Raw genomic sequence first — 60,948 nt, 5'->3', positions numbered from 1 at the left:
TCTGCCTTCCGAGTGCTGGGATTAAAGGTTTGGGCCACCAACACTTGGCTCATTGTCCCTATTTCTAGGTTATTTTGATATGGTCAGTTTCAGTGGCTAGTTTGAGTTGGCTCTCATAGTCCACTCTTGGCTTTGGTCCACAGCAGCCTTCGTATGAGTGGTATATCCATAGCTTGATGCCTGCAACTTTAAGAGCTGAGGGAGTGCTGAGGATGTGTATTTGTGCAGTATTTGTGCAGTAAGTCTTCAAGAATCTCTACAGGCAGTTATGTCCATATTCTTCGCGGTCCCCTCAGTCTTTTGGGAGTAATGGAGGTGACTGGCAAACATAATCTCAAAAGAACAGTAACCATATTTATAGGATGTGTAATGCATCCTAAACAGCACATGTGGCAGAATTAAAGTCCTATTTATTTATTTTCTCAACCAGGCCTGAAGATTAGGGATGGCACTGTTTATGCAATTTCAAGTTGATTCTCTATGCATGTAGAATAAGCTGCCCAGAATGGGAAATACACACTATAACCAGCAAGTATCATTAGCCTCTGCTGGGTTGAGTGTCAGGAAAGTCCATTTATAGATGTTTACATAGGTAGGAGCTATGGTTTGTGTCAACATGGGGACCACTGGTCCCTGCTTGAAAGTTTTCCAAAAACACTCATTAGGTCAGTGTTGTCAACCTTAGCACCACCAAATATCTTTGCAATAATTCTTGTAGGGCAGTTTTGTTCCCAGATGGATTGCTTCATGAGCTTTCAGGATTAGACTGGGAACTATCATCTCTGGAATTATTTTCCTATCTGTAGCAATCAGCCAGGCCTTCTAATTTGAGGTAGCTCCTCTATTAATTGTTAAAACAGCCTTTAGGGGATAGTGAGAAGGCACTGGGGGTCATGGTCTTCATGGAAGACACTTGTTTGCCTGCCTGGTCCATCAGTTTGTTTCCCTGATTCACTTGACCTTGACTCTGTGTAAGCCTGGCAGTGTGCTACCCAGCGGTCCAGCCAGCCTCTAGGAGCTGGAGGATTGGTCTGTTTTTAAATGTCTTTGCCCAGTGAGGTAAGCAGTTCCCTTTCTCTATATATTGCTCTGTTAAATATCTTTCTTTAATTTTCTTTTTATTTATTGTGTGTCTTACACGTCATGCATCATGATCCCATTCCTTTCCTCATCCCTTCACATCCACTCTCTGACCTGGCAACACCGCTCCCCCCCACCCCACCCAGTAAACAAAACTTAAGAGAAAAAAGAAAAAAAAAATAAAATCTCACCATGGAAGCTACAGTGTGACACACAGTAGGTCATGCAGTGAACCACTTGTTCATACATCTTCATATGGATTGTTCACTGCAAAGAGTCATTGGTGTGGTTCAAGGCCTCTGGTTTCTGCTACACTATTGATGCTGGCCTCTCACTGGGACTCTTCTTGGTTATCCTGTTGTTGTGCTATGTGGTGGAGGTCCTGCAGCTTTTGGTCTGCAGGATTGGCCCCTTCACGTGCTCCAGCAGATCATACATGGGGTGGATGGTGGGGTAAGCCAATTCATAGCCCTGGTTCTGGGCCTGGGGGGTTGTTTGGTTGGTCAGCCCAGCAGCTCCCTCTCATACTCAACACTGGGTGAGCTCTCCAGCACTGCCCCTGACAGCTTACCTTATGCAGCAAACAGCAAGGGGAGGGGGTGGTTCACCCTGCTCTCATGCCCTCAGGAAGGCTCACCCACACCCACGCCACCAGGGCCAGCTCTATTGTGCTGCCCAGGTGAGGTGCAGGGACCAGTCTCCCTAGTGCTGTAGCTGAGAGGCGCAGAGACAGCCCTCCAGGCTCCCATAACCCTAGGGCCAGCATCTCCGCCTGTCCCAGGTGTCATGGGGGGATCATCTCTCTTCCACCCACGACATCCACACCTCAGCTCTGCTATGCTGCCTAGGCAAGGAGCAGGGCCTACTTTCCTGAGCATTGCAGCTGATAAGGGATAGGGTCAGCACCCTCATCTTTGCAGGCAGTAAGGGGCAAGAGGTAAGAGGGGCATCTCTCCCCCACCCACACCGCTGCATGCCAGACGAGAAATAGGGATAGCTTTGGCATACTTATAGCTTCTGGACTGGCTCATCCACACCTCCACCGACAGGGCTGGTTCTACTGTACTGTCCAAGTGAAGTGCAGGGCCTGCTCCCCCTAATGTTTCATCTGGTGGGGGGTCAGGGACAGCTCTCCAGCCCCTGTGACCTCAGGGCCGGTTCTCCCACCCACACCAGGCATTGACGGGGGGGGCAACTCTCCCCAGTCCATGCTGCCCCAAGACAAATGAGTGATGAGGACAGTTCTCCTAGGCTCACTACTTCGGGGCAGACTCGCTCACATCTCAGCCAACATGTTTAGCTCTATTGTGTTGCTCAGGCAAGTTGCAGAGCCTTCTCTCCTGAGTGCTGCAGCTGGTGGTGGTGAGCAGGGACGCTGTACCTGCCTTAGGCATTGATGGGGGGGGGAGAAGGGCATCTTTCCCCCACCCATGCCACTCCAAGACAGATGAGAAATGGGAAACCTCCTCCATGTTGCGTATCTTGAGGTGAGAGTCTATCCCCTTTTGTAGGTTCCAGCTCCCATCAGGAAAAACTTCCATACCTGAATTGGGGATTGGTTCATCCTTTAAGTGTGGTCATAAGGAAAAAATTTCTCTTATAATTTCTCTGAAATCATGTAGGAACTTTCCCTCCTTTTCAGGCAAGTATGTGGCTGGGTAACATATGTACGTGTCATGTTGGGGTTTTGTTTTGTCTTTTTTGTTTGTTTGTTTGTGGGGGGGTCGAGACAAGGTTTCTCTGTGTAGCTTTGTAGACCAGACTGGCCTCGAACTCAGAGATCCACCTGCCTCTGCCTCCCAAGTGCTGGGATTAAAGGCATGTGCCACTACCGCCTGGTGTCATGTTGTTTAATAAAACAAAGGCCTGCATCTTCCCACAGTGGGCAGACTTGAACCATTCATCCCTGGAATGCATCCTACTGGAGTCTAGTGAGCATCCCCATGAAGTTGTTGAATCTGACAGCTGGCTGGCAGGACAAGTTGGTGTGCATTCTGACAGCCAGATGCCAATGAAAAGTAGTCTTGCAACTGCCTCAGCAATGTGAGGCTGTACTCTGCTCTTGGGATGGGCCATCCTTGGTAAATCTGACTATCCTACTAGGGAATGTACTCCCAGAGCTAAGTACAGTTGCATAGCTAGAATAGAACCTGGGGTTGGTCTAGGAGATAGGCCAGGGTCTAGAGGAGGAATAGGAGTGGGAAACAAGGGCCACATTATTGGTTAGGTCTTTAGTAGTTTGGATGTTCTAAAATCCATTTTAGTGTCTCTGGTCATTATTAATCTATATGAAAAAAGATAAACCATTATATAACACATGTTTTGTTGGTTGATTTAAATGTGGATTTCTCCAGCTGAGCTCCTGTTCTGAAACCCAGCTAATTGTCTAACTAGTCAGACAAAATAAATAGTTGATGTTATAACTCCTTTTCCTCCTTTACTGTGTACCATGCAGTTCTGCATGAGCCCAGGGGCTTCATGAATTTGAAAATGGCTAGTTTAGAAGCCTATCTTTTTAAAATTAAATTTTATTTAAGTGAAAACAATCTTATTTTACATACCAATCCCAGTTCCCTCTCCCTTCCGTCCTCCCATTCTCCCCACCATCTCTCCATCTACACCTGAGAGAGGGTGAGACTCCCAAGGGGATCATCAAAGTCCCTCACATCATTTAGGGCAGGACCTGACCCTCCCCCATGTGTCTAGGCTGAGAGAGTATCCCTCCATAGGGAATGAGCTCCCAAAGCCCATTCATATTCATACATTAGGGATAAATACTGGTTTCGCTGCCAGAGGCTCCATAGACTGTCCTGATCCCCCAACTGTCACCCATATTCAGGCATCCTGGTTCAGTCTCATGCAGGTTTCCCAGCTGTCAGTCTGGAGCTCCCACTTGCTCAGGTCAGCTGTTTCTGTGGGTTTCCCCCAGCATGGTCTTGACCCCTTTGCTCATCACTCCTCCCTCTCTGCAACTGGATTCCAGGAGTTCTGCTCAGTGCTTACTTGTGAATCTCTGTTTCTACTTCCATCAGCTACTGGATGAAGGCTCTAGGATAGCATTTAAAGTAGTCATCAATCTCATTATCAGTGAAGGGCATTTAAAGTAGCCTCTCCACTATTGCTTAGATTCTTAGCTGGGGTCATCCTTGTGAATCCCTGGAAATTTCCCTAGTGCCAGGTTTCTTGTTAAGCCCATAAGGACTCACTCTATTAAGGTATCTCTTCCCTTGCTCTCCTTCTCTGTTCTTTCCCCAAACTGGACCTTCCTGATCCCTCATATTCTCCTCCCCCTCCCCTTCTCCCCTCTTCTTTCTCCTAATTCCCTCCACTTCCCCCCATGCTCCCAATTTACTCAAGAGATCTTGTCCCTTTCCTCCTCTTGGGGGAGTCCTTGCATGTCACTCTTAGGGTCCTCCTTTATTCCTAGCTAGAAGCCTTTTTGTAAGATTTAGATGCAGTCTTCAAGCTGGCTGGTTTATAGCTACCATGTGCTGCATCCCTACTCCTGCCCCACCAAGGCTCACTTGGAAGCCATTAGCTTGGTCAACCACATCAGTATGGAGATTACTTCTATAGAAGGTAACCTCTTAAAACAATTTGTTCCACTGGCAATCTTCAGTCTGAGTTGTCAATGTTCCATTTCCCTTCCTCCCTTATTCCCTAGAGAGAAATGAACTACAGAACAAGTTTTATTGAATTTATTTGCTTTGCACTAATCAAAAACAAACAAACAAACAAACAAGGAATCTTAAAGAAACAAGTAAATTTGTAATAATGCATTTCTAGGCACTGAAAAAAAGTATGCTTATAATTAAGAACAGAGATTTGTTAGTAATGGGAGAGATACCATTAATGGGGAGTCCTCATAGTGAGAACTATCTCATGAAGGCATAGGCAAAAAAAGGGGGGAGAGTACCTATGTTAAGGGCATTGGTTTAAGCAAACTATTCACTATGCGAATATAAATGTAATGAAATCCAGTCAATCAAAAACTTAACATTATCAAAAGTGCAAAACTAGAGAATCAAAATAAGGAGATGTTGTATAGATTGAATGAAAAAATCCATCATGTTGTTGTACAGCACGCCTTTATACTATCATCAGCAAAACCCAGCACCAGTTATTTAAGTTAGCTATAGAATCTCATTGCCTTACTAGACTTGGTTTGAATGGAAAAGCATCCAATAGTTGTTCATGGCTGTATATCTGTTTAAGCAAAGCAAGCACAATGTGACAGAAGTAGATGTCCTTTGGATCTAGGAAAAGGAGCAAGGTTGTTAAGGCATCTAAATGTATCTCATAATGTTTGCTAGATTTGAGAGATAAATGTGGAGAATTTGAAAATGGAAAGTTTAATTAGGTGGGAAAAACCTGCCTGTCATAGGTGACACCCACCAGTCCTTAGGCTTGGATCCTGGAATATATGTATGCATGTATGCATGCACACACACACACACACACACACACACACACACACACACACATACACGGGAGAAAATGAGTTCTACACATTAAATCATTAGTTCCATTTCTTGACTAGAAAAGCAATGTTACCAACTTCTTCAAGTTCCTACTACCAGGAATTCCCTGCTATGATGAACCATACACTCGAACTCTAAGCCAAAATAAGCCCTTTATCCATTAGGTTGACCTTATCAGAGAATTTATTGTAGCAACAGGACAAGTAACTAAGACACCAAGTTGCACAGAGTTCTTTGCCTTAAGCCTAGAGCCAAAGAGGAAGGACACTCTCGAGGACCCAGACACAGTTTAACTAGTGAACTTGTCATCTTCTTGGGTGAAAGTACATCCACTCCTTGGGCAAAATCACCTCACCTCAATCTTTCCATTAAAATTTTTTGATTGAAAGAAATGGCAATCTTTAAGTTGCTGAAGTAACATATGGTTGTTTTCTTTCTTCTAAAGGCACAATGTCTAAAGTTAATGATTTTGCAATTCTATAGCATAACTTTTTCTGAAGAAGATGCTGGGATATTGGTAGTGACTTACTGAGGGTTATATATTAGTAGCATTTATATCACTCAAATAATTAAGAAATGTAATACCCATTTCTAAAGTTATTTTCCATAATAAAACTACCCCTAGTAAAAAATGTTATATGGAATTACCATAGCTACTGGCAATTATTGCTAAAAATGCTGTGCTTTAACCAGGAGCTATTTATTGCATGCTGTCTGCTATTTGGCTCCATGCTTGGGCCTTCTTCTTGGCCATTGAGAACCACACAGGCTCCTCAGGCGGTAGGATTTTGGGTGGCAGAATTGAAGAACGTCTGGTTTCTCTCTCCTTGCCAGATGGATGAAGTGTGTTCTGATCATCAAATGTACCTGGAATCACAGCAAACAACACACAGTCAGAAATACCAGAGACACTAGAAGGTGTTTAAAGATGAAATGCAATGGGGCATCCTTTCAGGTTAATTCTTAGTACTTTCCAACCACTGCTCTCTTAGAAGTCAGACCTCAAAATATCAGAGCTTGAGCAAACAATACAGTAGGTATGTATGCCTGGGGGCAGCATCAACTTGGAAATGGCTATAGGATCCTAGCCATGGGAAGGAATGTGACAGGATTTTTACCGTGTAGGAGGAAATATTTTGACTTTTATTATTTGACTATCTTCTTCTTTTAAACTCACACCCAAAGGGAAGCATATTATACCTATTACTTTTTCTAAAAATTCAAGATCTGTTCTCACCAGTCAGAATTGTGAAATTAAATGACTGATGACTCAATAGGCCTATCTAATAAAAGCCAGGGAAATAATGCTCTGCCAACTACTGTGACCAAACAGACTATTCTCTGTTTCCCAACTCCACTCCCTCCCTCGTCCTATTCTCTTGCTGAATATGTCAATGGCTTCGACTAAACCAGTGGTCCTCTATTCTAACTATACACTGGGATCACCTGATTTTGTAGACTTATACAGCCTTGACATCTCCTGTTTGGCAATAGTGGAAGACAAAGTCATTCTTGACAGGACATCAGTTATGGGTTCCGATTCCTGTAATACCAACATGAAAACAAAACTACTTAGAAGACTGCATGGTACAAGCCCTGTCCTGGGTACTGAGTTCAACAACAATCAGAAGAAAAGAGATAGAGAATATAGATATTGATGCAAAAGTATACATCTAGATAGAAATATATAATTATAGAAATTGATTATACAGATCAATAACAAAAGATAGCACAAAGTTCCTCGGGCTTGGAATACATACATACACACATACATACATATTTAATGATTAATTTGGAAAATGTATTATTTAATGATGTATTTTTTTTTATTTTGTGTGTTCAAATGTTTTGCTGCATATATGTGTGTGCACCACAAACATTACCCCTGAGGCCAGAAGAGAGTATTGCATCCCTGGAACTGGAGTTACAGATAGTATTGAGCCACTATGGGGGTCCTGGGAACTGAACCCATGTCCTCTGCAAGAACATTAAATGCTCATAACCACTGAGTAATCTCTCCAGTCCCAGAACTTAGATTATTGACAAAACCCAAACTGGCTCAGTTTCTTTCAGACCAAGAAGAAAAGCTATCTAGCTATGCAAATAGTGTAAACAGACTGATGTGAGGATACATTCCCTTAGTAAATTTACCAAGCATTTGAAAGTATGAGATCTCAGATTTAGCTTTTGATATGTAAATGTGATATGCTTTTTGGGATTCATTTTCTGCAGATTTTCTAAAAAGACAAGGAATCATTCCATCATCCTGGTCCTTGTGTCTAGTCCATCCTGGAACATTTTAAAATCTACAGGAAGGTGTGAAATACAACCAAATCAGTATTTAGAAATGCAAACATCAACACCTAAACATACATATTTAAGTACTGATATGTAAAGAAAAATGAAATACATAAAAATAAAGAGTAATTAATAATGTGCATAATGAAACATTAGATGAAAACGAGCCACCCTTTTCCTAAGGTTTTACTTGCCAATTTTAATTATACATGCTCAATCACAGTCCAAAAATAGTCAAATTTTTCATAAATAAGCAGCTGATAAACTTTACACTGAATGCCATTTCTAGCAACACAGAATCTTTGTCCCTTCCTATCCCTGCCTGGCTGACTGTGAATTTTCCCTTAGTCCAGCATCCCACACTATATACTCAGGTTTCCTGCCTTTTACTTAGCTGTAGTGAATGTCCGATGCCCTCGGATGGTATCATCACAGTGTCTGTGTCCATGTCACCCTTATTTTAACACAGCAATAGCCCCAAAGTGGAAGAATAGTGATGCTGACCATCCAGGTTCAAGAAAGAGAAGCTCTAAAGTGCCTCCATTACATGAATAAGTAAAAATCCTGGACATACTAAAAAAAGTTAGAAACATCATAGGTTGAGGTTGCTGAAACCTATAGTAAAAACAAATCTAATTTTGAAATTGAGAGGTATGCTAGCTTTGAGCTCATGTTTTTAAAGTTAACAGTCACAAGATATAAGTAATGAGTTAAAATGAAAAGGGCATTCTCTTTACTATGTACAGAAGGAACTACCATTTTTATAGTTTGTGGTTAAAGAGGACTACCATGTTCATAGTTTGATTCCCATTTATTAAAATCATATGTCTGTGCTTAAAGACATAACATATAGTCGCTCAGTTTTTACTCTATTGGTTATCTCTGTTTTCTTATTGTTGTTTGTAGTTACACGGCTGTTGTATCTACTTCTTTTTATGCAACCTTTTCATGGAATCCTTCTTTAGAATATTTAGGGTAAGGTTTGATTTATAGACTCTCTTCATATCTACTACTTTTTGTAAAAGCTGTAAGAACAGCACATTTGTGTTAGTACAAAATAAAGACCCTTGAAGAAGAATGGTCTTTGATTAATGCTCCCAATAAGAGATTCACTGCATGTCTGACATAATTCCCAGTGCAAGCTTAGGCAGTGGTCCTGCTAACCTTTGGTGGACTTTCCAAGTCTGGATCATATGTTGACTCATATGTTGGTTCATTTGTCTCAGTCCTGATTTCAGTACTGGTACTTTGTTTTTTAGGAAACTGGGATGCAAAGTTCTTTTGTCTCTGTTTCGCCATATTGATCCAAGCTGGTTCTGTGGTGCAATCTGTGTTCCAACTGGAGGTCTTGCCTGAAAGAGAAATGAAACAATTAGAACGGAAGCCAGGCAGAAAGGGTCCTCAGTGTAGCTGAGGTTGCCCACAATAGTGTTCCAAATGGGATCCTTTCTTGTTGCCAAACAAAATTAGATAACATTTAGAGAAGGGCCATTCTCTTTTATCCCCTTCCTATGAACTGGGAAGGCAGGATTAAATAGTTAAATAGCTGCTCATTAAAATGAGCATACAGAGGCTCAGACCATTGATATAATTCCTCTAACTCTAAGAAAAAGCTTACAGAGTCTGTTCCTTCTTTGTCCCTTGTGCAAGTGTCATGGCAAAATAGGTGTGATCAGAGGCAAAAACAAGACTAGGCAGGGATGATACAGAAGGCACAGCATCTTTAGAAAAGAGTAGCACTCAACAGGTCACCTTGATCCAGATTAAATTAAGATGATTTCAGGGCTGGAGTGAAAATATATTGCTCTTAATGAACTGTGCTTTAGAGATCTGTTTGGCGGATTAAAGTTACATGGTGTATGTAAAGGTGTTATATTTTTTAGACATAGGATTTTGCCCAAAGAATGCTATACATCAAGTAGATGGGGAGAGGAAGAGGTGGAGATCATGTGTCTATTATTGTAAAGTGGATAGATGTCCTGACTGTTGCTTCCCTGGAAAAAGGGAGCCTGCAAAGTATTTCTTTCTGAGTCTAGTCATCCAGGGTGGGGCACTATCCCACCTCTAAACCCACAACTGGTTCTATCAAAGCAAAAGTACAGTTGGAAGCCTGGAGGCTAGAGAGCTTACAGCCCATCCATCCAAGGCTTTGCCTTACAGGCCTTCCCTCCACCTGGAGAGACAAAACTCTCACCTGGAGGCTTGTAAACTGCTGCTTTCTTGAAAGTGCCTTCATATCTGGACTTGTTACCTTGCTTTTCTGTAAAGGTAAGTGTTTGGCTGAACTTCTCTAGGCCTCCACTGGTGGCCTGGGAAGCGTCTTTGTTCACCCATTCTTTGCTTGCTGGGACAACTGGCATGGGAGGATCTGGATTCTCCATCCCACTCTTCTGTGAGATTCTTCGAAGTCTCACGCCGAAAACATTTTCGACATCATTCTTGCTGGTGGATATAGGACTCTCATCTCCATCACCACTCTGAGGAACTTCCTCCATAGAGTAATCCCCTGTAGAAATGAATGCTTTCTGTGCAGGAACAGTAGTGAACTTGCTAGGTTTGGTAATAGAAGTTGAGGTGCTTTTATTGAAGTCCCCATAGCATTGTGTGTATTTCATGGATTTCTTTGGAGAATCTGGGTTTTGGTGCCTGGGCCAGCTGCCAATATTCTTCTGAGAAATGGTTCCTTCAGCAGCCGCATTGGCAGAACTTAAATAAGCTTGTTGCTGATAGTCGGTGATCAAGAAACTCTGAGTAGGCTGACTGGGTGGCCCGTGCTCCTCAGAATTGCTCCACTCCACATTTGCAGACACTGTCGATAAAATCGGTAGCTGCAACTCAGCTATATCAAAGGCTTGAGAAGGCTGTGTGGAAGGCAGATGTCCTTCAGACCTCTTCCACTCTTCGGGAAAACTGGCTGAGGTTGACACTTTTTGACTGTAATCAAGCTTTCCCAGGGGCTGAGAGACATTTGCTGGCACAATGCCCCACTTCACAGGGGCACCTTCACAATATGACAGACCTCCCTTTGGCTCTTCGGGCTGTCCGAGTGACTGCAAAGGTTGCTTCATGGGCAGATTCTTCAAAGTGCTGTCTTCCTTGGGCTCATCATCCCAGTTATATAAGAAAGTTTGCTCCTCAAGTTTTGGCTTCAACAAGGATCTGGAAGGACGGCTTCGAGACCGAAGCATGGGCTTTGCATAAATGTCAGTTTCACTAGCAGTATTATCTGAAAAGATTTTCTCAGCCATGAACTTCACAATTGACTGGGAGGAAGCCCTGCTATCCCGGGCTTTCTTAGTGATGTCTTGAGCAAAAGCACTCTCATAATGGGAGGACATTTCCTGAACTTTAGATCTCATTAAGAATGGGGTGGGAGCTTTGGGAGGCAGTGGCTTCCAAGGAATACCTCCCTCCATAGAGGTACTCTCAAAACCTGAGGGTGTTCTCTGAACTTGTGGTTTGACAATTGTTTGGGAAGAATTTCTGGAAAGCCATGCCTCCGTAGAAATGTCCCCCCCTTGGGCAATACCTTCTAGACCTAAGGTGTGTTGTTCAAATTCAGGGCCCAACCATGACTGAGGAGCATATTTGGAAGGCATTGGCTCAATAGGAATGCCCCATTCTCCAGGAGCTCTCATTGAATCTGAGGAAACATCTTCCTTGAATCCTGTGCTTATTGGGGTCTGGGAACGATGTCTTCCAGGCCTCATCATTACAGAAACTCCTTCCTCTGCTCCATAACTCTCTGAATCTACTCTTTCCTGGAAAGGGAATCTAGATGGCATTAGCTCCGCAGTGCTGCTCTGTGGCACAGAAGTATTTATTAACTCAGTGGAAACTGGTTGTTGGACAATTGATCCCATCAAGGGCTGAGAAAGCATTCTTGGAGTTGGTGATTCAATAGGAATGTCCCATGCTGGTGTGGCATCATTGTCTGAGGGAACAGAGACTTGTTCAAATGGAGAAGCTGCCCATGGCTGCAAAGGGTGTCTAGGAGACATTGGCTCTATGCTGGCAATCTGTTGTACAGATGTGTTCATGGATCCTGCGGAGACTGGTTGTTGGACTACTGAGGGCTGAGAAGGCATTCTGGGATCTGGTGGATAAACAGGAATGGCCCATGCAGCAGGAACATTGCCAGGGGGTACAGACATTTGCTCAAAGGTAGCAGATAGCCATGGCTGGGGAGAGCATCTGGGAGAACCTGGCTGCATAGAGATACAATCTTGAGCCTCAGGGCTGTCTGTACCTGTAAGCACTTTCTTAAATTTAGGACTAGCCTGTGTTTGGAAGATATGTTGAGAAGATATGGGCTCCATAGGGCTGCCCCATTGAGTGGAAGTGCTCGCTGGCTCTCTGGTCATCTGTGGCTGGAATTTGGTCTTTACTGAAGGTTGGGGAGACATTCGCTCTGCCAAACTGGTACCTTGTACAGGGGTGCTTTCTGAGAACAGCTGACTTTGAGGATTTAGTAATGACTGAGCCGAATATTGGGTGTGCAGTGGGCTCATGGAAATGATCTTAGCAGCAACAGCCTCTGATTCTAAAGGCTCATTTTGATAAGGATGCTGCATCGGCTGGGAAAGGGTAGGAGGCACATGCTCCATAGAAGGGCTCCCTTCAAAAGATGTGCTCTCTGGAGTTGAAAATGATTGCCTTCCAGGAGGTTTTATCCATGGCTGAAAAGAGTGTGCCATAAGCCTTGGATCCATAGAAACACTTCTTTCAAAAGCAGAAGCTTGATGCTCAATGAAGGGTTTCAACAGGGTCTGCGAATGATGCTGAGAAGGCAGGGACTCCATAGAAACAGGAGGCAGGGGCTCCAGAAAATGACCTCCCTCAAATGCAGCACTTTCTGCCCCCAATGGTATTTCCTTCATCCTGCTTGGTCTCATTGAGGACTGGGAATGGTATCTAGGAGGCTGTCCAGCAATACACTCTTCAAAAGCAGCAATCTCTGGGCCTGCGCAAGCATGTTGGTCAAGTACTGGTCTGATTGGAGGTTGAGAATGGTGTCTGAGAAGCAAGGCCTCCATAGATGCCACCTCTCCCATGGTCGAAATATCTGGACTTGGGGAGACATTTTGCTCCATATTGTACCCCACTGGGTGCTTAGAAGCCTTTCTTGGAGATGGTGGCTGCATAAAAATGTCCCAGTCAGCAGCAATGCCCTCTGGATCTACAAACACTTTATGTTCAGACTGAGGGCTCCCCCATGACTTGATAGTGTGGCTGGGTTGCAGTGGCTGCGCAGATCTGCTCTGTCCTACAATGTTCATCGAAATGGGGTGGTGTTGCTGCTGAGTAACAGGGTTCACAATGGGTGGAGAAGTGTATATGGGGCACACTGGCTTAGCAGAAACACTCAATTCTTTTGGAACACTCTTCAAAACTGGGGGCATGTCTTGCTGGTCTCTGGACATACCCTGGGCCTGCTTGTAAGGTTCAGGAGGCTGCTCTTCCTCTGAGCTGCTCAGATCCTCAGAACTGTGGAACTTACCCAAGGAACTGCTTGATTCTGTGGAGACCTCCTTTTCCTCCGACTCCTGCAAGGCCTGGGAATGGCTGCTAAGATCCAACTGCTCTCCAGAGATAGAGTCTATGATAAAACTTCTTGATTCTGAGCATTCTTCATACTCTTCTAAGGACTGGGAGGACTGGGCAGATGTCATCTCCTCGCAGCTTCTCCGGTCTTCTGAAGAGCTGTCAGAGTCTAAGAGGACTTTCCTAGCTTTGGTTTTTCCTAATGACTTGGAGGAATAGCCAACAGGCTGCTGCCGCCCCATCTTGTTCACTTTTGCATCTACATTTTCTGATTTGAGGAAGACATCATCATCATCATCCTGAGGGTTCCATGCAAGCTGGAAGGAATGTGAAGGACCCAGCTGCATTTCAGAACTACTCTCATACTCTGAAGTACTTTTTGAATCAGAGGAGATAGCCCCTGTATTTGGCCATCTTCTGAGAGGAAGAGGTGACATATGCATAGAAATCTCGTCGGGGGTAGTAGCACTTGAAACACTTGCTGAAAAGACCCGAAGACCACCTCTAGGATTTCTCTCTTTGTGGTATGATGTGCTCTCCAAGGATAACTCCATTCTAGGTTGAAACTTTTGCAAACCAGGTTTGAATGTTTCTTTCTCTTCTCCATGGACTTGAGAAGGGCGCTTTTGTACTTGGGCCCCCACTGTCCTGGAGACAGCGGCCTCTTCTTGGCTTGTAGAAGATCTTCTTGTCCATGACAACAAAGCAGCTCTATCCTTTTTCCTCTTGCCTTCAAAAGACCCTTCTTCATGGCTGGGTGGTAGACCACTAACCCTGGACTCTGCCACATATGTAGGTTGTGACGCTAGTGCTCTTTGGGCTTCAACACCTCTGTCAGCCATTTTCCCCTTCACATCCCTTTTATCTGAAGGCATCTCCCAAGGAGTATTTCTTTCCGCAGTTGCAATCTGCTCTGTGCCTTGCTTCTCCAGGTAAAGCTTCAAGAATGAGTGCTCCCTACCAGCCAAGTCTTCACTAGGTAAGGTCTCAGCTTTCCTGCCCCAGTCATACTCTTGAGTGGATTTTAGAAGGTTTTTTTCTATGATCCCCCACTCATTTTTGACCCTTCTTCTACGTCTTCTTGGATGGGATCCTGAAGTCGAATGGCCTGTGCTCGAGGCAGCATCGGTACTTAGAGTCTGATCCCTTGTCTTCTTATCGTGAGTTTCAGTTTTGTTGCTCTGCTCCTGGCTTGTGGGCCCTGTACCAAATGTAAAAAGGAAAGGAGAGATGTGTGTGCTTTCGACTTCCTAAAAGACTACTACTCTTCCCTGTCTATGTTTGCTACCAAATTCCCTGATATAAAGATGCAACTATGCAGAAGACATGTCCTTGTTCATTATTAGCTTTAAGCTAAGGGAAATGTTTCTATCAAAGGAAAATTTCAGTCCTATGAGCAGATAGTCTTGGACTGGCCCATTAGCACTTCATCAATAGTCTGGTTGACCATTAGGTGTGAGTTTCAAGCAAACTGCGATTTTGTAACAATGATTGCATTTGTGAAACCTGACTGGAGCAGGAGCAAGGGAAATTCTCTGTAAATGAGTTTTATGTTATTATTTTGTGTATGTATGTATGTATGTATGTATGTATGTATGTATTTTGTGTATGTATTTTGCCTGCATGGTATGCCTGTACCCCACATGTATGCCTTGTGTCTGGAGAGGTCAGAAGAGGGCCTGGAACCTGAGTCACAGATGTTCGTAAGCCTCCAAGTAGAGAAATTGAGCCCAGGTCCTCTGAAAGGGCAGCAATTGCTCTTAACCTCTGATCTGTCTCTCCAACCCAGAAGGAGAAAAATTGTGCTTTCTGATTAGTATTCTTACTTTCTATATAGTACTTTCCAAACTTCTCAAAATTCTGTATTATATGGATTCATTTTTTTTTTTTTTGAGAAAAAAAAATGACAAAGGAATTATTTGAGAAGTTAGGATTGTGGCCCCCTTTTTTTCCATTTTCTATCTCCTTGCCTTAAAACACTCCTGTGTAACACACACATAAAGCAGTTCTCTGAATACATGCAAAGCAGAACTCCCAAAATCCCAGCAATTGCATCTGAGCAACCGCTCCTTTTTCTATGAAGCTCAGTTTGATCTAGGTGGCAAAAGTCACTGTGGCTGTTCCTTCTGCACAGACATCGAGTCTGTAGCCCACCTAGTGGTTGCAAATGCAGCATACAGCACAGAGAAGAGTTCGGTGTGCTCTAAGCCGAGCCCTTCCTGTAGAACAGCAACCAAGGTATCCCAAGGATATTGATTCAGCTCTATCTCCATGTATGAAAAATGAGATCACACTCTTAATCTATGTCCCTTCATTCATCCCTCTCATCCTTCTTTGAAAGACTTTCTTAGTGTTTTGTTTTCCTGGGGAAAACATGTTTAAAGAAGTCCTATCTTTGAAACCACAGGTGAAATCATTTGTAGAAAACCCTAACCACCATTCAACTTCAGTGAGGAACCAAAATTTCATTATTTTAAACATTGAACAAAATTAGCTTCCCATCTAACTAAAGCTAAAATCCATCCATGCACACACACACACATGCACACACACAAATTTTTCCACTCTGGTGGTATCTGTTTGGAAATTGGTGAGGTGACGGCTAAACCAGAAAAGAAAGATGGATCCTATGAGAATAATTTGGGGGAGCCAGTTCAGTTGTTCCTATCTTCGTGTGTTTTGGGAGAAGAATGATGAATAGGTCATCACTGGCTGCACCCTGCGAAACTCAGCAAGCATATTCATTTGAAAGAACTCAGCACATTTACAAACAACACATCTCTCTAGTTGGGAATTCATTTGGATAGGATGGAAAAGCATGTCAAATCTTTTCCACAAAGCCTGGACAGACATTGCTATTTTCAGTTTAGGATGAGAATCTCAAGCTGTACTTGTGTGAACCTCTTCTTACTTAAAAGATTTGTATTTTGGGGTGATTTTTAAAACTATGCATAAGGGTGGATACCTCAGAAAAGGGCCTCGGTCCTTTTCACTAGTAAGCTAGGCAGAAAGCACAATGACAAGACACACAAAGTCTCCCACAGTGGAGATCCTGCCTCCCTGCATAGAGGTGAGATGTCTGGGACTTAATGTATATGTGGGCTTTCATTACTTTTAATTATACATATGTGTATGTGCAGGCAGGTGCCCACAAAGATCACAAGTGTCATATTCCCCAGGGGCTGGATTTACATGTTGTAATCTGCCTTATTTGAGTGCTGAGAACCGAACTGGGGTCCTCAGAGAGAGCAATACATGCGTGTAAATGGAGAACCCTCTCTCCAGCTCCCTCATATGCATCTGACATTGAAAACCACAACAGGAACCATGGTAGTGGGGGAATTTTTGTTTAGAATTCCCATCACACTACTGTTCACCAAAGCCCAAGACCCACGGACTGGCAATGAAGGTATGCTAACCTGTGCTGTCTCTTTTCTTCTCTTTTCCGTCTGCTTGTTTTGTCTTAGTTGTAGCCTTTTCTTTAGTGTCCATCGCACCATGCTGCTCTTCCTGCTTTGCTTTGGCCTGAAACAAAGTTTAAAGGAAAACGGCTTCATTCTTGTTGTCACGCTCCTCAGACCTTACACAAGGGAGCTAGGAAGAATGCTGAATGCCAGAAGGGTTGCCCCAAGTCCTCCCATAGTGGAGAGCCTGACTCCCTGGACTGTAGTGAAATGTCCAGGGGCCTAATACATGCATAAGTTTTGGACCCTCACTTTCCCTACTTCTGGAGCTGTGCTCACAACTCATATTTCATCTGTGTTTTAAAGCAAAATTGAGATGTCTTTTATAATTTTTTTATTTTTGAGATTATAATATAAATACTACATTCCTCTGTTTCTTCTCCTCCCTCCAGACCCTTCCATACACTCCTCCTTGTTTTCTTTCACATCCATGGCCTCTGTTTTCATTATTATTATGTGCCCATATACATGCATATATATTCCTAAATACTACCTGTTCAGTCTACATAACGTTATTTATATGTATGTTTTCAGGGATGATCATTTGGTATCGATAAATCAATGCTTTTCCCTGGGAAAGACTATTTCTCCTGATCTTAGCTTTCCTTAGTTGCCCTTAGTTCTTTGTGTAGGCCTGAGGCTTCATGGGCTTTCTCCCAGTCACTTTGGCATGTCTATGGATGTGTCAAGTCCAAGTGGATCAAAGACCTCATCCTAAATCCAGATACTCTGAATCTGATAGAAGAGGAAGTAGGGAGTAGCCTTGAGTGCATGTAATTTTTAAGAGAATATTTTTAAATAGTTTTGTTTCTTTAATTATTTGTATGTGGTGTGTCTTTGTATGAGTCTGTGCACATGTGTCTTCAGGTATCTAAAAGTCCAGAAGAAGACATTGGATTACTGGAGCTGAGGTTACAGGTAATTGTGAGCCACATGACGTGGGTGCTGAGAAGCAAACCTGGGTCTTCATAAGAGCCATGTGAGTTATCAACCATTGAGCAATCTCTCCAGGGCCCCATTGCCATGATTCTGACTTACTAGCATTGCCTAAACATAGTTCTGCTTGCTAGTAATTCATGCAGAACTCCGTGGCAATGTGTGAAGGTCTTTGCAAGAAAGCCTGGTCTCCATCAAAAGAAGGGGGCACCATTGGCAGTTTATGACTCATGGGTCTCGTATGCTCAGTCAATAAATGGATCTTCATCCAGACTAGGCTTGAATAGCCTCTGCAGAGAAGAATGAGGGGATTTCCAGGCACCACACCAGCAAGTGGGTTACACAGGGTTAATTCTGTTTCTGCTTCCCCAATTCCTTTTTTATAGAAGTTTCAAATAGACAGAACACTTCAAGCAACCAACACAAGCTTGCTCACCACTTCAAGCATCTAGTCCAGGACAGTGTCAAATATACATTACTATCCCTATCAGGTAGCATATGGCCATATGTGGCCAAGGATATCTATGAATGTGGCCCAGCACAAAACCACAAACTTGAAGTATGAGATATTTGGGGCATCTTCATTATTATTATTATTATTATTATTATTATTATTATTATTATTATTATTATTCAGTTGCATGGTTCTGAAGTGTGAACTTTGTAGATAACAATGCCATGACACAATGTCCAAAAGTTGGACCCATCTATACACATAGTTTCCTAACAGCAGAAGGCACGGGCTAGTGTTCATCTTTTCTCACAGTTTAATGCAGGATCTCTGGAAAGACTTACAAACGAGGAAATTGGCTTCTTTCTCTTCTGCTTCCGGGGGTTTAAAGCCATCTTGTGCTTAGCAGCTGAAGAATCCAAGCAGCCTTGTGAGGTGGCTGGGGTGCTGAACCCTAAGGGCTGCTGCATACTGCTTTGAGAAGATTGTGATAGATCAAAATCTGAGGACAGTTCTGAGGTGCTCTGGAAAGGAGGAAAACTATGTGAGTCAATCCTTGTAGATGTTTCCACTGCCCTTGAAGCCGGAAATGCTTCTTCCTTGCTGAGGAATGCCTAAGGAAACCTTCCATGGATGACTGCCCTCTTTCTTTCCCCTTTCGGTTTAAATGCCACTTTGTTTCCTTTGTAAAAGAAAGCGAGAAATGGGAAGAAATTGGGTTTGCTCTTTCGCCCAGGAAGCAACCGGGGCACCCTGGTGCCCTCACAATTAGAACACAAGCACATAGTGGAGTCTATAAAGTGGAATGTTTGTATTTTCTCATGTCTCATCTTCCCTTCTTAGTGACAGGAAGACATGTGGCTAAGGATAGAGGTGCATCCTTTTATGAATGAAATGCCCTGCGGCTCAGGGGCTGCTGTATTGGTGAGTTAGGTGAAGGGAGAAAATCCAGTTGGAAGAAGGCCTGTTTACAAGCTGTGTTTTCATAGAGAGAACACTAACTGTTCATAGGTCCAAAGCTGATGGGAAAATTCTGTGAACCGACTTTCCCCACCTCCAATGAAGCATAGACAGAGACTGTAGCCTTGTCTTCATTATTGTTGGCTCCACCTCTCCCATCAATTTGGTTCTGAGGCACCTGGTTCCATTCCTTGGTAGGAACTTTGAAATAGTCCCCTGGGGGGGGGACTATGGACATAACATTTTCTACACCTCCAAGAGACATACCCGAGCTCACCTACTCCTAAGTACCTGCTAAGTACACACTGAATGTGTTGTCTTGCTCCTGCACATCAGTAGCACATGGTGTCATGTTTCTTTTGTGTTTATCCACTAAGTCCTTTTCAAAGTAGTGTTACATGGTGCCAGGGACCACTTGGTGAGAGGCAGAGTTCTTATGTCCCCACATTTCTGTATGTTCTGGCACTCACTCTGTGGACCAAGCTGGCCTCGAACTCATGGAGATCAGATTGCCTCTGTCTCCTGGGTACTGGGATTAAAGGAGTGTGCCACCACTGCCCTGATTTTCTTAACTTCTTTTTTCAACTATCATCCATTAATTTATTATCACTTATGATCTGTCCTCGATCCAGACAAACCGCTGATTTGCTGTTCTTCAAACAGTCCAAGCATGCTCTCCAGAGGCCTTTGTACTGATGTGCGTGTCATCTACCATATCCATGTAGATGGCCCTCACTTATATAAGGTCTCTGCTCCAAATTTGTCTTCTCACGGAAGCCTTCCAAGGCCAACCTACTTAAATATTTTATCACTGATGCACGCGCACATGTGTGTGTGTGAGTGTGTGTGTGTATGCGCACATGCATATTGTGCACATTTGTACAGGTGGCCTTGCCCACTTGTGCACCCATAAAGACCAGATGTCAACACATCAAATGTCTTCCTCTATCACTTTCCACTGTTGTGGAATACTAGTTTAATATGTGTTACATTTGTTTATGCTGTGGAACAGTTATTTAATGATACAAAGACGTGTTGCATCCTTTTATATTGCAGTTGTTTAACTCTGTGATGCTGTATTACTTTGCCTGTCTAAAACATTTAATCAGTCTAATAAAACTGTGTGGCCAATAGCTAGGCAGGAGAGGAATAGGCATGCTGCCAGGCAGAGAGAATAAAATAAATAGGAGGATAAATCTAGGCTCAAGAGAAGAGCTAGGAATGAGGAAGAAAGGAGAGGAAGATGTCAGGGTCTACCCGTCCAGCCACATAACCAGCCATGGAGTAAGAAGGAAAGGTAAAAAGCACAAAGGCAAGACATAGAAGAAAAGAAACATAATAATTTAAGTTAGAAAAGCTGACTAGAAACAAGTCAAAGCCAGGAATTCATAAGTAAGAATAAGTCTCCGTGTATTTATTTAGAAACTGGTTGGCGGGCCCTCAGTGAGATTTGTTTTGTTTTGGTTTGGGTTTTTTTGTTTTTGTTGTTTTGTTTGTTTGTTTGTTTGTTTGAAAAAGCCACCTTATTTCTTGAAACAATATCTCTCAACAAACTTAGAACTTGACATTTTGTCTAGACTGACTGGTGGGTCCCTGGGATCCATCTGGCTTTGCCCCCTTCCCCCCTGGCACTGTGGTTACAGATGTATGTGCTATAACACCTGTTTTTTCCATAGGTTCTGAGTGCAGGCTCTCATGCTTACACAGCAAGCACTTTACCCACTGGGCTATCTCTCCAGCTCCAGCTCTGACATTTTACAACCCCCTTTCCTGTACCATTTTCCCCCTCACACTTTTATCACTGTCTTATGCATGTTTTCTTTCCTAATCTTTCCTTATCCATATTCCCCATTACATTTGAACCCTATAAAGAAGGGTTTTTGATAATTCTATTTGTCTGTCTATCATCTATATAGCTATCTATCTATCCAGTACATCTGTGTGCATGAGCATGAACATAAAGGTCAAAGGACAAGTTCAGATGTTGCTCCTCAGGTGCTAGCTGCCTTTTCCTTTTGAGAAAGGGTCTCTCACTGGCATGAAAGCCATAAAGTAGGATAGTAGAGGTACATGGCATGCCTCAGGGATCCAACTGTTTCCACCTCTCCAGGGCTAAGATTAGAAATGAATGCCACCACACTTTTCAAAAAAAAAAAATGAATTCTGATGTCAAACTCAAGTCCTTGTGATTACAAGACCAGACGCACTAACTGAACAACATACCCACCCCTCACTTTGATATTTTATACCATGTGTCTGAGTGTATAGTTGTTGTTTAGCAATGATTTTCACTGAAGAATCAATTGTGTTAAAAGCTTCCACCATATGTGCCAGACTGAATATTGGCCAAGCAAGCTCCTCTGTTTCCTGTGTCATTTTAGTCATTCTGTCTAAGACATCACTATTTCCAGTTTAAAATATGTGTGTGTGTGTGTGTGTGTGTGTGTGTCAGTGTGTGTGTGTGTGTGTGTGTGTGTGTAAGGAAACTGTAAAAGGATACCATGGAACTTTCTTTGTATAAAAGACAACTTGGGATGCCAAAATGGTAAACAATACAGACCAATTTTCATTCAATTAACCTCCCAAACCTTGCAGAATGAACACGACATAATAGCATCTTATGCTTTGTTTTGTTTTTCTCTACTAACACTAATTCTGTAGTATAATAAAAAGATTAGGCTAAGAAAAAAACCTGTCAATTCCCATACTGGATGTGTAGAGGAGGGTGTTAACTCATTCCAAATCATAGTCAAAGCCAACAAGCTATCAAATTTAACTCAACCATTAGTCTTCTTGTACTAGTTCAACTCTCATTGAACTAAGCACTGATCTACATCTATCCTCCAATCTAAACTAAAACACCACCAAGAAAAAACCACCTGACTATGGAACACTCAGACATACCATTCAAACTAGCTCCCAGAGGCTCTTTAAGGTTCACAGTATGTCGTGTGGAAATGGAGTATGCATTTTCCATTTGGATTTATGTATTTCTTTTAACCCACCAGTGGGATAAAAAAAACTGTACATACTCTTGACTCTGGGCAGTATTTCTTAGCATAGGATTTAGGGATCCCCACACATTAAAATCATCAAGAAGTGAGTGCTGAAAGGTGCATTTGGGGGGACATATCAAGACCTGACAGTAACTGGTAGAGTAAGTCAGAGGTAGAGCATGTGTTCAGCATATGAAAGGCCCTGAGTTCAATCTCCAGTATCCACAGCAAAATAAAACTGACCTGGAGGATAAGAATATCAGGCCAAGGGCCTTAGAATGGCTTGACAGACTCTGAATTTTATTTTATGTATTTTAAGGGCCAGAGTAGAGAATAAGAACTGACAACTGATCTGGCCTATCTTCAAATGAAAGAACATGGAGTTCAGGGGAAATTCTGGGAGCTGCTCTGAACACAGGACACCTGCCTATCCACGTGGGACCACCCGTAATTAACACCTGCCGGGTCTCTGACCCCCACCGCTGGTCCTCTACTGGAGTCCCAGGCCCCTCCCAGAGATCCGCCTGTCTCTGCGGGACCACTCTGAGTTACTGCCAACAGGATCCTTGACCCCCATAGCAGGGCCTCTGCTAAAGAGGCCTCAGCTGGAGAGTACCAGGCCCAGGCTAGATCTGCCTATAGGCACAAGGAACATTCTGAGTCCCAGCCTTCGGGATCTTTGAACCCCATTTCCAGTCTTCTGCTGGAGCCTGTTCGCTGACCCACATCGCTGGGCCCCTGCCTGTGGAGAGACCTCCTAGAGGGCTTGGACCACCCAGACCTACAGACATCGAACATCTGACCCACACACACCCACTGAGGAAGTACCATAGAGAGAGGGAGAGACCCACCAACACCTAATGGAAGAAGCTATGGGAAGACAGAAATACAAGAAAACAGCTAACAACAGAAAGACAACCGTGACACCAACAGAATCTAGGAAATCTACACCAACTAGAAGGGAACACAACAACAAAGCAGATGAAGCAGAAGGGAATGACTTAAAAATTATTGTCATAAAAATGATAGAGGCCCTCAAAGAAGATGTGAGAAAATCCCTTAAAGAAATGGAAGAAAAAACAAACAAAAAAGTGGAAGAAATTAACAAATTTCTTAAGGAAAGTAAAGAAAGTACAGAAAACCAAGAAAAAACAATTAAGCAAGTGAAGGAAATGGTTCAAGACTTGAAAACTGGAATAGAGAAAATAAAGGCAACACAAACCGAAGGAATGCTGGAAATAGAAAAACTTGGCAAAAGATCAGGAACTACAGACACAATCATAACCAACAGAATTCAGGAGATGGAAGAGAGAATCTCAGGCACAGAAGATAAACTAGAGGAAATAGATTCATCGACCAAAGAAAATCGTAAATCCAACAAATTATTAACACAAAACATCCAGGAAATGTGGGACACCATGAAAAGGCCAAACCTAAGAATAATAGGCATTGAGGAAGGTGAGGAAGCCCAGCTCAAAGGTGCCAAAAACATATTCAACAAAATCATCGAGGAAAACTTTCCCAATCTGAAGAAGGACATGCACATGAAAGTACAAGAAGCATACCGAACCCCAAATAGGCTGGACCAAAGAAAAAAGACCCCTCGACATATAATAATCAAAACACCTAGCATACAGAATAAAAAAAGAATATTAAGAGCAGCGAAGGAAAAAGGAGAGGTAACATATAAAGGCAGACCTATCAAAATTACACCTGACTTCTCCATGGAAACCCTCAAGGCCAGAAGGTCCTGGATAGATGTTCTACAAGTACTAAGAGAACAAGGATGCCAGCCCAGGCTACTATACCCAGCAAAACTCTCAATCACTATAGATGGAGAAAATAAGATATTTAATGACAAAACCACATTTCCCCAACACGTATCTATTAATCCAGCCCTACAGAAAGTATTGGAAGGAAAACTTCAACCCAAGGAAGTTAACTATGTCCACAAAGACATAGGCAACAGATAATCTAACTACACCAAAAACCAAGGGTAAAGCAGAACAAATATATTCACAATACCACTGCCAACAACAAAACTAAAACAAACAAACATCAACAATCAATGGTCCTTACTTACTCTCAACATTAATGGTCTTAACTCACCTATAAAAAGGCACAGGCTAACAGAATGGATACGAAGACCGAATCCATCTTTCTGCTGCATACAAGAAACACATCTAAGCTTCAGAGATAGACATTACCTCAGGGTAAAGGGTTGGGAAAAGATCTTCCAATCAAATGGAACCAAGAAGCAAGTAGGTGTGGCTATCCTAATATTCTAACAAGTTAGACGTCAAACCAAAATTAATCAAAAGATATGAAGAAGGGGTAATGCTTACCAAACAAGTGAAAGACTTATATAATAAGAACTTTATGGCTCTAAAGAAAGAAATTAAAGAAGATACCAGAAAATGGAAAGATCCCCCATGCTCTTAGATAGGTAGGATAAACAAAGTAAAAATGGTAATATTGCCAAAAGCAATTTACAGATCCAATGCAATCACCATTAAAATCCCTCCACAATTTTTCACTGACCTTGAAAGGATAATAATCAACTTTATATGGAAAAACAAAAGACCCAGGATAGCCAAAACAACCCTGTACAATAAAAGAACTTCAGGAGGCATCACCATTCCTGACTTTAAGCTCTACTACGGAGCTATAGTTCTGAAAACAGCCTGGTATTGGCATAAAAATAGACAGGTAGACCAACTGAATCGAATTGAAAATCGTGATATTAACCCAACACCTATGAATACCTGATTTTCGACAAAACAGCTAAAAGAATACAATGGGGCGAGGACAGACTCTTCAACAAATGGTGCTGGCACAATTGGATGATGGTGTGTAGAAGACTGCAGATAGACCCATGTCTATCACCATGCACAAAACTCAAGTCCAAATGGATCAAAGACTTCAACATCAATCCAGCCACACTGAACCTCTCAGAAGAGAAAGTAGGAGGTACCCTTGAGGTAAATTGGTATAGGAGACCACTTCCTGAACATAACTCCAGGGGCACAGACACTGAGAGAAACAATTGATAAATGGGACCTCTTCAAACTTAGAAGCTTCTGTAAGGCAAAGGGTGCAGTGGACAAGATCAAAAGGCAGCCCACAGACTGGGAAAAGATTTTCACCAATCCTACATCTGACAAAGGGCTGATCTCCAAAATATTCAAAGAACTCAAGAAACTAGTCAACAAAACACCAAATAACCCTATTTAAAAATGGGGTACAGAACTGGAGAAAGAATTCTCAATAGAGGAAATAAAAAAGGCTGAAAGACACTTAAGAAAGTGCTCAACATCCTTAGCTATCAGGAAATACAAATCAAAACAACTTTGAGATACCATCTTACTCCTGCCAGAATGGCTAAAATTAGAAACACGAATGACAACTTATGCTGGTGAGGATGTGGAGAAAAGGGAACACTCCTCCACTGCTGGTGGGAGTGCAAACTTGTACAGCCATTTTGGAGATCAGTATGGCGGTTCCTCAGGAAAATGGGAATTAGTTTACCACAGGACCTGGCAATCCCCCTCTTAGGCATATACCCAAATGATCCACATCCATGCAACAAAGACATCTGTTCAACTATGTTCATAGCAGCATTATTTGTAATAGCAAGAACCTGGAAGCAACCTAGATAGATGCCCCTCAATTGAAGAATGGATAAAGAAGATATGGAACATCTACACAATGGAATACTACTCTGCAGAAAAAAATAATGGTATCTTGAAATTCACAGGCAAGTGGATGGCACTTGAAGAAACCATCCTGAATGAGGTAACCCAGTCACAAAAAGAGGAACATAGTATGTACTCACTGATATATGGATTTTAGACCTAGAGCAAAGGATCACCAGCCTATAATTCACACCACCAGAGGGACTAGGATACAAGATGTATGCTAAGAGATTCATATAAAGTCCCTCACAGAAGGGGAAAGGAAAAAGTCCCCCAGAGCACAGGGGAAGTGGGGGGGGGCAGTGAATGGAGACAGAAGTAGGAGAAAAAGAGGTGGGGGAGAGGAAAGCATGTGCGACTAGGAAGATTGTGTCAGGATAGGAATGGAAGACGAGAGAGAGAGAGAGAGAGAGAGAGAGAGAGAGAGAGAGAGAGAGAGAGAGAGAGAGAGCATAAAAGAGGGGGCCATTATTGGTTTGAAGAGAAAACTGAATCTAAAGAAAGGTCTAGAGTCCTACAAGTCTGCTGCCAACTAACAATTTGAGCAACTGTGGAAAGGCTACCATAAATGCCCTTCCTGGAGAGTGAGATCAACAACTAACTTATCCATGGAGCCCTCAACTAATGCCTGTTGGAAACAGAAGCAAACACCCATATATAAACACCGAGTCGAACTAGAATCCAGATGCAGATGGAGAGGACAAGACCATGCTGCAGAAACACATAGAGACAGCTTACCTGAACAAGGAGGAGCTAATGGCCACTAGACTGATAGCTGGGAAGCCAGCATGGGACTGACTCAGGCCCCCCTGAATATGTGTCTCAGCCAGAAGGACTGAGCAATCTAGGGGACCTCAGACAGTGGAGCCAGGATGTATCCCTGGTGCACAAAGGACCTTGCGGACACATCCCCATGGAGGGATAACTGCCTTAATCTAGAGACAGGAGAGAAGCCCTAGTCCCTACTTCAAATGACCTGTCAGATCTACATGACCCCACCTGGATGGCATTCCCCTACATGTGGAATTGAGGTGGGGGTATGGGAGGGGAGGGTGGTCAGGGTGCATGTGAGGGGGCAGAGAAGGTAAAAGGGAGGGAGGGAGAGGGAACTTGGATCGACATGTAAAATAATAAATTAAATTTAAAAATTAAATTAAAAAACTTAATGTGAAACTTCACAACTTCTTTATAGAATATGAATTGTAGCTATATGTAGTAGTTTGAATGTAATTAGCAGCCAAAAATCTCATAGGGAGTGGCACTATTAGGAGGTGTGCTTTTTTTTTTTTTTTTTTTTTTTTTTTGGAGTAGGCATGGCCTTGTTGGAGGAAGTGTGTCACTCTGGGGGAAGGCTTAGAGGTTTCCTGTGCTCAGAATATTGCCCCGTGACTCAGTCAACTTCCTGTTGCCTACAAGATATAGACTCTCAGGCACTCCAACACCACATCTGCCTGCATGTTGCCATGCTCAACACCATGATGTTAATGGACTGAACCTCTGAGACTGTAAGAAAGCCACCCCAATGAAATGTTTTATTCATAAGAAAAAAAGAAAGTGCATGGAATTCGTAAATAATCCAATCTATTATCTTAGAGGGATCTATGGATTTCTTCTGCCTCCTTATGCCTCGTCTCTTCCCTTGACTATATTGTTTAGTATCTCCCTAGAAAAGTTACCAAGGGAGTCGATCATAAAATAATCTGAGTTACCTAGAAAGAGAAAATCTAATGCTCTTCTGGCAGCACTCTGAAAGGAAAGGTGAGTAAAAACAATGGGGCAAAGACCAGTTCACACTGTATGTACCCATGTGCAGTGTTAACGTATGTGGAGATGTTTTCTTCTCTTCTGTATGTAAGAGGGGATTGAATATGGGCATCCTTCCTGGGGAAGAATGCCGGTTAGGGCTTCAGGCAAAGAGGTACTGGTTGGTAGGGAGTGTACCGGACACTCTTACTATTAGCTAGATTAATGAAGGTGCTTTGAAAAATTAAAACACGTTTCAGTTCCATGTTCCCTCCTGTGATGTATCTAGACCCAACAGGAAGCAGCTCAGTCAATAATGCACCCTAAAGTCAGCCTCTTAATTACTGCATCTTTTTCTCTCTGTCTTGTTAGGTTTCCCTCTCTTTGTGGTTGATAAGAGATACTAGTGAAGGGATATAAATAACCAGCCTGTCTCCATCATAGGCTTAAAAGTCATCTTAGCGTAAAGACAAACTAGGTTCATTCTTGCTTATGGTTAAACCTCTGTTTCTCAAGGATTGGATTGTGCCCTGCCTATAAACTTATCTACAAATGGTTCTGTATTGCCTGTACCAGGAAAGGCAATTATGTGTTTGTTTCAAGAAATTGTTTATAACCATCTTGCATCACTAACTTTGTTCCAAAAGGTTATAAGACCACCTGTGACTACCTGTTCTTACGACTACCTTGTTATGTTCACATTGCAATCATGCCTCTGCTTCAGATGGTTGTTAGAACTAACTTGTCATGCTTATGTTCTGTTCCTATTATCCTGCCTATTTTGCCCATCAAATCCTCTGTTTGGAAACCTCCTATCCCTGAACAGTAAAAAAAGCCATTTTTTTTTCTCATGTTCAATGCTGACCTCATGAAGCCCACCTTAGGCGGGAGACAGCCTGGGTACATGGATATAAAACCTTGCTTTAATTAATTACTTGCATAAATTAATCTGGCCATGGTGACTTGAGTTGATGGTCTTTTTTCTTCCCATTTTTGGGATTAACAGATAGAAAGCAGTTGAGTTGGCTTCTCGGGATGGAGAAAAGTCCTGTCTTGTGATAAATAAAAATAAAGTCATGCACTGTGGCACAGTCTGTAAGCCCAGTGATTGAAAGGCTGCAGCAGGAGGATTTGGAGTGCATGGTCAGCCTGGGCTATATGGTGAGAGCCAACCTTTAAAAACTGGAAAACCTATGGACTATTAGGCCCACGTTTCATCAAAGTGAAGGTTGACACTTTATGGAAAATATAGTCTTCAGTTGTCCAGGAGGGTCTGACACTGAGATGCTGTGGAGCCTGGGTCTGTATGGGCCGAAGCAGTAAAGAACACTGCCTTGGTAATGTCTCCAGAGGAAGCACAGATCTTGGTGGGAAAACTGTTCTCAATAAGAGGTGTTTGTGCTAAGAGATACAGGCACTGGGTGTAAGATTTGTTATTGACTGGTAGGTTGTTTATTCTCTGGGTGTGCTAAAAAAAAGTGTATGTCCCCATTCCTGATATTGTCTACTCATTCAAATCCTTGGTACATAAAAGCTAATGAGACCAGCACTTTTCCAACTTCAACATTCTAAGAAGTGGAAGTTCAGATGTAGCCTGCATCCCCCTCCTAATATAATTGCTTCAATTTCTTAACTCAAATAGAAAATAAGAACATACAGTGTGTGGGATGAGTGTACCAGTGGCAGAGCATGTGCTCTGTGAACATGAGGCTGTGGGTTTCATCGTGTGTGTGTGTGTGTGTGTGTGTGTGTGTGTGTGTGTGTGTGCACATGCGCACACACAGGGGCTTTGAAATTAAATAACACTTAATTTGGGGTTCTGGCCATACCATTTCTTGACTCAAGTTTGCTAACCTCTAAGTCTCAAGAATAATAAAGACTTTGATGTGTTGCTGCAAAGAATAAATGAGATGACATATGAAAAGTACTTAGCACAGTGCCTTACATACACACACACACACACACACAAAGAGAGAGAGAGAGAGAATAACTTTATATGCTAGCCCGTATTTAACATGTTGAGGGGGAGACAGTTGTCAGCGTCCCTGTTGTATTAGTTAATGAATAATGTCATTGCTACTGTTAGGGTATTGATTGTTTAAGTTTACAGGACTGCTAAGGGTCATATGGCTCAATGATAAGTGCTGTGGAATATGTGTAGGGATCCCAGGTTCAAGTTTAAGCTTTATCTCTGATCAGCTCTGTTGCCTCATCCAAATTATTTCACCTTCTGACCCTCACTTGTTTCATCTAAAATGAGCAGATGGTATCTTTCCTTTTATATCTTAAAGTCTTTTAAAGAAAGCCGAGGGCTCTATAAACTGCCAATTTCCATGTGGTAATTGAAGGTGTTACTTCACTCTCCTATGATTTGTCACATGAATTCAACAAAGACTGCTCTGAGTTTCTGAGACTTACTTAGAAACACTAAGAGTGAAGTAATTATGAAGAAAGCCACCAAAAGTAACACAAGAATCATGATGGGAAAAGCGATTGTGTATCAATCTAAAAGAACTCCATTAGCCAACATAATGGAATAACTGAAAGCAACCTAAGCTACATACATCATGTTAACACAAAAACATTTACCCTTCAATGGGACTAAGGTTGGAGCTATTTCATCAGCTGTGACTTTAACCTGTTCCACCCTGTTCACAAGTGAGAACATTTATTTAGTCCTATGTACATGACTTCCTTCCCATACAATTATTTTCCTCTTAAACACAATACTGAAAACAGAGCTCTACCACTGTATCATGCTTGGAGATGATACCAAAGTTGTAGGGATGATGGGGTGCTGGGAAGCCTTAGGCAAGGCGATCCTCTGCTTAAAGTGTGAGGTGAATTAGCCCCTGCTAAGCCCAACTATAGACTAGGATATGTTTGGATTCCTCTGCATGACAAACACTGAGATCAGACACAGAGTCACATGTCATATGTGCCATGCAAGGACACCTGTTCAAGCCTTTCTTACCTAATGAAAAGAACTGGAGCCCCTGCGCTAGATTAGAGGCCTGAAATAGCAGGAGGGAGAGTAATCTGGGAGAAAACCACACGCTTTGTAGACTGGAGCTGAAAAATACCAGGAACCTCACTTTTCACCTAAGGACTTGTAGGAAGAAGAAGCTGTGGTGGCAACCACTTCATTAAGTCCCAATTCCATCCCAGGGGACTCTGAAAGCAAGCCTGAGCACCTAAGGCAGTAATTGATGCCATGCATGTCCCCCTTCTGCCAGTAGAGGGAAACAGCTGAAGCTTGCAAATCACTCCAAATTGTAGAGAGTTAGTCATTGTTTACTCTGACCTATCTAGATGTTTTCTACTCTGCTTAGTTTCCTTCTTGTTTTTCAATGAGAAGGTAATGAAAACTGGGTTTGAGGGGAAGCATTTGGGGAGTCACAGCACAGGTACTGGGTTTTTGTTTGAGAGAACCAAACAAGCTCTGGACCTAGATAGTGGTGGGGGGCGGTGTGTAATCCCACCAAACCATACTCTAAAGTAATTTGCATGATTAATTTTATGTTAACCACATTTCACACAATAAAAAATGGTATCTAATCCAATTCTTCTACCAACTCAGACTGTCCATTCCAATCCATATTATTTAATGGGGCTCTGCAGAAAATAGTCATAACCCAATTCCATAAATTAATGATTTCCCACCCACTTACTATCAGTCTGTGCTTTAACTTTGGTCTAACCTTGTTTTTGACATAGGTAGCCAAGGGTTGCTTTTCTTCATGCAATCTTTTTTTTAAGTTGGGGCCTTGCAAATGCTAAGGTACATCCCCAGATGCCTTTACAGGATTGTTTAGCAATGAAATAGTTTTATTACGACAGCCTAGTATGTGGTCGATTTTAGAGAAGGTTCCATGTGTAGCAGAGAAGAAGGTATATTCTTTTGTGTTTGGATGGAATGTTCTATAGATGCCTGTTAAGCCCAGTTGAGACATGACTTCTGTTAGTTCTTTTGTTTCTTTGTTGAGTTTCTGATTGGTGGTCCTGTCTAGTGGTGAGAGTGGCATGTTGAAGTGTCCCATTATAAGTGTGTGAGGTTTTATGTGAGCTTTGAATTTTAGTAGCGTTTCTTTTACGAATGTGGGTGCCTTTGTATTTGAGGCATAGATGTTCAGAAGTGAGACTTTGTGTTGATGGATTTCTCCTGCGATGAATACAAAATGACATTCTTCATCTCTTTTGATTAATTTTGGTTTGACGTCTAACTTGTTAGATATTAGGATAGCCACGCCTGCTTGCTTCTTGGTTCCATTTGATTGGAAGATCTTTTCCCAACCCTTTACCCTGAGGTAATGTCTATCTTTGAAGCTTAGATGTGTTTCTTGTATGCAGCAGAAGGATGGATTCTGTCTTCGTATCCATTCTGTTAGCCTGTGTCTTTTTATAGGTGAGTTAAGACCATTAATGTTGAGGGTAGTAAGGACCATTGATTGCTGATGCTTGTTTGTTTTAGTTTTGTTGTTGGCAGTGGTATTGTGAATATATTTGTCCTGCATTACCCTTGGTTCCTGGTGTAGTTAGATTATTTGTTGCCTACATTTTTGTGGGCATAGTTAACTTCCTTGCGTTGGAATTTTCCTTCCAATACTTTCTGTAGGGCTGGATTTGTAGATACGTATTGGGAAAATCTGGTTTTATCATTAAATATCTTGTTTTTATTTTGTATAAATTATGTTGTTTACTTTTAGTTCCCAATATTAATGGCTCCAAATTCTAAATCCATGTAAGTTCACAACAATAATTAAGGTAAACAGAAATTAATTAGATAATGGAGATATTAATATGAATAAAATGTACTAATTTGACAAATGTTAATAAATACTATTTAGTCCAAAGATCTAAACACACAAAACATATGTATGTATGCACACTAGTATGCCAACTGCCTTTTATTACAGTAGACAGTTAGGAAGTAATATAGCATTACCTAGCCTCTGGCTTCTTTTATTTAAAAGTGTAAAGTAGTTGTTTCTGTTAAAGAAGCTCCATTTTAGTGTTCATAGAATACCGGGACATATCAACAAACTGTTATGGATTTCAGAAACAATATTTTTCATTGCTTAGGAGTTAAACAGGTGATTATCTGGTTTCTAAAACTAAATGGAAAATGTAAACCATGATGCAAAACAAAAGCCGAGAGTAGCAATTACTTTTCCAAACAAAGTACCACTCTAGTTTGCCCCCCAGAGTTGAGGCATTATGTCTTTGAAGGGTGGCCACCTTCAAACCTATCTATCCCTGAGAGTAGAACTAATATTCACCTTCCTCCGTGTTGATGAACAGTGTGATGTAGGCATCGTTTTGGAACTTGCGGGTGTCTTGTCACTAGCTGTATCCAAATTCAAGGAGAGTTTCTCAGATCGGATAATACACGGGCTGACGCTGAGTTTCCGGGAGCGCAGAGGTTGGATCTGTAAAAAGAGAATGGAAGAGTTCAAACTTGATGTTTTCCCAGGCTACTGGTGTTCTTTTGTTACTTAACTGGTTAAAGACTGACGAGACAAAGAGAAAAAAAAATGACATATATAAAAATGTCAAAATGAAATCTAGCATTATGTAAAATTAATAAATGCTAATAAGACTGAGAGATGGCTCAGTAGGTAAAAGTGCCCACCATACAAAGATGAGGATCTGAGTTCAACTCCCTAGAATTTGTGTAAAATTAAGATGGGTAGCAGAAGCATCTGGAATGCCATTGCCTTGATGGCAAGATGGGAGTCAGAGACAGGAGAATCTCTGGAATATTGCAAGCCAGTTAGCCTGATGTATATGATAGAAAAAACATCAAAGAGACTCTGAAACAAAGGGGGTTGAAAAGAATCAACACCTAAGGTAGTGAGTTTGTCCTCTAACTTCTACAAATATGCCTTGAATGTGTGTGTGCATGTGTGCTTGTGTGTGAATAATGCCCACAAAGCATCTATCAATGTCTAAGCTGAATATGATATGTTATAGTTTGACTAAAAATGGCCTCCACAGGCTCATATATCTGAATGCTTAGTAATCAGGGAAGTATGATGTATGTATGCCTTTATGCATACATATGCACATAAAATAACAACTAAAAAGTAGGCCCTAGAAGGAATTTCCTGCCTCCTTGACTTCGAATCTAATACCTACTTAAATCAAAGGCCAGCAGTCTTGGTTTTGCCTCCAGGTTTCTGCACATTTTTGCCAATCCCCAAAGTCAGAAACTTGAGATTTCTTAAATGATTAAAGCCAGAGTCTTGATTTTAGCCCCTTCTGGAGTCTGTCTAGAAATCTAGCTTCATTCTGCTCTTTCTTTGAACTTTGGCCATGTATTTGGAGCCTAGTGCTTACAGAAGTGAATCTTGAGATTATGATATGAGATTGACTTCCACTCTACAATCTCTAGCCCTTTTGCTCCAAGAATTGCCTGGGCTAGGCAGAGACCTAACATTGTGTGTGAGATTCAATGATACAGTCTTACAGAGCATGAATGACAAGCTCTGGGTTTCCTCTTGAGCATCAGATAAATAAAATGTAAAATCTACAGTGGTACTGAGGGTGATTTGAATTGTGGGGCTTGGCCCAAGAGGTTTCAGAGAAGAATACTAGTATGTTGCCTAGAAACCATTCTTATGATATTTTGGTAAAGAATGTGGCTCTTTTCTGCCCTTGTACAAAAAAAGAGCCCACCTGAAGTTAAATCTCTGAGTTCAAGGCCAGCCTGGTCTACACAGCTAGTTCTAAGACAGCCAAGGTTAGGCAGTGAATGAAAGCACTGAAAACAGAAAGCTGGTGAAAATGTATTGAACAAGAGGGCCATGTTCCAGCTCCAGCAAGTAGCAGAACTTGGCAGCTTCAGCCACATTGTTCTGGCTTTAGGGTCAAGAATAGAAGAAAGGGATTATGGAATCTTCCTCCCTAACTAAAGAAAGCTGCTGAGGCCAGGTGTGTGGTACAATACTCCTGCGTGGGGTCCTAGTCCAGGATTTAAGCCAAAGGAATGGTGTCACCTATGGCAGGCAGGTTTTCCCTGCCTAATTAAACTTTCCATTTTCAAATCTTGGAGATGCCCTGACTGTGAAATACCTATCAAGGAGAGCTGCTAACAAAGAGTGGAACCAGCTCGAGAGAGAGAGGGGTGTATTGTTGTGAACAAAGCTTAAAGGAGTTGGAGATCCAAAGAGCATTTTGACATCAGACATGGAGAAGCAGAGCTTGAGTTTGCCCATCCAGTTTTCGTCCCAGCTTTGGTCCAGTATTTCCTCACTATCCTTTCTTTCCTTCTTTTTGTGACAGAGATGTACATCCTGTGCCATTATGTTATGGACCAATGGGATCTCCTTCTCCTCACATGACTCAGGGTCATGTCTCCTCTGGACTCTCCCAGATGGCCCTGCCTCTACAATCAACTTTGTCCTCCACCATAACTAGAAGCAAGGCTATCCTTAAGTTTTCCTCAAGTAGGTGTGGCCTTGTTGGAGGAAGTATGTCACTATCAGAACAGGCTTCCAGATCTTATATACTTAAGCTATGCCCAGTGTGGCAGTCTCTCCTTCTGCTCCATTCGGATCAATGTGTAGAATTCTCAGCTCCTTCTCCACCACCATGTCTGCCTGAATCCTGCCATGTTTGCTGCCATGACAATAATGAACTTAACCAACTTAACCTCCGAAACTATAAGCCAGCCCCAATGAAATGTTTTCCTTTATAAGAGTTGCCATGGTCATGGTATCTCTTCACAGCAATAGAAACCCTGACTAAGATGATCTATCTGGCTTAGCTGCCCATGTTCCACACATTTCTATGGTATTACCCCAACACCTTGGAACCTGAAACCCAGAGTTAATTTTTGGTATCATAGTGGCCCACAGATTCACTCAAAGTTCCCAGGACATCAGTTCCTGAGATTCTAGGCAGAGTTCTGGAAATAGGAGATATCTGTGGGAGAGAAAGCTTGGGCTTGGTATGCTAGCACATAAATAGTAAACTCTCCACTGTCAAAATAACGATGGTATCCTTGGAGTATATTAAGTAAGTACACCAACAGCAGCCAACACTCTATGTTGGCCATGTTACATAGTTTCACGCCTATTTATATATTATGTGATGTTTAAGATATTGCTGTGAGGTAGAATTAGCTGATAAGCAGGATCAATTTTTTCCCTCCTTTGAGGAAGGATAGAGGATAGAGGAATAATGTCTAATTGGACTGAGGGGAAGTTCATTATTACCTTCCGTGATCTGCTTCTCTGAACATCAGGAGATGATAGCAGTTTGCTTGCTGATTTTTCAGGTTCAGGATCCAAACAGAAGATGCTATCATGGGATATGGCCTTGGTTCCCATGCTGCTCATAGGCCTACATGGAAAGGAAAAGTCTTTTCAAAGAAGTCCAAGGAATTAAAACTCAAAGGACAAGGTATTTTCATTATAGAGATACCAGAGACAGCTCAGTAGGAGTACAGAGACACATGAGTGCTGAAACAGAAATCAGTCTATGAGATGTGGAGTGAGAGGGAATACAAAATCAAAAGTACATAGTATATACATACAATGATGGTTTGAAAGTGCCTCCCGAACTGAGTGCCACTATTAGGGGGTGTGGCCTTGTTAGAGTAGGTATGGCCTTGTTGGAGGAAGTGTGTCACAATAGGGGTGGTTTATGAGGTGTCCTTTGCTCAAGCCACGCCCAGTGTCACAGGTCATTTCCTGTTGTCTGAAAGTCAAGATGCTTTATATTTATGTGGGTTAGTCCTAAGCACAAAATGAAAGACAATATAGACTTATCTGGAAGTGGCCTCTTTTGTGACACAATTTTCTGAAGAAATAGTTTCTTTTTTCACTTTTTTCTTTAGTTTTTGTTTCTACATCACAACCAAAGTTTCCCTTCCCTCCTCTTCTCCTACTTCCTCAACCCTCCATCTCTCCCTCAACTCTTCCTCCTATGTTTCTCTTTAGAAAAGTGGGGCCTCCCATGGATATCAGCCAGCTGTAGAATATCACACTGCAGTGAAAGTAGGCACCTCCTCTTCTATTAGGGCTGGATGAGACAATCTGGTAGGAGGAAAGGGTCCCCAAAGCAGGCAACAGAATGAGAGACAGCCCCTGTTACCACTGTTAGGAGACTCACACCAAGACCAAAGTACACAACTGCTTGTCTCTTCCATCTCTGTGAGTCCCCATGAACCCAGGTTAGTTGATTCTGTGGGTTTTCTTGTGATGTCCTTGACCCTACTGGGTCTTACAATCCTTCCTCATCCTCCTCTGCAAGATTCCCTAAGTTCTGCCTAAAGTTTGGCTGCAGATATCTGCATCTGTTTCCATCAGTTGCTGCTTGAATACACATAAATATAATAATGCCATTTCCCGAAAAAGAGGAGCCAAGATGGAGAATCTGGAGAGAATAGAACCACCAGCCGCCTCTCACTGCTAGTTGCCCCAGCCTAGTGTTGCTTTCACCATGATGCTCAGTGTGACACTCATGTTCAAAAATAAACTAATGGCTCTCTGCGGGTCCACTCGGAGTTCCTGCGGGCAACATCCTTGACCCCCAAATCCGGGCCCCTGCCAAAGAACGAGGTCTCAGCTGGAGAGTGCCAGTTTTCAGTGAGATCCCACTACCCTGCAAAACCTTCTCAAGTTTCAGCCCAGCCCTCGTCCTCTTCTGCCGGCTATTGGCCAGAGTTGAAGAACAAGTTACTGGGGAAAAGTATTTCTATTTTTGTTTCCACAGAAAATGAAAAGATGTGGATTCCTTCCAGACTAATGTGGTTTGATCACACCAGACCGCCTGAAACAGAGTACAAGCTGATCCTACATTCCAAACAGCTGGACAAAACAGCCCTACAGACTACAGCTAGGATATCTGAATCTTCTTCGAATCCCCCAAGACAGCGCCCCTTACCAGCAGGAAGTTGTTCGGAAAGAACGACGCCCAAATTCCCAAATATTGTGTATAAATGTTTGTTTTCATTTAATTGTACTTTGTTATATAAAATTAAATAAAAAAATAAATAAATAAATAAATAAATAATGCCATTTCCCTGTTGTGGATTATGCTCGTTGTTAATAATAAAGCAGATTGGCCAATAACAGAGATCAGCAAGACACAGGGAAAATGCTGGGAGAGAAAGGTGGAGTTGGGGCAGTCATGGCAGATGCCAGCCAGCCAATAAGCAAGCAGGATGTGCAGGAAATAAGGTAATAAGCCATGAGTCACATGGCAAAATGTAGATTAATAAAAATGTGTTAATTTAAATTTAAGAGCTAGTTAGTAATAAGCCTGAGTTATCAGTCAGCAATTTATAAGTAACATAAGCTTCTGTATTGTTATTTGGAAGTAGCTCCTGGGACAGGAAAACTCTACCTACATTTCTGCCCCCCCCCTTCTCTCTAACCCCTCCTATGCTCCCTTCCCTCCCTCTCAAATCCAGGGCCTTTTCTTTAATTACTATTATTACATATCTACATTAATGTATGGATAACTATATAAGCACAACCTGATAAGTCCATTTACTGTTGCTTCTTTGCATATGTCTTCAGGGCAGACCACCTGGGATTCAGTAACCAAGTAGTATTAACACTCCCTACCCCTACCAACTCTTCCTATACTTTCCTACTTCTCCCTCTCTTCTTCATGTCCCCTTTTCAAATTCACTGTCTCTAATTAGTGCTTCCCACACACACAAGGGTGTGGGGCCATCCACTGGGGCGTAGTAAACCTTCAAAAGGCCACACCTCTTAAGAAATTGGTACACTCTGGGAGCCATCAACTGTCAACAGCTCCTCAGCTAGGGATAGAGCCTTATGATCCCCTCCTCAATCCATGCTGGCATGGTGACTGTAGAACCCTGCTTTTGTAAGCTGAGAGTTGCAATCCCATTTGGATTTACATAATTGGAAACATGTAATGGTTGAAAAAATAATTTGAAATCAACTGAATGATGAATCTGGGGCGTTTCTGGCAGTGTTCATCCATGTTGCATAGTGTGTTTTCACAGCATCTTTGCTTCTGAACACACAGCACATGCACTTTGAACTCTTCATGTCAATGAACATTATCTGAAACACCTTAGCTCAGATTCGAGACTGGTGTATGATAAGAGTTTCAGGGTTTTTATTGTATTTACAGGGTTTTGTACTTTTATGGAAACACAATGGCTCGATGGTAGGAAAACCAGTATTTTCCTACTATTATGCTTCAACATGGAAATATCAAACCAGTATATCTTTTGATTGTACTGTGTTAAAATGTTTGATTTTTTTATTTGTTTATTGCATGAGACAGGGTCTTACCATGTAGCCTTGGATAGCCTAGAACTTTCTACATAGACCAACTGGGCATTAAACTCATAAAGATCACCTTGCCTCTGCCTCCTGAGTACTGTCTCATGACTTGGGTTACCATACCCAGCTGGCTATCAGTTTTATGGGTGATTGATTGTTCAGATGGTTGAAAATTCTGATCTCTCTTCCAAACACTCGAATGGCATTCTCTAAGTTTTTTGTTCTAGCACATTAAAAAAGAGATAAAGGCAAGGAGTGATCTTCAGGCTCTTAATTTTTTCTCCTTGCCAAAATACCTTTCCCCTTATTCCCCTCAACATTTCTTAGTGTGGCTGTCTTAGTTTGAATGTAATTGGTCCCCATAAGCACATAGGGAGTGGCACTGTTAGGAGGTATGACTTTGTTGGAGTGGGTATAGCCTTGTTGGAGGAACTGTGTCACTGCAAAGGCAACCTTGGGGACTCATGTATGCTCAAGCAACGCACAGTGTCTCAGACCGCTTCCTGATGCCTGTGGGTCAAGAGATATTAACTTTCAGTTCCTTCTCCAGCACCATGCTTGCCTGCATGCTTGATGATAATGAACTAAACATCTGAACTGTAAGTCACCCCCAATTAAATATTTTCCTTTATGTTTATAAGAGTTGCCAAAGTCATGGTGTCTCTTCACAGCAACAGAAACCCTAACTAAAACAGTGTCAAATACAGTAGAGTAAGCAGACTATTTTGGAGTGAGAAGTTACCTAGTTAACTTTTTTGTTTTTAGAAATAACCATTACCAATTTGCAGAAACAATTCAGGGTAAACCACATAGTCCATTCCATGTCCTACACCTCTAATGTATACTTAGGCTTCTTCTAATCTTACTTTAAACTCTGAGACAATGTTCTACAATGCCATTGCTTGTAAGGTATGAAATAAGCCCCTTTGTCCAACACCCTTCCCCTTGGCAAAGCTATCTGAAAGCCCTTATTGCAGACACTCATTAAAGAAGCATAAATATTCTAATGCCGTATGTCATGGGAAGTGTTTGGGAGAGGGGAGTATTGGGAGAATCTTAGCATGGCAGAGCTTCAGAGAATGGTTAGGAGCAATGGTGAAGTTTATGCAGCACCTCCAGATGTCTGCAGTTTAACTTCATGGCAATTGACCGAAGTCCTTCCATAGAGGGAGATTTGATTGGTTTGAGCACAGTTTCAGGTACAAGATACCCAATGAAAGAGAAAGACAATGTTTAAATTGGAACACCACATATAAAAATGTGAATGAGTGTGAGTGGGTGGCTGAGAAACAGCCTTCCCCATATCCCTGTGTTCTGAGGGGGAATGAAAGATGGATTGAGCTTGCTAGCTTGTTTGTGTGTTTTAAGCAACCAAAGCTTTTATGCTTAAGCTATTCTATGCTAAGCTTTTAACGCCCCTTTTCTCCTGAGATTTTTATTACTTAGACATGTAGATTCCATTTTCTGCATCTGCAACCTAGAGATGAGGTAAACAAACCAGGTCAAAAGACCAAACCTTTGCATGACATGGGTCATCCTGACCACACAATGGGCCACAAGCTCCTCGTGAGCAGTAGGCCTGGAATCTGATTATTCTACCTGCCTGTGGCTGTTCTGATCCAGCCCTGGTCCCCTGACCCCATCTGGGCTTACTTGTGCTCCATCACTTGGACTTCCAGAACTGGCTTCAGACTGCTGCTGGAATACCTTTGCTTTAGCCCTCTCCCTTCCATGACATCTTCCAGTTCTTTCTTTTTCTTCTTGCCAAAAAAGTTCTTAAAGGCTTTAAACTTGGATTTCTTCTTTCCTAGGGGTGAGAAGTGGATATGAGTTCAAGAACAGTGGAGAAAGTGAAGGTAGGGGTGTGGTAGTGGCAGGAAGAGGGCTGTGCTCTCGGGTGCCTTGCAGATTTTGTCTCTGGTAACCACAGTACCATTCATTTGTTTGTGGCACCCTTAGAAACTCAATAAGCAAGTATCTGATTGCTGTAGAAAGGAGCAACCCAGGCGACAGCTTAGGGTCTTAAAGCAGCCTCAATCCAGGTCAAATTGACAGAGTACCCTTTTACTTGTCAATTTCAATGACTGGGAAAGCTCATCTGCATTTTATTATCTGCCCTTAACCCTTCTATATTTTATTTTATTTGAGTTTGTTGAAGGGAAGGTGCAGGATGTAATTATATAGAGAGCAGCTGGCCTTGAAATGATGATCCTCCTGCGTCCACCTCCCTAATGCAGACATTATAGACCTGTGATACTTACCCCCAGATAGGGGATTATCTTTATTTGAATTACTAACATCTAGGAAATTGTAGGAGTTAAAACAACAACAACATGGTCTTACTCTGTAGCCCAAGGTGGCCTCAAACTTGGGTTCCTCCTGCCCGTGCAGCCAGAGGGCTGGTATAGGAACCTCATGCTACCTCCCTGGGTTTGGCCTTCTGTTTTAATTTCTTAAATCTAGGAAAGTATGGGGGACTAAAACAAAACAAAACAACAGCAAAAGAAACAAACAAAACCCAGTAGCTCAAACCAGCCCCAAACTCTCAAGCCTCCTGTCTCAGCACCCCCTGTGCCACCAGCCATACCTGACTTTGTATTTTAAGGTTTTAATTTTGTAAATGTAGGGAATTATAGGGGTAAAAACAAAACACACACCCACACAAAACAGACCTCAAACGTTCGATTCTCTTGCCTCCACACCCTAAGTATTAGTATTACAGTCCTGTAACACCACCTAGGCATTGGCTTCTCTTTTAAAATAATTTCTTAAATATCTAAAATTGAGAGGGTTTAGAAAAAGGGGCCCTACTATGTGGTGGAGGCCAGCTCCACGCTCTTGAGCCTCCTGTTTCCAAACTTAAGTTCTGATATTGCAGGCCTGTGCCACCAACCCAGGCATTGCCTTCTCTTTTAATATTCTATTTTTTAATATATGAAATTGTGAGGGCTTTTTTAAGGTCCCAACATGTAGCCTAAGCTGGTTCCATACTCTTGATCCTCCTTTGATCCTCCTGCCTCTACACCTCAAGTGCTGTTACTACAGGCCTGTGCCATCTACCAAGGCTTGATCATCTCTTTTAATCTTTTAATTTCTTTTTTTCTGTTTTGATTTTTGGAGACAGGGGTTCTCTGTAGTTTTGTAGACCAGGCTGTCCTTGAACTCACAGAGATCCACCTGCCTCTGCCTCCCAAGTTCTGGAATTAAAGGTGTACACCGCCACTGCCTGGCTTTAATTTCTTAAATCTAGGGAAATGTGTGTGTTTCTTTTCTAAAATTGGCCTCTCTTTGTAGCCTAGGTTGTCCTTAAATTCCATCTTCTGGCTTCCACACCGTCAGGGCTAATACTGCAGGCTTGTGTTACCATCTGAGGCTTGACCATCTCTTTTAACATTTTAAATGCTTAAGTCTAGGAAAGTAGGGTATTAAAACAATAGGATCTCGCTCTATAGCCCAGGCTGCCCTCACATTTGAGATTCTCTTTAACTCCACACCCACAGTGCCAGTATAACAAGCTGTAGTACCACCTTAGACCTGGCTTTATCTTTTACCCTTTTAATTTCTTTAATCTAGAAATATGTGGTGGTTAAAAACCTGAGTCTTACTCTATAGCCCAGGCTATCCTAAACCTCTTGATCTTTCTCCCTCTACATCTGGAATTTGGAATTGTAAGGCTTTGCTACCACCCCAGGCTTGGCTACACCCTAGTTGATGTTTTGTAGGCCACCACTGTAGGCGAGACTTCCTGTTTTAGTCTTTCGATTTTTAAATCTTGGGAATTTAAAAACAAAGTCTCACAGTGTAGCTCAGGTTGGCCTGGAACTTAGTCTTCCTGTCTCCACACACTCGTGTTGGCATTGCTGGCCTGTGCCACCACCCAGGCTAGGTGCTTGGATTTACATTTCCCATTTCTTAAATCAAAGTTGTGAGGGGAAAAACCAGGGTCTCAGCACATGAATGAAGCTATCCTCCAACTCTTCATTGTCCTGCTTCCACCTCCAAGTCCTGGTATTCTAAGCCAGCATAACCAACCTTTTAATCCTTTAACTTTGTAAATCTGTGAAACTGTGAGGGTTTCTTAAGGGTTTCTATATGTAGCCTAGACAGCCCTCAAACTGTTGGTCCACTTGCCTTCGCTGGGATGCAGGGGAGTGCCACCACCCTGGGCTTGGCATTCTTTTTAATAGTCTTTCTTTTTTCTTTTTTTGAGAGAGAGAGAGAGATGGTTTCTCTGTATTGTTTTGGAGCCTGTCATGGAACTTGCTCTGTAGAGACTCTGTAGAGGTGGGCCTCGAACTCACAGAGATCCACCTGCCTCTGCCTCCTGAGTGCTGGGATGAAAGACATACTCAACCATAGTCTACTTTCTTAAGTCTAGGAAATTGTGGAGTTAAAAAAAAAAAAAAAACAGGGTCTCGCTTCATAGATGAGGCTAGCTTCAAACCTTTGATATTCCTACCTCTATATCCTGAGTGCTGAGATTATAGAAGTAAGGATAACATATGCATTTCTAATAGCTACCAACATAATAGTAGCTTTGTGCTAGAAACTGCTTCACTGTTAGACCCTTTGTGGGGAAATGCTCAGGTGTGCACTCTTCATCTATTAGAGCAGTGGAAACACTATTACCATGGGCATTTTGAAACCAGTTTGAGCCTATTTGAGCCGGTCTGAGCCAGTTTGAACCAGCTCCAACACACCAGTCACTAATGCTGGCTCTCAGAGAAGAGTTGGACCAAACTGCTACATTTCAGTCTTTAGACGCACTATCATCTGCCTTCAAAACAGGAGGAACAACAGTGACTTGGTGAACATTCACCATGCTTAGAAATACAGGGCCCACTGCCCCCTGGGAACCTACTTGGTACCAGGAAAACAAAGCTAGAAATTTCAGAGTTGCAAATCCATTTCTTAAAAACCAATGAAGAGCAGATAGATGCTATCAACAGCTGGTAGCTCCCTTTATAGCACAACCAGCAAAATGGAATAGCTGAGTAAAAATACTAATAAACTGTTAAGGATGTAAAACCAAAGTTGCCAAACATAATCATGACCCAAGCAGACAAAATCTCACTCACACATTTTATCCTCCTGAATTAACAAGATGACAATGACTTATGTGCTAGCATTTCAATAAGCACAGATTCTGTTTTTCACCTACTTTGCATTCTTTGAAGGGAAGCAACATCTTATTTTCTCAGAAGAAGTTAGAATACTTCAAATGATGCAAGACTTTTTGCAGGAGGATCACTAGAGGATAAGGAATGCTTCGATTGTACTCTTGGGGGCTAACTGCTATGAGTATGGAGTTTGCATAGTTTTACCACCTGGGATTTGGAACTATGCAAAGAGACCACACACACTGGAAAACATGGTGTGTTGGATGCTCACTGATCCTGAACAGAGGCTAGATACACTTGTGAAATCCTAATTCAAATATGTTTGCCAGATATTTGGGTATGTAAATATGCCTTTTCAAGTTTTCGTTTTATAAGGGTTGCCTTTAAGTTGCCAGCATATGAGCCACAAAATCCTGGTTTTCAAAAGTCATTAAAAATACAAAGGATAATTAGACAGGTAAGGGTAAAACTTTATGTCTAGCAGTCACCTATAACTAATGTCACCACAAAGTGTCGCTGTTGCAGCCAAAGAACACAACACTGACAGCTGACAGCTGAAAGCTGACAGCTATCTGGCTTTCTCTAACAAAGCCATTGGTTTTTGTGTCCAACCCAATTTCCAAACAGCAAGCAAATTTCAACTTCGTTACTCAACAAAACCCAGGATTAAAATGTCACATGCCATGAAACGGCCCTTTAAAGGGCTATTCTCCAGCACCTGCAGAAGAAATCACAACCAAATCCAGGGACCAAATTGTTGCTACTGCTTCCTGCATTTGCTTATCCAGCATGCACATGGACAGTCCATTCTATCTGGGTTGGACTTAGATTTAAAATGCATACTATAAAATAATAACCTGGTGTTCTTGCCTTGCTGCTAGGGAAACACACACACACGCACACACACACACACACACACACACACACACACACCTAGCTTTTCCTCCTCCCACCCTCTCTATCTCCAAATGGTCGTTTTATTTTTTTTATTTTTTTTTAATGTGATCTTTTGAAAATTCTGGAGAGCAGACCAAAAGCATTTTCCTCTATCCACCCTTCCTCAAAAATACCACACTGCTGCCCTCTTCTGTGGCCATCCGCCTTAAGTCAGCTGATGACTTATTTGAGTCTGCTGTGTCGAGGAGTCCTTTCACTCACTCACTCACTCACTCATTCATTCATTCATTCATTCATCTGTTCATTCATCCACACATCCATTTCTTGAATATTCTGGAGTGCCTAATAACTCTCTGAGATCCTACTAACAAGAGATCAAGAGCTGTCCAGACTCCGTGAGCAATCTCAGCATCCCATACCTCACACATTTAGTGAGCTCACCCTATCCCCACAGGAAGCCATAAAAGGCTTCTACTCTCTGCCTTTCTAAATAGTCTTCTAAGCTATGCATTACTGAAGAAAACTCAGCAAACAAATGAAAAAACAATCCAACTGACTATTACATTTGGTTCTATCTTTAAAATCAATTTTCATTTCATGTCTCTTAGTTCCATTTTTTAATGTACTTTTGGAAGAGAAATGGTAATTGGGTGACTGTATTAAAATTGAGTCACATGCATCTATGAAAACTTCACAATGAAACCTATTATTTTATATAAGAAAGATACACTAATAAAAAAATCAGTGTTTGTAATTTATCTCTCCATTTCTATCATTCTTCTTGGGTTCATCTATCATTCATAGATGACACCACAACTTAGCCGATGAATACATATTTGAGGAAGGTTTGCAAATGAGATTTATTCTCATTTTGAATTTAATATTTTAATTTTAATTAGCATACAAAATATTAGCTTTCACTGTGGCATTTTCAAATAACATTATCTTGTTGATTCTTCTCCCATTTCATCTCCATGTCCTATTGTCCCCACCCCCTTCCACTGCCAGCAGCCTGGTTGCTGTGTTCTATGGTCTCCACCCTCCTGCACACCTTTTCCCTACCTCCCATCATGGTCACCATTGTGCACTCACACCCACGTATACGTAAACATTAAAAGCTAAGATGTGCATATGAGACATTTCATACTCTGAACTTGGATGCCTGTGGTGGCCTCTGTTGTTTCTATCCCCTTTACTCCTCATTACAAATCCCTCCCTTGGTTGAATCTGAGATACTATCTGCAATGAAGCCATGATGGAATTCTTAACATTCTCATTATTCTTTCTAACTAAGCAGAAATGCCTCTACCTTAGTGCATAGAAGCTTCTGTGAAGATTTTTAGGCCTTGTTGCTGCTCTCTTCCAATGGCCCACCCACCTCCATCCCTCCATCCTCTCCACAGGATCCACTTCCTAGGCCGAGTAGCCTCCATTTTGCGTTCATGTCTTGTGTATCCTATTACTTATTTTTTTCCTCCCTCACCCCTCTTTTAAGACCTGTTTTCCCTTCTATCCCCCTGTAATGGTCCCTTTATGATCAGACCAGATTCTTTTTCCTGATGGTGGTATACAGCAAATCCAGTGCTTGTCATGAAGGTTTTATTGGATGACTTACCATCCTCTGTGCCTTCTAAACCTTCCATGTTGATGGATAGTTCACTTAATGACTCAGCCATGGTAAATTCACTAAAAATGAAATCCAGAACAAATGAGGAAAAGATTATTCCTTCAATTTGTAGGATACAACAAAATCATTTCATCTTGCTACGTATTCTTAAGTTATATTCTTACGTTATTCTAGAAAAAAACAGGCAAATGCTGTTGCCATTAGGGGTTGGTATCATGTCTTAAAAAGACAATAATCTTAATAACAGGAAATAACAGGCAAATACATGGATACACAGGCAAGCGTCTACGGCTGGGGCTGAGGGAGTTAGGGAATGATGGGTGAGGAGTCACTGCAACACCTTTGGCCATCTTAGTGAACATGGTGGTACTTTCCAGCACTCACACCTCACAGAGGGAAAGACACTACATCTTGAACTTCAGAAATCCCCAGAAAGAGCTTTTGCACATGATGCCAGGCCACTTTAGGCTCACAATGTCCTTTACTCACCATAGTCAGTGATAGAAGGAGATCCACTAAAGAGAAATGTATGAAAGACAATGAAAGAACAAAGAAAAAAGGGGGTATTTTGACACCCCTGTCACTTGGTGTCACTATGAGAGGCAATCTGTTTAACCCCAAGGTTCAGTTTGATTTTTTCTGGACTACAGGTCTCTTTTCCCTCAACTGACCCTAAATGGTCCAAGAACATCACCACCAGCAACCCTGCGTCTCAGGCAGGGCCTGTGTAACATCTCTCCTCGTCACCAAAGTCACAATCACAGCAGAATGAATAAACTTCCCCTGCCCTGCACATCCTTTCCTGTTACCTCTCCATCTTTCTCAGGCTTATTAGCACAAAATCCATGAATTGTCTCTACTCACTCATCTGTGGCTTCGCTCAGAATTCTCTTGTGTTCATTCCAGCAAGGACTCCAAAACCACCTGCCTCGGTCCCAGCAGAATGCTCTGCCTAAAGCCAGCCTTCTCTCTCTCCTACTCTCTCTTTTAAAACATTTGTATCAGATCCTGTCCAGAACATCTCACTCCCCAAATTTTCCTCTTTCTTTATTGGCTGGTCTTTCCCAGGCTCCTCTAAGGACCCATTATCCTAGCCCTGATTTTGAAACATAGCATGTGGGACCTTGTCCTTGGCCCTCTTCTTTATCAGCAATAGTGCCCTAGCCCAGAAACCCTCAACAGAACCCACTTGTAAGTCACATGCACAACTAAAAATCCCCTAGCAGTGACATTTCAAAAAGGAGCAACCCCCAAAACAGGCAGCAGGTGAAATCATTTTAATAAGGTCTTTCGTTGAACCCAATTTAAGTAATATATCATTTCAACATGGAACCACTATAAAATATGAATAGTATGTTTTACATTTTTCCTATCACACCAGTTGTATTAGCCCCTTCCTCTGCTTAAACTTATTCACCAACTTTCTGCTATTTAAGGTTAAAGCCCTACCTTTCTAAACACATGGGCCTCCCTTTCCCCTGTGTCTCCCAGCAGCCTCCTGCACTCTCATTCCCACACCATACTCTCCTAGAATCATGAGCCATCCCTAATCATATTGTGATGTTCTGCTTTATCTGAACCATGCACAGCCTGTCCATTATGTCTGGAATGACATCTCCCCAAATGACCATACCCTTAAATCCCCTCTTGTTCTTCATGACTCCATTACCCATGTCTATGCCCAGCACGCTCTTGGCCCTTTGCACATACATCTTCCATAGCTGGCATCACCTGGCAGGCAGGGGCATCATTTTGCTTATCTAAGTAGCATCATTATCCAGTAGCATAAGTACACAAGTACATGTGGTTGGGAAGGATGGATGCAATAGGAGCCATAGCTAGGTGATGGATCAAAAATCTGATTCAGTTCAAAAAGTGCTCCTCTTATTTAAATGTATGGGAACACATACATTTGACACCCTTTTCAAGTAAAGAACTCCTTTGCATGAAGTCCTATAAGAAAACCTTGTGAGACAAATAAGTACATGTTTTTATACAGAGAACTTCATGTAAAGTGTTCATCAGCAAGTCTGGCACAGCAGTGATATAAAACTGAATTATGGACTCTAGACTAAAATGTACCTCATGCACATAACCCTGGATTTGATCCTAGTACCACACACACACACACAAAATAATGAGACTGAAAATGCAGACTTGCTTTCCAGGGCTGTTCCGGAGCTTCCTTCTCCTTCTCCGCTGTCTTGCTGAAAAGCTGTGAAGTGTCTAAAGGTAAAACATGGGGACCATAATTCCGGGGTATAAAGACCAGAAAGGCAGAGAACACCAGGCACTGTCTTGTAGCTGAGAACAACCTTTGGTTAACAGCCACCAAGAAACCAGAGACCTTATAGGTAGTCTGCAATCCCTGCACTCAGAAGACCGAAGCATGAGGATAGCACAAGTTTGGGCTCGCCTCAGTGTTCAGGTTTGGATATAAAGTGTTCAATGAAAGGCAATGTTGAAGACCAGCCAGTGGAGATAATCATTGAGGTGATTTGCTGGGCTTGGTAATGCACTCCTTTAATCCCAAAAGTTGGGAGGCAGAAGCAGGAAGATTTTTGTGAGTTTAAGACCATCCTGGTCTACAGAGTAAGTTCCAAGATTACACAGAGAGACCCTATGTATAATCAAATAAATGGAACTCCAGGGCTCTGACCTAATGAATGTATTCACCCATTGACAGGTTTGTAATTTGATAGTATTAGTGAGAGGTGATTGAAATTTGGAGACAAGGTCAGGATGCAGTTGCTACTTGAAGCATGTGTCAAGAGCACTGTCACCAAATTCCCCACTAGTCTTCACCTCTGTTTCAAGCAGGGTGTGCCTGAGATTTTTTTTTATATTGTTGTCATGGTTACTGCTATCATAGTTCCTAGCAGTCAATAACACATAAGTGGGGAAAAGTGAACATCTGCAAAACCTGGGGCAGGAACAAGAGGAGAAGAAAGAGAAGTGAATGTTGGTGTAGGCTATGAATTGTCCTTAGCTGGTTTGAATCTGTGATATTTGACTCAGTTCTTCTCTACCCTTGTAATTCCAGAGGCACCAGGGAGGGGAGGCACTGGAAACCACTCCCTGGACCTTGGATATAAAGGCAATAAGCAAAGATGAGAAATCAGTCCTCAAGAATATGCCCTCGTCCCACGCTGGATCATCTGGACCCCTTTTGGTGGCCACTTGTAACTTTTTGGTTTCTTCTTGGGAAACTTTAGTTCACACTATGAGTTGCAAGACACAATCTGTGGGTCATCCCGGGGCCTCAACAAATAGCCTTTGTTCTCTCAGTTCTGTCTGGCCTGAAAGAGAGTGTTCTCTGAATAGAAGCCCTCTTCACAGGGGAATTGGCCTAAGGAGAGGTGATTCTGCTATTCTCCCGTGGGTGCATACCCAACAAAATAATGGTGCCTCCCAGAAAATGAGATGCCTGAAGATTCTAAGCTAGGGTGATACTTATAAGCCTTTGGGCCTCTAGTTTCCTTAGATCTTAAATCATAGGTATCCCTTCATCCCTTCATAGCAGGTGCTATGTCACACATGAGCCGAATCATCTGCAGGTGCTCTAGGTCCTAATGTCATCTTTCACTGCATCCATGGCACTGCCTTCGGTCTACTTTGCCTGAAATAGCTACTGTGTTACCCATTCTCTTGAAACATACACCCTCGTCAGAGTATTACTCCTCAGGGCCTCCTTCACCACACCCAGACCCTATGTGAATGCATAGTGTGTGCTCAAATCTGTTTCAGTTGCTATGGAGACAATGGAAAAATAAACTAGTGTCTGCTCTTTGCTGGACACTGAGTAGGTGCCCAGACTGAAGTTGTTTTCTCAAAGCCCTGCTCACTGAATCCTCAGAGCTTCCCTGTGAAGAGGGGTTATTTGTCTTCACCCCCTCCTTCATAGGGATAGGGAAGCTGAAAGGCTGAATAATTACCGATGCTCACATGGTGAAGTATATGGCACATACAAGTTATGGTTAAGTATATGGCACATACAAGTTAAGAAGTTACAGGTAGAACCTAGGACTTCAGAATGCTGTCGAAAATGATCCACTCCCTGGGGACAAAGAAAATTGAGGACAGTGCCTATAATCCCAGCAATCAGGAGGTTGAAGAACACTCTGGGATTCATAGTGATGTCCTGTGTTCTAGGAAACCTTGTTCTAATTTGTTTTCTATTGCTGTGATAAACATCATGGCCAAAAGCGACTTGGAAAGGGTTCATTTCTGCTTACAAGTCACAGGTTATAAGCGAGGGAAGACAGGGCAAGAACACAAGGCAGGAACCTGGAGGCAGGAGCTAATGCTGAGGCCATGGAGAAGAACTGTGTAGTGCCTTTCCCCTCATATTGCACAGGTTATTTTCAGTATCTTCTGAAATGCTAGCATGGTGACCGTGGATGGCTGTATTTTGGACTTGTTGTGAAACATTTTTATTTCTCCATAATCTTGTATTTTTTTAAAGATTTGGTTACTCTTCTTTTCAATATTTTTTTAATGTGAATGAGTGGTCTGTTCACCATGTGCATGCAGTTCCCATAGAAAGCAAGAGAGGTTGCCAGATCCCCAAAAAATGGAACCACAGACTGTTATGAGCTACCATGTAGCTGGAAATCAAACCTGGGTCCTCTGGAAGAGCAGCCAGTGCTCTAAAGTGCTGAGACATCTCTCCAGGCCCTCTCCATACATTTCCAAAGCCAGCATGACTGGATTTAGCAACCTTGACTAACAGTTCCTTGCTTTCAAGGCTTTGATATCTACCATGTTATGTGTTTCTGGCTTTTAGTTTTCTGCTGGGTGTTCTGATATCTTTTCTTTCTAAGTACTTAGCAATTTTCTCTGACAGATTTTAACACTATTTCTTTGTTTTGTGGCTTGGTCATCTTGACTCCAATGTCTCCTCTGTTCAAATCTTCTCATATCTAACTTTCTCCTATGTTTCAGTGTCCACCTTCCATGCCTGATATATTTTTTCTGTTGCTTGATCTAATCTATTTGTGATGCTTTCCACTGAGGTTTTTATTTGACTCAGTAAGTTTTTCATTTCCACTCAGCTATAAAACTCCTCCCAAAAAATATTCAAGTGATTTGACATCCTACTGCAGAGATGTTACATATCCATGTTTATTACAGCTGGATAGTAAGGAAACAGAAAGCAGTCTACATATTCCCTGAGATGACTAATGTTAATTCTCAACTTGATAGACTCTAGAATCATCTGGGTGGACCACTGGGCAACTCTGTAGTGGGGGGAGTTGTATTCATTAAGGTCAGCGGTGTGGAGAGACTCATCTGAATTGTGGGCAGGACTATTTCCTGGGCGAAGGATCTCTAAGTGTTTGAAATGAAAAAAGGCAAAGCAAGAAGTGCACGTGCATATGATCATGTCTGCCTTCTGATTATGGATGTTATGTGGCCAGCTGGCTCATTCACATGAATAATGATAACTCTACTTAGAGAAGCAAATAAATGGTTGAATGAATTCTAAGGGAAAACAAACAGCAGAATGAAATAAGAAAGGCAATGTAGGGCATTAAAACATAATCCAGCAAAGAGATAAACATCTTGAGCAAAAAGTGAAACCAGAACAATGCTGGGAATAAATGTTTTAGTAAGCCAAAAAAAAAAATGCTCCATAGAAAGCCTCGCCAATAGAATGAGTGGGGGTGACAAAATATCAGGATATGGAGACAAGGTATACTCAATCAAAGATGACAATAAATATTTTTAAATGTGTAACTTGAAAATGGAAGATGTGTGAGACACTTTGAAATAAACAAACCCATAAATTTTAGACACAGAAGCAATCCATGCAAAAGGCATAGAAAATATTTTCATTACAACCATAGTAAAAAAACATTCCCCATATCATGGAAGGACTGCATATTTCCTAACAGTGATGGAGGAGGAATGGAGGGGGTAGGTAGAAGGAAGGTGGGGAAGGGAACAAAGGGAATAGGAGGAGAGGAGAGAGAGGAAACTGTGATTGTGATGTTAAATAAATGGAAATTTTAATTTATTAATATCAAATGGACTTAACCAACATCTACACAACATACTGTCCAAACCCCACAGAATACAGAATCTTCTCAGTAGCCCATGGAAGTTTCTCTAAAATAGATCATATATTGGGAAATAAAGAACATCTAGAAAAATACAGGAGAATCAAAATAGCATTCAGCATACCATCTGATCACTGTGGAATACATGAAAATGTGAGAATTTCAGATAAATGGATGGGACTGGAAAATATTATACAGAGTGAAGTAACCCATGCCCTAAAAGACAAATGGGCCATGTTCTCTCACAAGTGTAAATCCCAGCTTCAATTTTTTTTGATTTGTGTGTTTAGCTTGGATTGTCTGTATAGGCCAGTCTGTTAGAAAGGGGCCAGTATGGGTAGGAAGGAAAGGCGTTAAGTGGGGGAAGGACAGTATAACATATGTGATGTGAGTGTAGAGTCATGGAATAATGAGGGTGGGTAAGTTTAAGTGGGGATAGAGTGGTTGTTAGGGGAGACAAGGGACTGGGGGAAGGGTTAAACAAAGTGAAACTTGCATAAAAACTATTCATAATTCAGAGAAACCCTGTCTCGAAAAACAAAACCAAAAACAAACAAACAACAAAAAAAACTATACGTGAATCTTTTGATAAGCTAATTAAAAAATACAGCTTTCAAAGAGATATTGAAGAGATGCACCACATGTGGGTAGATAATACTGCTCCCAGAAGCCATATTATTTAAGAAAATTCCTAATGCCAAATATGGAATACCTCCTTACGGGTACAGGTATAGGAGACCCTAAAGGCTCCCAGTACAATACAAGCTGTTGTCATTACTCTTGGTTTGCCACTAGAACTAGATGGTAAGATCGTATTGCTGAAGATATACACACCTGTTGCTGGAACTTACGTGGAAGTTTCTTCCCTGCTAAGCTAAGATGTTGTGCAGGCTGCTGGAGGAGAAAAGTTATTGGTGGTCTTCCCTACATGTAAATCCTTTGATTTACACCCAGGAAAGATATTCTCATGCATTCAATAGTGGCATGAGTATTTTCAAGGTAACCAACCAGTTTTTTATTAGATTGATCTAAAGCACCATTGCTTTGATAATTCAAATGGTGTCAACATGATCAGAATATACTGTATAAAAAAATCAATAAAAAGGTTTTGTTAAAAAGGAAGAAATACAAATGGCCAGTAAATAGTCGAAAAGGTGCTCAATATCCTTACTCATTAGGAAAATGGCAATTAAAATTACTCCGAGATTCCCTTTCATTGCAGTCATAATGTCTATCATCAGAAAACAAATGCTAGTAAGGTTGTGGGGGAGGGATACTTATTCATTATTGGTGGGAGTGTAAATTACTTTAACCAGTATGGAAATTAAGATGGAGGTTTTTCAAAAGACTAATTCTAGAAATAAAATATGATCCAGCAGTGCCACTCTTGGACATACAATAAAAGGACTCCATATTCTCTAACAGTGTTCATTGCAGCTTTTTTCAGCATAGTGACATTGCATCAGCATAGATAGATGTCAACCAATTGATGGATAATGAAAATGAAATACAAATACACAATGGAATTTTATCCCAGTACTCAGAAAACCTAAATTGTGAAATCTGGAAGAAAATAAAAAAACGAACGGGTCTGAATATGATTCTATTAAGTGAACTATCCCCAAATCAGAAATGTAAATGCCACATTCTCTGTCACACAGAGTGTAACTTCTAATCTTGAGGCAAGAGTATTGATGTGGGAGTGGGTGTGTGTAAGATTCTTGAACCAGAAAAGGTCTCATGGCAAGGGGAAAGAGGCATCTGAAGGATGGGAGCTGGAAGATGATGGGATAAATGAGACCTGAAAATGAAAAGAGGAACTTCAGGACCCAAAAGGATTCGAGCGAAGATGGGGAATGGGGAGAGGCACTGGTAAGGAGGCTAAATCAAAGCAAGCCATTTATAAAAATGCCTTTGTAGACAGTGGTGGCGGCACACACCTTTCATCCCAGCACTCAGGAGGCAGAGGTGTGCGGATCTCTATGAGTTCAAAGCCAGCCTGCTCTACAAGAGCTAGTTCCAGGACAGGCTCCAAAGCCACAGAGAAACTGTGTCTCGAAAAACCAAAAATAAAAGTAAAATAAATTTTAAAAATGCCTTTGCGAAACCTGTTGTTCTGTATGCTAATTAAAAATAAAAATAAATGAATAAAAATAATATGAACCTTACTTATGGTAAAAAAAAAATACAAATGATAATCAAGTGAAGTAAAAGAGGAATGGGGAAGAAGAAAGATGTAAGGACAAGACATGGAAGGAACGTCAGCAAGAGTAGGAAAAGAGGAGATACAAAGAACTTTTTTCACAATAGAGAAAAATGTGTAAGCCACATTATATAAACGTAAAAGGAGAAATAAATATCATAAGCTACTTTTAAAACTAAAATATAAATAACAGTAAGAATATAGGAAAATGGAAACCACAAAGAGAAAAAGAGAAAAATAAGAATAAAAGCCCAAAGTATCAAAATAATGCCTCGGCACAGCTTTACTCTGGGTTTAGTAGCAGCAGGGCCCTGTTGGGAATCAGTTAAAGTTGGTGACTTTTTCATCCAGTTCAAGCTGATGTTCAACCCTGAGTTGCTGAAGGTCAGTTAAACAGTGATATTGTAATCATGGTAGAGATTGCCACATATGGACAGAATCAAGCATTTTAGCCTCTGTCCTAGGTAGGTTCTCACTGTCTCCAAAGGAACACACACTCACACACTCACACACACACACACACACACACACACTTATACTTTAGGTAACTAATTTCTAAACCAGGGAATGTCTCCAAGCATGTTGGAGATTGGGGGTGGTGGGTAGGAGGAGCTTGAAGATCTGTTACTGCAGAATCCATGTCAGTGCTTTCTGAACCTTTTCTGTATTTAATACCCACTGGAGTGAGGAGCTTTGAGGAGTACCCTTTGGACCTGAGCCTTAGAATTCTCCATTGTAAATTGTGCTGTAGAGAGATGTACTCGAGCTTGAATGGCCTGCTGGCCTCTGGCTTGGTACTATCAGCCTCCACAGTTACTCCGGGGTTTTGCTTTGTTTTGTGTTTTGTGTTTTTTTTTGTTTTGTTTTTTTTTGTTTGTTTGTTTTTGTTTTGTTTTGTTTTTCCCTCACACAATCACATGGCACAGAAAATAGCTACTGTGCTGGAGCCGCCCACTGAACTCTGGTTGGGGTCTACTAGCTTCCAAAGTAGCTAAGAGGATGGGACTGAGTCTTGTGGAGAAAACATTTGGTGCAGGAGCCTCTGGTGACCTGAACTTCCCAGACTGTCTGCATCCAGTCTCCTTGGATCCACCAGCTGCCTCGTTCAAACCGTTTCTCACCCATGCGCAGTAGCAAGTGGACATCAAGCCTGGATTTATGATTATTCTCTGTCATCGGTCTTAAACAATAAGCTTCCTCTCAAGACAGCACCAAGCCACAACCTTCTAAGCCATGGGGAATGAATGACAAAATGAACATCCTCACCAGTGTCGACCAGGTTAGCCAGAACAGTCACTCAGCAGAGTTGTGGGTAGGAGTCCCGTCTTACTTCCCAGCAGCAGCTGCATTACCTTTGGGATGAGGCTCCCTCTTCCCCTCCTCTAATGGGGAGCTGTACGGCTGCAGCTGCTAAATTCTTGCTCTTTGTCTCTGGCTTTGCCATCTATTTCGTTGCACTTTCTAGCTGTCCTATAGCGACTGTTAAGATTTTCAATGCCCTTCTGCCCTTTCATCCCTGGGAATAGAATCTATTTGTTATCTTGACTTTTTCTCATTTACCACATCACATGGACACAGCTTCTCATGCAACTCAACATGTGCTATGAAAAAAAAACATTTTAAGACAATTCTCCCAAGCAACAAGCGAGAGAGGGTTCAGTAGTTACCAGCATGCACTACTCTGGAAGAGAACCCAAAATCAATTCCCATCTCTCCACCTATACCTCTAGCTCCAAAGGGAACCATAGCCTTTGGCTTCTTCCGCCACAAGCAATGTCATGCATTTAATTACACATAGACTCACCCACATATACATAATTAGAAATAATAAAACAAATCTTTAAAAAAGGTAGTTCTCCAAAGTACAGAAAAGCTAGCTAGACAGACAGACAAATGCTTTCATCGCTAAGATTTATGAGACAGAGAAGTACAAGCTGCATTGTCTGCATGTATCATACAGGGCCCAAAGGGCAGAGGTGAGGATGGTTGATAATCCAGATAGGTGTGCCCACAAGATACCACAAAGCTGCACTTGGCAGGCAACAAGCAAGCCAGACTAGGCTACTGAGATTTCAGTATGAATAAGGCTACAGAAGTGAAGGTGAAAGTTTAAAGGAACAACAGATATAAGAAAGGAGGCACAGGAAACCTCCCTGGCCACAGGAAAATGTTATGGGCATGTTTCATGCATGGCCTACTGGTTGCATGTGCCTGAAGACTGGTACGAATGCAACCAAACACAAAATCTTATTTTTATCATTATGTTCTTTATGATATTACTTATTTAAATTATTATGAAAGATTTTTAGAATTTTGGAAACTCTATTGCAGTTCTTAGGCATCAACTTTGTAGAAGGCAACATTATGTCACAATGCCAAAAGGTCTGGCATGGGCTGGAGAGTCAGTAAAGCACTTGCCTTTGGAGGACCTGAATTTGATCCCTAGAAATCATATTTTAAAAATCCAGGTGTACAAACACAGTTTATGCTGGAGAGGATGTGGAGAAAGGGTCACACTCCTCTACTGGTGGGAGTGCAAACTCCATACAGCTACTTTGGAAATCAGTATGGCGGTTCCTCAGGAAAATGAGAATCAGTCTACCTCAAGATACAGCAATTCCACTCTTAGGCATATACCCAAAATATGCACATCCATACAACAAGGAATCTGTTCAACTATGTTCACAGCAGCATTATTTGTAATAGCCAGAACCTGGAAGGAACCAAAATGACCCTCAACTGAAGAATGGATGGAGAAAATGTGACACATTTACACAATGGAATACTACACAACAGAAAAAATGAAATCCTGAAATTCTCTGGCAAATGAATGGAACTAGAAGAAACCATCCAGAGTGAGGTAACCCAGTCACAAAAAGACATACACGGTATGTACTCACTCATATGTGGATTGTAGACATAGAGCAAAGGATCACCAGCCTACAATCCACACTGCCAGAAAAGTTACGAAACAAAGAGGACCCTAAGAGAGACATACATGGTCCCTAGGAGAAGGGGAAAGGGACAAGATCTCCCCAGTAAATTGAGAGCATGGAGAGAGGGGAGAGGGAGTTAAGAGAAATAAAAAGGGAGAAGAGGAGGGGAAAGGTGGGCATGAGGGATCAAGAATATTGAGACAGGGAAAGAATAGAGGAGAACAAGAAAAGAGATACCATAATAGAGGGATCCATTATAGATTTAAGGAGAAATCTGGCACTAAAGAAAAGCCCAGAGATCTACCACGATGATCCCAACTAACATCTAAGCAATAGTGGAGAAGCTACCTTAAATGTGCCCTTTCCCGAAAATGAGATTGACGACTACCTTTTATGCCATCCTAGAGCCTTCATTCAGTAGCTGATGGAAGCAGAAACAGACATCCACAGCTAAACACTGAGCCAAACTCCTGGAATCCAGTTGCAGAGAGGGAGGAGTGATAAGCAAAGGGGTCAAGACCAGGGTGGAGAAACAGATAGATTCAGATGACCTGAACAAGGGGAAGGTCATGCACCCCAGTCTGATAGCTGGGAAGCCAACATAAAACCAACCCAGACCCCATGAATGTGGTGTTAGTTAGGAGGACTGAGCAACCTATGGAGCCTCTGGTAGTGGGTCAGTATTTATCCCTAGTATACGAATGGACTTTTGGAGCCCATCCCACATAGAGGGATAGTCCCTCAGCCTAGACACATGATATGATATGACAGAATTTGAAGACTCTCCATGGACAGCCTCACATTCCCTGGGGAGCAGAAAGTGGATGGGCTGGAGGTTGGTGGGGGTGATAGGGGAGGATGAGAGGGTGAGGGAACTGGGAATGACACGTAAAACAAGCTTGTTTCAAATTTAAATAAAAAAGGAAAAAAAAAGAGAAAATAATCAGGTTGCTGATAAAAAGAGAAATTCAGCTTCAAAACCATCTTTCAGACTGTACCTGAGCCTATTCCCTCCCTCTCCATTTACATGCAGCATACTTTTTTATCTTTTCAATGTTAGTGATTGTATTTGCTGTGTGCTTCTTCTTTGCACATGTCTAATAAGTCTGTCTGAGTGCTGCTTTTTTCCTGACTTATTAATACTTAATATTGTAAAACAAACAACCCCTTGATTCTGTTTCTTTCCTCCACAATTAGTTGCATACCTTTAAATCTCACTTCTTTTTGATGTAATAATTTAGAATGCATTTGATGATGTCAAATAAATGTTTCCTATGTGATTTTTTTTTGCTTTTGTTTTACAAAAGAGCCAGGTATAATAGATGGATCTTATAATCCCAGTGATGGAGATGCAGACAGGCAGATCTCTAGGGCTCACTGGATGGCCAGGCTAGCCAACTTGGTGAGAATGAAAGACCCTGTTTCACAAAACAAGGTAGACAGGTAGACAGCACCCAAGGAAAAGACATCCAAGATTGTTCTCCAGCCATGCATGGCTATAGGTGCACAGAAACACACACAAACACACACACACACACACACACACCTCACACACACACACCACAACTTTTAAAGTGAATATTCCTGCATAAGAGGTGGATCACTCTTCATATAAGGCACTAAAGGGACTTGTAAGGGAAAGTTGCAGTAATCACAGAAGGTCTGATAGAGGAGATGGACCTCAGATTCCTTTGTGGATCATGCAAACACTGAGACACTAGGGGTCAGCATAGGTGAACTAGAGAAAGGACAGAGAAAGCAAATGACAGTCACCAATCCTGGTTAGCTATGGTCCAGAGGACTCTGGCCTCAACAATGGGATGTGAGTGCCTCACTCAAATCTCTCTTTGTCCAGAGTCAAGTTTGCTACTGAATTTAACTCATGGTTTTTTTTTTGTTTGTTTGTTTTTTTTTTGTTTGTTTGTTTGTTTTTTTTTTTTTTTTGGTTGGGCGATATGGGGATTGGAGCAAAATTGTAAAACTTGTGGAACAGTATCGGTAGGCTACAGAAGGAGGCAGCAGAGCAATGGATTGGGAAATGCAATGTCCTGAAGCCCTAGGGCTCCACAGGACAATAGAAAACTTGAAACATGACCTAGAATTGGGCAAGGCTATAAGGCAGCAGAAAAGAGAAAAAGGCCCATAACCCTAGATATGATGACATATCTGTAATCCCAGCACCCTGGAAGCTGAGGCAAGAAAGAGGATTTCAAGTTCAAAGTCAGTGTGAGCCACACAGTGAAATCTAATCTCAAAACAAAGAAAGAAAGCCAGGCACAGTGGCTAGTGTCTTTAATACCAGGACTCTGGAGGCAAAGGCAGATGGACCTATATAGCCCTATTGGGGCCACACAGTGAGATGCTGTTTAAAAAACGAAACACAAAAGGAAGAAAGGAATGATGGAAGGAAGGAAGAAGGAAGAAAGGGAGGGAGGAAGGAAAAGCCCAAAGCCAAGAGCAGAAAGGACGTTCTTGATTTCCTCCTCCACCCAAATCCAAGGGCCTATATTCCAAACATTTCACACCATTCCTAAACAAGAAAACAGGACTGATGGCCACTATAAGAAATCATTGATACTTGCAAACCTCTTTCCCCTAGGGAGCACTCCCTAAAGGAAAAGTGATAATTCAGAACAGTTGAAAAGTGTTATGTGTCTTAGGCACAAGAATCCCTAGTCATTAGGGGAGAGGTAACAAAAAGGCCTCACTTGAAATTTCTACTGTCATCATAGTGCCCAGCGAGAAAACTTAAATGATGGACCCGCTCTGGGCCAGATTGCTGTGTGAAAAAAGCACGTGAGGAATAAATCCAATCCTGTGTGGCTAGTAGCTAGGAGCACATGCTTATACAGAAGAACTCCACCGAGTTTACAAACTTCGACTGCAGATAAGGATGATGAAGTGTGGTAAGGGTTCAACGACAAGCCTGTGAATCTACAGCAAACATTGAAATTCATAAGAAGGCAAATGACAAGGTGAGAGGGGTGAAGAAAATGTCATTTGAATGATCTTCAGGCATAACTGTGACCAAAAAGGAAAATGGTTTTTGGTTTGGGGGAGGGTGACATTTTTTTAAAGGTAGGGGTGTGTGTGTGTGTGTGTGTGTGTGTGTGTGTGTGTGTGTGTGTGTGTGTGTGTGTGTGTTCTTTGTGTATGCATTTACCAGAGGGGGCTAAAGGAGA

The 60,948-nt window shown here is 41.9% G+C and overlaps 1 protein-coding gene across 1 annotated transcript; it reads right to left on the bottom strand.

Annotated features, from left to right (window-relative positions):
• Positions 1–6,146: 6,146 nt before the first annotated feature.
• On the bottom strand, positions 6,147–46,581 carry Kiaa1210 (KIAA1210 ortholog). Its single transcript, XM_051178457.1, has 11 exons — positions 46,554–46,581; positions 40,575–40,728; positions 35,868–35,994; positions 32,928–33,077; positions 18,599–18,778; positions 16,823–16,928; positions 12,215–14,604; positions 10,054–11,998; positions 9,024–9,211; positions 7,008–7,104; positions 6,147–6,428 (listed from the first exon to the last, which is right to left on the bottom strand). Exons 1-11 carry the CDS (start codon positions 46,579–46,581, stop codon positions 6,262–6,264), a joined length of 5,532 nt encoding a protein of 1,843 aa, XP_051034414.1. The 3' UTR covers positions 6,147–6,261.
• Positions 46,582–60,948: the final 14,367 nt, after the last annotated feature.

This window comes from Phodopus roborovskii, unplaced genomic scaffold (assembly GCF_943737965.1).
Source record: "Phodopus roborovskii unplaced genomic scaffold, PHOROB, whole genome shotgun sequence".
Lineage (NCBI taxonomy): Eukaryota > Metazoa > Chordata > Mammalia > Rodentia > Cricetidae > Phodopus > Phodopus roborovskii.
This window is presented reverse-complemented; position numbering and strand designations above follow the sequence as displayed.

Bases quoted from the DNA above. Each gene is read 5' to 3' on its own strand.
- Kiaa1210 (XM_051178457.1), bottom strand. From the start codon at position 46,581: ATGGAAGGTTTAGAAGGCACAGAGGATG. The intron at 16,929-18,598 runs GTAAGTCTTTCC...ACTTTGTTTCAG, and splicing joins AGAAGCCAATTTCCTCGTTT to GCCAAAGCAAAGCAGGAAGA. The intron at 14,605-16,822 runs GTTAGCATACCT...CATTTGGTACAG, and splicing joins GAAGAAAAGAGACAGCACAG to GGCCCACAAGCCAGGAGCAG.